The following is a 64,315-nucleotide window of genomic DNA, read 5'->3' as shown; positions in this document are numbered from 1 at the left end:
GTCAGGTCATCTCCAGGGAGCCTATGCTTTAGAGACAGAGCTCCGATTCTATCATGGTCAAAAGCTGGGTGGGTGTGCAGTGACTGGACACAGACTGTCCTGTGTGTCTTCATGGTGTCAATCACATTCAGGTTCTTCCAAACCTAACAACAGCTGCTTCACTGGTGCCTGCCAGCGTCACTGACTGAGCTTCACTGACTGAGTGCTGAGATGTTAGGAGAAGTTTCAGGGCCAGCCAGATGCACCCATTTTAAGAACAAGCACAACTTGGTAATCTGAAAAGCCTCACTTCATACAAATGAAAAAACAGAATTATAGCTAATAGCAGCAAAGCAGTGATCTAGATTTTGGCAACTGTTGAGAAATATAAAAAGTTCTCCTGAAGATCTCATGGTGTTTGGGTGGAAGAAGGGCTGATCATAGCACCAGAGAAGGATGCCTTGAACTCTGGGACCTTGAGGCCACTTGGAATAAGTGACAGAGGGAGAGGCAGCTGTGTTCAGGAAGGCAGGCAGACAGGGCTGTGCTGTGCTGTGCTGTGCTGTGCTGTGCTGTGCTGTCTGTCCATGAGTGATGGCCCTGGCAGTGTTACAACTACAGTAAGCCTGGGAGCTCTGGGACCCATGACAGGTGTGTGTGTTTCTGGAAGGGAAGCCAGTGGGTTTGTGATGGTCCTCAGAGTCGGCCGAACTAAGGGCTTGAGGGTGAGCTTGTGTCTGGTCTTTTAGGCAACCTTCCATCTGTGTCCCACTACCACCCAGGCCTGTTCTGAGGTAGCTAGAGGTGCAGAGCTGAGAGCTGTGGCCTAGGAGCTCAAGCAGCAGCCTGGAGTGTCCTGTTTGTCTAGCTGATCTCAGCTATCTCTGACCCTGGGATACCCACAGATGAGCAGCAGCTGAAGTATTAGCTGGAGGCTCATTCCTGGTGAGTACTTCACTTCTGGTCACACTGTCTCCCCTCCATGTCCTCTTGTGGACACAGGGAGCTCATCCCAGCAGGTGCCACCTCCACAGTCACCCTTGGGGTCAGGGCTCCCTGTAAGGCTGCAGCAGCCAGGATATTCCCCAGGCCAAGGCTAGCTCCTGCCTGCAGGGTGGTGGGTGGCACTCACTTGGCACAGGAACCTCATCACACCTTTTAAGTTCAGACTGTGGGTGCCACCCAGTAGCTCCAGAATATCAGGCTGTGGGCAAGGGGCTACAGCTACATCCCTTGCCTTCATGGTCTGGCCAGGGGCTAGCAACGCACACGCTCTTCTTTTCAAAGCACAATGAATGTGATCTTTTTGCTGTGGAAGACTCAGTTTTGGAAGCACTTTCTTTTTTTTTTTTTTAATTATTTATTTTCCATTTTTGTTGGCCTTGTTGCTTTTGTTTTTGTAGTCATTGTTGTTGTTATTGATGTTGTCATTGTTAGATAGGACAGAGAGAAATGGAGAGAGGAAGGAAAGACAGAGGGGGAGAGAAAGACACCTGCAGACCTGCTTCACCGCTAGTGAAGCAACCCCCCTGCAGGTGGGGAGCCAGGGGCTTGAACCAGGATCCTTACTCTGATCCTTGTGCTTTGCACCACCTGCACTTAACCCGATGCGCTATCGCCCGACTCCCAGCACTTTCTTTTCACTTAATGTTTATGAGAGTCCTGTCTTTGTTCTGGCATCAGAGGGTCAAGAAGGAAAAACAAAGCTCTGTCTCGTGGTGGGGCTGATGTACTGCTGTCTCAGCTACTCAGTGGCTGGAATGCTGTATCCTCAAATTTCACCAGGAGTTTTAAATTTTTATTAGTGATTTAAAAGAAGTTTATAAGATTATAGGCACACTATACCCACCACCACAGTTCTGTGTCCCTGCTCACTGGGAGCTTTCTCTGACAGGACTTATTACCTACATTCACTTCTCAGGTATATAAGCATTCTCCCCAGTGCTACAGAAAAGTAAAAAAGCACTGGTAACGGGCGATCATCAGGTGACTGTTATGCATTTGGTAGGATTGCAGAATAGGGTTGAGTCTCTTATTTTGTCTAGGTCATTCTGGTAGTAGAAATGTACACCATTTGGTGTGTAGTGTTTTGGTGACAGTAACTTTAGCTCACTATGGAAATAACTGCTCTGGGCTACTGGAAAATTTCTCCGAGGGCTAAGCCTGGACATTGGCACTGTTCATAGGAGTCTCTGAAAAAGACTCCCTTTTCCCAGTGCCCTCTGAGGACTGGGTAGTTCAAGCAGAGAGCCCCACCAGCCCCATGGCTGGTTGGAATATCAGGGAAGAGACACAGGGCTCATTGTCAGGGTGACTCCTCAGAGGACGAAGCTGAAGGAAAGCCAGTCTTTGTTCCTGGCCTTCACTTTAAAAGTATGAGAGTCTCCAGGTAGCTGTTAGTGTGCTGGGTTTGAGGGCCTATGAGCAGGTCAATTACAGCATGCCCCTCTACCCTCCCCACGAGGAATCAGCAGATAGAGCAAAATGATACATCTTAATTGTTACAGTGAGATGATAGGTCTGTGTTCTTAGTGAAGGCCACTTTCTTTCTCTAATTTTTTTTATCTTTATTAATTTACTGATAAGAGACAGCCAGAAATGAGAGGGAAGGGGAGATAGGGAAACAGACACCTGCAGCCCTGCTTCATCACTTGTGAGGTTTCCCCCCTGTAGGTGGCTACCTGGTGTTTGAGCCCAGGTCCTTGTGCATTGTAACAAGTACATTCAACCAGGTGTACCACTACTTGGCCCAGAAGGCTGCTTTCTCCACCAGCTGAACTATCCCAGCTGAGCTATCTCCTGTGCCATCATTAATGACTTTTTTTAAAAATAAGAGCACATCTTTTTTTTTATAAATATTTATTTATTCCCTTTTGTTGCCCTTGTTGTTTTTAATTGTTGTAGTTGTTATTGATGTCATCATTGTTGGATAGGACAGAGAGAAATGGGGAGAGGAGGGGAAGACAGAGAGGGGGAGAGAAAGGTAGACAGACACCTCCAGACCTGCTTCACCGCTTGTGAAGCGACTCCCCTGCAGGTGGGGAGCTAGGGGCTCAAACTGGGATCCTTAACGCCGGTTCTTGTGCTTTGCGCCACATGCACTTAACCTGCTGCGCTACCGCCCGACTCCCCATTAATGACCTTTGTCTCTATTTTTAATCTTACTGGAACATACTGAATAAAGTTAAGTAAGTTTGCAGTTAAGAAGCACAGATCACAACTTTGGGTTCTTCGTGCTTAGCAGTTCCCTCGTGCTCACCTTTCTGGAGGTGTGGCCTCATGAGTAGAGAATGAGGTGGTGATTTTACTCAGGGCAGTTACTGCAGCTCCTGAGATCCTCAGGTTTCTGCCCTGTCCTATACCAAGCTGGTGAGGGGAGCAGGAATGGAACATTCTGGGCAGTTAGGGGTTTGTGTGCTAGGTCTGCCTCATGAACACCCCAGACTGTCTCCTGACAATACTGTCCTGAGTCAGTATAGCCCAGCTCCCTGAGTTGGAGAACTTGAGCTGAACCTACCCGCTCTGTCTGACCATGTGACCCAACTGAAAAGCACAACCAGAAAGGAATACAATAGTACAGAAACTCTGCTGTCAGTTAAGGGGAGGAAACCTTTACACATTAGATTCATAGTTTACCATAGAAACCATCACAAGCCGCAGTGAGTTGTGGCCTTGACATGTGTCTTGAAGAGACTGAATCGCTCACTCCCATGTACTGATCTCACCCCTAGCGAGAGGATGGCATTCCTGCCCCTCTACCCTGTGAACCCCCTCCCTAGGCAGCACAAGTTGCTACTCAGAGCTTTCACTTTGGGCTGCCTGAGGCTGGGCAGTGAGGATACGGCTGGACACTGATGACCACAACTCTGCTTTCGCCCAAGGCCAGGCTGTAGTTAAAAGTGCCCCCAGCACTGAGGTCACAAGTAAGTGCTGAAAACAGTAGTACAGCATCCTGCTTGGCATCTGACTAGTGACAAGCAGACTGTACTCTCCCTCTGGATGCTGAGTGATAGGCCAAGGACCCAAGAATAGCGTGTGGGGAAGCCAGAGCTACTGACCTCCCTGGAGTCTCTCATCATGACCAGGCATCAGCACAGCTGGCTGAAAGACTAGAAATAACGGCAGTCTGTCCTGGTCCCGTTTCCCACAAACTCAGGTTTTCCTTCTTAGCTTGGGGAGTGTGATTGGGCCTATGTGTCTCTAAGCTCAGTTCCTGGGTTTCTATGATTTTGTCTGTGGGGACTTTTGGGCAGCTTTCCCACAGATACCAAGTGTGGGGCAGGAGCAGTGTGAGTGAGGCACCTCTTACTTGTAGAGGGTCAGAGGTGTGTGTGTATGTGTCGGGGGAGGGGAGGCAGAGGCCTCTGGCTCTTCTGAAGACAGTTTGGTGAAAGCCATGTGTTCTGCTCCATGCAGGAGCGTGGGATTTGATAGGAGGCGGCCTAGTCACCGGCAGAGGTGGGAGTTCTGGAGGCATTTCTATGGAAACCACAGTATCTTTAGGAACTTGGTCTGTGCATTACGGCAGATGTTACCTAGTTGACACCCTGGATTAGTCAGCCTTGGTGCAAAATGTTTAAAGGACCAAGAGCTTGTGCTTGTAACCTGCTGTTCAGGCTTGGGCATACACAGAGGGCAGCATGTTTCCTGACTGGAAGCACAGCCGAGCTGTGTGGGCTCTTGCTTCTTGAAGAATGTGGGACACAAACTGAACAGTAATTCTGGCTGAACAACAGAGTAAGAGTCCTCCCAACCAAAGCCCTTTGCAGCTCAGCTCAGGCTTTTGAAGCCACTCTGCCCTCAGTGGTCTCCATGTTTCCTGCACATTCCATGCTTGAGGGGGGAGCAGGTGTTATTTGGGGCAGGTGACACTGAAACCTTCATCCACGAAGGTGTTTACAACTCAGAACCTGTGCACAAGTCAAAATAAGCCACCATGTATCTGCTTCACAGGTATTTGATAAGTTGTGTAATACACTCAGTCATTTAAAAGTAAATGACAGACATGACATTTTATCCCTGAATACTCTGAGCATGTTTTTTTTTTTTTTCTAAAAGCTTTCTCCCACACTTAATACCAACAGAACATATATATTCCTCTTTGTCTGGAGAATGTCTTTTACTTATTTCTTTTTTTAATATTTATTTACTTATTCCCTTTTTGTTACCCTTGCTATTTTATTGTTGTAGTTATTATTGTTATTGATGTCATTGCTGGTTAGGACAGAGAGAAATGGAGAGAGAAGGGGAAGACAGAGAGGGGAGAGAAAGACACCTGCAGACCTGCTTCACTGCCTGTGAAGTGACTCCCCTGTGAATGGAGAGCTGGGGGCTCGAACTGGGATCCTTACACCAGTCCTTATGCTTTGCACCACCTGTTCTTAACCCACTATGCTATCGCCCAACTCCTATTTTTTTTTAAATTTTTTTACTTATAAAATAGAGATATTGACAAGACCATAGGATAAGAGAGGTATAGTTCCACACAATTTCCACCACCAGAACTCCCTATCCCATCCACCACCACCCTGAAACCTTTCCTATTCTTTATCCCTCTGGGAGTATGGACCCAGGGTCATTATGGGGTGCAGAAGGTAAAAGGAAGGTCTGGCTTCTGTAATTGCTTCCCCACTGAACATGGGCATTGGCAGGTTGATCCATACTCCCAGCCTGTTTTCTATCTTTCCTTAGTGGGGCAGGGATCTGGGGAGGCAGGGCTCCAGGACACTCTGGTGGGGTCATCTGCCCAGGGAAGTCAGGTTGGCATCATGGTAGCATTTGGAACCTGATGGCTGAAAAAGAGTTAAGATAAAAGGCAAAACAAATTGTTGACTAATATGAACCTAGAGGCAAGAATATTCTAAATGAAGATTTGGGGGTCTCTGTTTTGGAAAAAGCTCATAGGCCTATTTTAGGTATATTCCAAGGGGTCCATGACTTTACTAGTTTTTGCTTGAGTCTGACAACTAACATGCAGATAGACCCAAGGTATTGTCTGGGGAGATGGTGTCATAGTTGGAGAAAAAGGACTGGAAAGCTGAATCAGGAAGAGAGTAGCTCCCAAATATGGGGAAAGTATATAAATACTGTTAACTGTAAACCCCATCGATTTGATCTGGGGCCCATATTCAGCATAGGAGCTTATGTGGCCTCTGAATCCCTGTATGTCTGAGCTCACATTCTGTGGTCATGGTTAGGAATATTGAAGGCTGCACTAATTTCAAGACCCGTCTTCCTCAGGTGGTAGAATATGTTGTCCAACCTCTCTTAGGAGAATGGAACATTTCCTACCATTGCTGAACCACATTGCGGGCCAGGTCTTGTATTTTACTTATTTTAATTTTCCATCAAACCAGGATATGTCAAATGCATTGTGCCTGGTTTGTGGTAGGGGTTTAAGACACAGTGAATAAGTGAACAGTGACAGACTAGAGGGCAGAATAGCTTCACTGTGACAGTAGGAGACTCCGATACCCTGCTTTCCATAAGAGATCATTTCCACTGACAATAAACCTGTAATAAATGACACTAACAGAATGAATAACAGAACCACACAGCCATCTCAGTGTATGTGAAAAATCATTTGACAGAACTCAACAACCTTTCATGGTAAAAAACAGCTAGTAAAGGCTCTATTACCACCCCACCCCCAGCTACATATAATGATGAATCTCTATACCAGAAACAAGGCAACAACGGCCGTTTTCATTCTTCTGCAGTTCTGAGTTCTCAAACTGGCACAGTTTTGTCCTTCTAGGGCTGACTTCCCCCTCCCCACTCCTTTTGTTTTAAATAAAGTAGGAGACATCAGAGCTTTCCCTGGTGCTCTGTTGCTCCCATGGGGTATTGGCACTAGAGCCTGGCTCATGTACATGGTAAGGCACATGTCCTATGGATGAGCTAGACTCTGGCTTTTAAAGTTCCTCTTGGGTTCTTTACCCTGCCCCCCGCCCCATATTTATTTACTGAGAGAACAAAACACTTCTTAACTCTGGTATAAGTATAAGGTGGTGTTGGAGATTGAACCTATGGCCCCTGATCCTCAGACATGCAAATCCTATGCTCTGATAGGCTAAACTATCTTCCCAGCCTTCTCCTTGACCAGAAGGTAATGTCTGTCTCTTCTCTCCTTTCCCACCCCCTTCTTTCTCCAGCCCTTTCTCTGTCTGGATATTAGCAAGGACTGTGACAGAAAGAAGGCAGAACCTGAGAAAATGGAAAATAAGTCTCAATTCTCTCTTCTCTGACATTAACAATGACAGAACAGAAGGGGAAGATGGAACCTGAGAAAGTGGAAATAAAGTCTCTATCCCCGACTCCTGCATTATTCAATTCCTCTCTCTGTGACAGTAGAGAAAGCAGAATGGATGGGGACAACAGGACCTGAGTAAACAGTCTTTCTGACATCAAGAACAGAGATAGAAGACAGAACTCTTTCAGACACGGTCTCTCATACACTTGAGAGACACAGACAGATCTTGATCCTAGAGCCTCAGGTTTGCCAGTTCTTCGCTCTAACACCAAGCTATCACTCTGTCCCTACTAGTTAGCAGTTTTCCTCTTCTGTACCATTTCCCTAATAGATGAGAGGAAGCTCTGCATGTTCCTATCACACTAAAATTTTAGTGTGAAAGACCTCCTTACATTAACTGTCAACCCAATAGATTCTTGAAAGTGCTTGTGTATATTGTAAGCAAATAAGGGGATCCTTCAAATGTGTTGTCATTACTGTTCAACGGGCTAAAGTAGGCAGAGTTAGGGGCTGGAGACACAGTACAAATTACTTACATATGAGGGAATCAGATGAGTTGTTTCATGAACTGATCATTGTACCACATAAGTCAGTCATGTGACAAAGAGATTTCCACTGGAAGATAAATCATCTGTTTTCTAATGTGCCACACTCTGTTCCCCACCCCTCAAGATGGCTGCTCAAGGGAATCATGGAGAGACCCAGGCCACACCTGCATTGGTTCCCCAAGAGATAAGGTTTTTTTTGTCATTAGTTCTGGTGTGTTCCAAAGGGCAAATGCTGTCTCTGCCAGGAAGACAAGAAGTAGGCTTATTCTGTATGAAGATAGAAGACAGAAAAGAAGAAGGAGAAGGAGAAACAGAAAGGAGAAAGAGGAGGAGAGGAAGGAGGAGAAGAAGAAGATGAAAAAGGAGGAGGAGAAGTAGTAGTAGTAAGTAGTAGTAGTAGTAGTAGTAGTAGTAGTAGTAGTAGAAGAAGAAGAAGTTGTTGACTGATGCAGGTGAGTAAGCGTAAGTTGAGATGAATGAGAAACAGGAGCCAGCAGTCAGAGGACACTGAGTGGCAGAGGCTATAGCCTATGTGGGTCTCTCCTCCTGTCCTCACCAGAAGCCCACTTTCCCTGAGAGGCTGACTATACAAGGGTGGGAGGGAACAGTAGAGGGGTTCACACAAGTAGGAAGCTCCAGTTTCTTTTTGTAAGGCTGAAGTCCTCTACCTGTTAAGAGTGAGTTCTATCAACAGCACCCTCCTTGATAATTAAGACATGTTTCACAGTTCACTCACCTGTTATGTTAGGTCTGTGTGCTGAAGAGTTAACACTTTAGCCAGGAGCTACTGAGAGAAAGTAGTGAAGGCAAAGTATTTTCACTAATGGAAGACCAATACATTGGGACTCTCATGTGGAATTCCACCAAGAGCTTACACCAAAATCATCATCAGTCTTTCACAAACTCTTCCAGAAAAGCAGATAAGGAGAGAAATTTCCAAGATAAGAATTCTAAAAGGCAGCCTTCCCTCAACAACCAAACAGACCAACATAAGATCACAAATGAAAACGCTCAGTAAAGTACCAGCAAAACAAGGGTCAATGATTCGGTACAAGGGTTCTGCACTCGAAGACCCATTTTAAAAAAATGGAGACCCCCAAATCATCTGCAATATTCCAGCCTTTAGGTTCATGATTAGTCAAGTTTATTCTGCTTTATATCTTGGGGAGGTTTTACCTACTTTCTGCAAGTACTTTGATTTGGAAATAGGAATGTGGATGTATTTTCTTTCATATACCTTTTTATATTTAATGTTTTCTACAATGGAAACAGCATTTTAAAGACAGTCTTTCAAACGTTTAGATAAATGATCTCTGCACCATCAACACTACTATTCTCCACAAGAAAAGTTACATCAGTAGATAAACATGATTTATTTGTTTATAAAAGTATTTCAGTACAATGAAGTTTGGAGTTGAGTGGCAGCCCTGACATGGGGTGGGAGACTGGTCTCCCAGTGAGTCCACAGTGAACCCCCATGGCCGCCACACCCTTAGTCCTGGGCACCACTCACCAGCAGTCACAGGCACAATCACAGGCTTAGCTAAACACCAGCACGGACATGCAGCTACTTCCCTAATGGATTTTGCATTCAGAAAAATGGTCATTTGGACACAACCAATCAGTTAAAGTACATCTTAAGAAAAATAAATATTCTGCACAATATATTTACAAAGAATTGTTTTTGTCCCCCAACCCCAATTACTATAAAACCAAGAAATGATCTTTTGACACTTAAGATGCAGATCCTTGGCCATTAGTGTCAGTTCAGCAAAAGGCTAGAAATCTCAGAAGCATATTTATAAATATGCCTGGAACAAAAGAATTTCTTTACAGAAGGAAGTAGAAATGTTTCTGCTTGGGTCCCTGCCCCCTTTTGAGGATGAGAAGGCAGCAGTGCTGCCCTGTCCTGTAGCACCTGGGAGTGGGCTTCCACCTTCTTCCCATCGAGCAGCTACAGGAGGCCTGGGCCACTTCCTGCTGCATGGAAAGGGGGAGCAGGTCAGAACTTGAAGAGGTCGATGAAGTGCTGAGGGGAGACAGGCATGAAGCAGCTGTCAGGGTCAGCGGCCGTGCAGGGGTGTCCTGAGTCCTGGAGGGAAGAGGAGAGGATCACAGACAGCCTCCTTCTAGCCTAGGAAGCCCATCTCTACAGTATGATTATGCAAATAAAGGTGGACAGGGCAGTTTCCTGTAGAGGTTTCCTATAGGCATTTCTATAGGAGCAGAGGGAGAGACACATGCCTAAAGGTGAGCCCCCAAAACTGACCCACACCTGACATTAGAGGGACAAATCTGGTGTGTCCTCTCTGGGCCAATCCTGGAGTCCCTCCAGCCCCACTTGTGATGTGGTACAGAACCCCTACCCGCATGCTATCCCGAGTGTGTGCTGGGTGGCCCCCACCCCAGCCTGCTGCTTCAGGAGGCCCAGAATCGTATGTAGTATCGAACACAGCAGAAGCAAAACAGGTTTTGTATAAGATTGACAAACTCTTTTAAGAAGGAGGTCTGGAGTAAGCAGCCACCCTCAGGGCACAGGGACCTCCTAAGGTCCTGGTGTAGACAGAGCCCCCTTCCGTGAGCTCCACCACTCAGGCTGCTCTTCCAAGTGTTTGGTGACAGTGGGAGTAGGCAGCTTCAGACCAGAGCTAAGCCCCATGCTGCTATGGTCACACACACAGGTACCTTGAACAACAAAGCAAGACGGCAGTCCTTTGAGATGGAGAGAAAGCCAGGAGGAGGGCAGTGCAGGGAGGAAAAAGGAAAAGTTCAGATTAGAAAGAGCCAGGCTGCATTCAGGCACTTGGTTGGATGCACATTAATTATAAAAATCACCAGAAGAACCAGATGACTAAATTTAGGCAAGAAGAAGCATTGAAGCCAGCACACCAGGTACCATCCGTACTCAAAATGACAGCCTTCTCCTTGTGAGTCTCTCAGGTTCCCAACCAGTGCGGTTGGAGTGCTAAGTGTGCTTCACATCTGCTCACTAAGAAATGCTGGGAGCCACACTAATGCTTCCTTGTGTGGTTGATGCTGAAAAGACATCTTTTAGGAAATCATCCGTTCCTTCTGTAGCATCAGAGTCTACTTGCATGGAAAAGCATGCCCAGTAGCCACTGCCTCCCCATCCACACTTTTCTTTTTACGTGATCCAGTTTCTGCCACATTCCATCACTCGCTCAGTGCTCTGTCTGTTTCCCCCTTTCTGGAGAGCGGGGGAGGTCTCAGTGCCATTCTAAGCAAAACTGCCGCCAGCTGCTGGCCACTGAGACACAAGGCCTCAGGTCTTGAGCCCTGGTCCTGGGCTTTTCAGTGGAACTCACTGTTTGGTTTCTCAACACACCTAGACAGCCAAGTTATACCTGATACTTCCTAAAGGAAAATAAATGGAAGTCCAGCTGAAAACCAGGAATGAGAACTCAAAGGGAGGGAGTCGGGCGGTAGGAAAGTGGGTTAAGCGCATGTGGCGCAAAGCACAAGGACTGGCGTAAGGATCCCGGTTCTAGTCCCCGGCTCCCCACCTGCAGGGGAGTCACTTCACAAGCGATGAAGCAGGTCTGCAGGTGTCTATCTTTTTCTCCCCCTCTCTGTCTTCCCCTCCTCTCTCCATTTCTCTCTGTCCTAGCCAACAACAATGGCATCAATAACAACAACTACGACAATAAAAAAAGGGCAACAAAAAGAAAATAATAAATATTTAAAAAATGTTAAAAAAAAAAAAAAAGAACTCAAAGAGCTTTTCTGTGACCTCTGTGCTCTGGGTCACCCTTGTCAAGGCCCCACAGGACTGACTAGCTGGTCACCTAGATCAGTTAAGTGGTATGACTACAGAGGAAGAACAATTTGAGAAAGACACCCCCCCACCCCCACCACCGGTCTTCCTGGTAAAAGCAGGTAGAAAAACTCAAACCCAACTCCAGTAAATCTGATCAGATGAAACCTGATAGCTGGTAGCAGCTGCAGGCATGATGACATAACAGATAAATGCTGTTCAACCATGGGGCCTGAAGTCCAACACCCTCCCAGGCCCCTCCAGTCTTTACGGGTTTGATATTTAACTTTCTCAACCAACATAAATATTACTGGGACGCTAAAGACAAGGCAGTATATCAGCAGGTGCCAGCCTTCTGGTCTCTGGCTCTGTGGGCACCACACCAACTCACCTTCGCACACTGAGACCCAACTTGCCAGTAGAAAACTTACCCATGTGCTGTGCTGAGTGCCATGTCTGGACAGAAGGGAGGAAAATAAGGGCTCCTCCTTTGCCTCTCAGTTCCACGCACCTACTGACCTATCTTGCTTACCCTGTACTGTGCACTAGGCACTGTGATCCCATCACCACTTTGAAAATAAACCTGAAAACGAAGTGCCCTGATCTTGAGAAACAATGTGCTGTCAAGTAACTCCAGTGCTGCAAAAATCACACACACACAGTTGTTTTAGTGTGGCTCAGAATTAAAGACGACTTCATGTTATCCACACACAAAGGCATCAGCTACTGTTCAAAATGTTGATGATACCTGACAGAGTCAGCACCCAGCCATTTCATACTCACTGCTCAGCTGTAGGAAGCACATGACTTGAAAGAGGCATATATGATCATAAGCAGACTTGGTACTGACGAGCAGCTGTCTCTCTTCCTGACACTCCCGAGCTGGCTATAGGACCATCTAGTAAACTACAGATACAAGTAAAGAACAGTGTGACAGGTAAGGGTTGCTGAGGTGCAGACATCCCACAGCAGCCAGGCCATCAGGGGTCTGAGGGAGAGACTGAGGGGCCACACCTGCTACCACTGTCCCCTATGGCCTCCTCACTGAGGTCACACATCCAATATCTAACTCCAGAACAAATCATGGAAAGTCATTCTGGCATGAGACACTGATGCACTAAAGAAATAAAACTGCCCTAAAGCGGAGACATCCAGCAATTTGTCTTTGACAGGTAGAGTCTGGAGAGTAGAAGGGACGGCACAGAAAGAGAAAGAGGTGGAAACTGCTGGAGAGAATGTTCTCAAGGTCAGGTGCTCCACAAAAGCTGTCAGGTTTGCAGAGAAGTAGTGATGGTCTTGTGAATTTAACCAAATAAGCAGGACACTGCTTTGAAGTCTGGCCTGTCTTGAGGGTTGCTTCTAGTCTGTGAATGTGGTTTAAGAAGGTATGTCCAGACCTAGCATTTGGCCCCCACAGGCTATGCTGAGGAGGGTCTGGAGGTTCACAGGCTGGCAGCCAAGTCTGGGGAAGCTGGGGGGGGGGTGTCTGTCTTGGGTTTATGAATGCAGGTGGGAAACCTTAGCCTCTTCATGCATCAGCTATGGATTGGGGTTCTTCAGAAGCTGGACTACCCTCCCCATGTGCTCTCTGGGATATGTCTCTCATAGGCTGGTGTCAACAAAAAGGTGAGTCTTCCATGGGAGAAAGAGGTTAACATTTCTGAGTCAAACCACAACTTGTACATTTCATTTGTAGGAACACCTGTCCCTTTGCCCCCAAAATACCTGGTGAAATAACTTTTTTAAAAACCTCCAAGTTCCTGAATATTACACTTAAAATAGAAGTGAATAATGTTTCACCAAATATTAACCCACAAATCTGAAGAAAATACTTTAAGTCAGTACCTTCCAAAAGAGAATGCTACAGTGCCGACAAAACTGCAAAGTGTCTCCGTACTGCTCTTTAGTTGGGTAATACTTCTGAAGTGCAAAATACATCAGCTTCCACTCAATATGACCTTTCTCTGAAAGGATCAAATGTCTACAAAACTGGACACAAACAAAATGCTGTTCAGAACCAGATAATTACTTCATAGCACAAAGCTTTTTAAAAGTGAATGTAGTTCATGAAATAGTCCCTTATTTGAAGTTGAACTCACCTGAATTAAGTAGATTGGGACTGATCCCATAAATCATGATATGCAGCTGTTAAACAGACTTAAATATTGTCATCCAGAATGACGTTTATGATGTAATAAGCTTAAAATAAGTTACACATGCCATTATTTGATAAGGAGTTGGCACCTAGACTATATAAGCAATACTTAATCTCAGTAATATAAACAACCCAACTTGAAAAATGGGCACCTGCCAATGCCCATGTTAAGTGGAGAAGCCAGACCTTCCACCTTCTGCACCCCATAACGATGCTGGTTCCATAATCCCAGAGGGATAAAGAACAGGAAAGCTTCCAATGAAGGGGAAGGGATACGGAACTCTGGTGGTGGGAATTGTGTGGAACTGTATCCCATCTTATCCTGTGGTCTTGTTGATCATTATTAAATCAATCAATTAAAAAAAATGGACAAAGGACCTGAAATAAATTTCTCCAGACACAAAAGTGCCCATAAGTTCTTGAAAAGATCCCAACATCACTGATCACTAGGATAAAGATAAGACATCACTCATACCCACCAAGATGGTCAGACAGTGGTGGACAAGAAATGTCTACCCCTAATACATGGTTGGGGATGCAAATGGTGTGGCCAGCGAAGAAAAGAAATGGGAAAACAGAAACAGTTCAGACATAGTGCAGTAGATTTCACTATGAGGGGTGAGTGAGGAGACCTCTGGCATGCGGTCCTGAAGGTGCAAGACCAGCAAGAGAAGACTACAAAGAGACCACCAGGAGGACAGACACCTCCTCAATGGCGAGAGTCAGAGAGGGACAGGACTCCAAAGGTAAAAGTGCAATTGTAGTCTTCAGATCTAGAGAAAATGCAAAGTCAGGAACTGAGGACCCTTTCTGCTTGACAGAGGTATTAAGCTCAGCTTTTGTCTTGGGGTGTTTTGGGGACCACTGTTCTTTCTCAACGTAAAAGTAAACTTTATGAGAAGAGAAACTGAACTAAGTTTGTAAATTCCTGTTACTCCTGATTCCTACGGGAATGTACGGTGGGGACAGACATTTTCTTGTTACGCACCTGCTTCTCAGCAAAATGGTACTGGCACAGTTTCTTCCACAGCCGCCTGTCCTCACTGAGCACTGACAACGTGGGTGTCACCTGGCCCAGGGTGACGATGTCCCACCCGTCAGAAAATCTGTACAGGATGTTGTTGAGCATGTGCAGTGGGAGATCACTGAGTGTCAAACCCGTGTTCACTTGCTGAAAGAACCAAGTTGTCACAGTGTTTAGTGACTGATCTGTGCTTCAGAACACGGCAGCAGAAACAATACAGCTTGAACATGACAGCCCTGTACTCCACAGTGTGTGCCTGTTCTGGGGCTAGACCTCTCCTTTATAAAATATGTGCCCATCTCCTGAGACAGGACCCATACTTCACAGTGTGTGCACCCTTGACCCCAGGGGCTTAGCTGTAGTGTGGGTAGCACAGGTAATGAGAAAGTGGAGGAGGCAGGAACAGAACGGGCTGCTCTGTACTTCTTGCACTTAACCCGCTGCACTACTGCCCAGCCCCTAAGAGGAGCTGCTCTGTTCTAATGGTTTCTTTAAGTCCCACACACCCTGACCTCTACCCTTACCCAAGCACCTCACTGCTGCTCTGATGTGTCCCTCTCAAGGACTTGGCATACAGTAGATACCATGTGAGGAGTATAGATAAGCACCAATAAGTGCTTACTGAGTGGGCTGACAGAGCACATACTTGGTTCTGCCCCAACAGGGATTTCCACTTCTTCAAAGAAGCTTGAAAAATGTGTTTTCATAAAATGCAGATAGCTCTTGTTCTTAGTGACATCTCTTAGAGACAGAAAGGAGACATCACTCTGGACTCTGGGCGAGCTACCAGTCCCATAATGCCCAGTCTCCTTTCTGTGACACACTAGAACTCATTTTTTGAGGGGGTGGTGTGGGGCTTAAAGGCAGTCTTTTAATAATTCCATCACCAAAATGAAGCTCAAATAAGCAGGAAGACTGCACCAGAGTCCCTGGAAACATAGCACATGGTTTGAATTCCCTTTTCCCCATTTGCTCATTTAAAAAAATTTTTTTTCCTTATCTTTATTTGTTTATTGGATAGTAGAGACGGCCAGAAATTGAGAGGGATGGGGAGATAAGGAGAGAGACAGACACCTGTTGCCCTGCTTCACCACTTGTGAAGCTTTCCCCCTGCAGGTGGGGACAAGGGGCTCGAACCCGGGTCCTTGTACATTGTAACGTGTGCACTCAACCAGGTGCGCCACCACTTGGCCCCCATTTGTTCATTTCTAATTAAGGTCTGCGTGTTTCTGATCAAAACAAAGGTTTCTAGTGAGCCCTTTTCAGGGTAGAGATTCCCTGAATACTATAGCCACCCACAAAGTCGGGCACCCCCAGCTAGCTTACAGGTGATGCCAATGCCCCATCAGTGCCAAGGAAGGCTATTAGATGAACCTCTAGTGCAATTCTAAAGGTACTAACATCTAGAAGTCTGACAGCACATTTTTCACCACAAAACAGAAGGAAAAGTGTGTGTGTTGTGCTTTTTCCTTCTTGCTCAACAAGCCTGGCCATGCTGGCCTGTGATCCTGCCTATAGCTGGTTGGGGAAAGTGGTTCGGCAGGTGGGGCTGCGCTCCTGCTGCTGCCCGGGTGGTGCTCATATCCAGAAAGCCAAGCTATCACAACACTGTTGAACCCGAGACTGCTTTTTCACACCTCAGGCCATGATTAGGGAGTTGCCAATCTTAGTTTGAATCCCACATTAGGGTAAAATGAATGGCCACAAGTTCAGATGCACCCACATTACTTCTGAAACCAGCCTCTTTCATGTGGCAGCTCGGAGCAGTGACAAAGGAATTTTTAGCCCACTGTAATCTGAAGAGTACTTACACTTTTAGGCCACTAAGATACATACCTTTTTTATTGTTATATATAGTACTAGAGGTAAATCTAATGCATTTACTTTAATCAATGCTATTCACATTTTCTAGTTACAAAAAAAAAAAAAAGATATCCAGAATGACATAATTTGTATTTTTTCACTATGTCGACTGTTGCCAACACACAAACACACACACACACACACACACAACAGTAGAAACACACATACACACAGTGCACAGCCTACAGCTAGCTAAAAGATGGTGAGAAGATAACTCAACTTGGAGAAGTAACAACTAGGAGACTCGGGTTACTGGGATCAAATTACTCTAATTCACTGAAGGCTATTTTAGCCTAAAAACACATCCAATTTCCCTTAAAGGTAAATCAATTGAGCACCCTGTAATCCATAGAACACTATAATCTCTGGAGAATAACCAGCCCTCTCTCTTTCCAGCCATGACTATAAGCCACTAATTGGTCTTTTGATTCTAATCCATTTTAAACAAGCTGATCACTTGGTCCAAAAATCTATCAGTGTTTCATGTACATACAGAAGAGATGCGGAGGCCACAAAATCCATACCTTTGTCATCTCCAGGTTCTGAAGCTGCTGCTGCCAGCTAAGAATAGTTTCCAGTCGACAAATCCAAATGTTGATGTTTCCCACCAACACAGACTTCCCCATGCCTCTGATGAGGATGCACAGGGTGGAGCTCAGGTCTTGGAGAAGGTCTTTGATTAGGCGAGGGTTTTGGTGGTCATCAAGAACTTAGATAAACAGAAACAGAAGTAAACTATCAGTGTTGAAAATCATCCTAGATCCCATGTGTCCATTGACAAGTAACAGGCAACACATGGCCATACACAGGGGAACAGCACTCAGCCTTGACAGGGAAAGAGAGCCTGACACAGCTACTATGTGGACAAACCTCAAGGAGATTGTGCTGAGTGACACAGGCCAGTCACAACGGAGCACATACTCCAAGCTCAGGAGGTCCCTGGAGGGGTCAGGGTCATAGACAGGAAGCAGAATTGTGGTCACCAGGGGCTGGTCAGGGATGAAGGAAGTGTGTAAGGGGGACAGGGTGTCAACCTGGGAAGTTGGAAAGTCCTGGGGATGAATGGTGGGAATGCACAACAAGAAAAAAAAGAACACTGAGCTTAGTATTTAATGGTTAAAATGGTAAATTTAAGGCTATGTGTTATTTTACTACAAAAAAGTCAACAAGCCAATTTCACAGCAACTCCTAACGTGCTTTGTTTTTCAGATTTAATAGATATGATGACTTTATATATAAAAGATATATTTCACAAGGACTGGCATAAGGATCCTGGTTTGAGCCCCTGGCTCCCCACCTGCAGCAGGGGAGTCGCTTCACAGGTGGTGAAGCAGGTCTGCAGGTGTCTATCTTTCTCTCCCCCTCTCCCCCTCCGTCTTCCCCTCCTCTCTCCATTTCTCTCTGTCCTATTCAGCAACAATGACATCAATAACAAAATTATAGGTTTATTTGCTAGCCTAAGTGACTAGTGTGGAACATGCTAAGTGTGGAACTATTCCACAGATAGTGTAATGTGGCTGTTTAACCATGAAAATGTTAACAATCTTTTTAAGACACAGTGATGAACTACCATATTATATATGTTTTGTATGCAAAAGCAGTTCTTAACCAGAAGCAACAGCAGAACTGGAGGGACCACCTGCATTCCTGACCCCATCACATGAACTAAAAACATACACTTGGGGAAAATAAAGGAAGAATTCATCTCCTTACACTAAATTTATAACCAAGTTCTAGATTATTTAAAATATTAGCTATTGAGGCAGCATATTTAATCCCCAGCACCATATATACTAGAACAGAACAGTGTTCAGATCTTCCCCTTCCCACCTCTCATAAAAATAAATCTGGAAAAAAAAGTATTATCTTACCCTTTTTTTTCCTTTTTTTTTTTCTTTATTGGGGAATTAATGTTTTACATTCAACAGTAAATACAATAGTTGTACATGCATAACATTCCCCAGTTTCCCATTTAACAATACAACCCCCACTATGTCATTTATCATCCTTCATCTTCATGGACCTGTATTCTCCCCACCCACCCACCCCAGAGTCTTTTACTTTGGTGCGGTATGCCAATTATCTTACCCTTTTGAACAATTTTATCCAAAATGTTGAAGTAATTCTTCTGTGCCACACCACTCAGCGAAGTTAACTGGGATTTTGCAATTAGTTGCAATAGCTTAAAAGAAAAGAGGGAGCAAGCTAAATGAGTATCTACTTCACAAGGAAATACAGACCATACAATTTAGAATGAGTGCAGTGTGAGGATGAGCTGGTTGGAGAAGCCTGGGGGTGCTAGGGTTTCTCTCCATGAGACCAGTTTTGTTCCTTCACCATGAGCTGCGCCATGTTCCTGGGAAGTGGGCCACAGCACAGCTGGCCTTTCAGAATGTGGGTACAGTGTTTATAACAGGAGAGTGTTTTTGAATATGCTCTGCAAATGTGTTCACTGTTAATTTCTTCTTTGGAGATTTCAATCATAAGTATGCCCCATCTCTGCCTGTCCTCTCCAGTGATAATTTCCCTTCTGGTCCTCTTAAACGCATATACTTTTCATTTTATTAGCTTTTTCATCTTCTTCATCATCATCATCTCTATTCTTCATCCTCTTTTCTTTGCCTCTTCTATGTAGGCTCTTTTTTCCCAGTTTCCAGTATTCCTACCCTGCTCCTTTCCCTTGTGACATGTGGTCAGGATCCACTTAGCTTGGTATCCCTGCTGCTCCCTGACAAGCCCCTGAGTGTGAACTGATGCTGGCTGTGGTTTCTTCTGTTCTTTTTTTCTTTCTTTCTTTCTTTCTTTCTTTCTTTCTTTCTTTCTTTCTTTTTTTTTTTTTTAGAGCACTTTTTAGCTCTGGCTTATGGTGGTGCAGGAGATTGAACCTGGGACTTTGAAGCCTCAGGCATGACAGTCTCTTTGCATAACCCTTATGCTATCTACCCCTGCCCTGGTTTCTTCAGTTCTGAGGGATCTGCAGACCACAGAAGGGAAGGTTGGCAGCTTTCTGGACTTCTCATTTAATATGGCCCACCTCTGCAGAGAGCTGGGTCTGCCAGCCCTACCTACCATGTCCTTACTCATCGCTTACACCCCACTACCCACTTGGATAATGTGTGATGCTGAGTCCTGCTGCCACCCAGACACATGTTCCCTCTACCACATCATCCCTGCCCAATTGCACCTGAGTGTGAGACACTAGAATCTGTGATTACATCTGTCTCTTTGTGCTGACAATGAAATTCTTCACCTGCTCCTTCCTGCCTCTGTTGACTTCAGAGGGAGTGAAGGATAGGCTGGTTTACACATACACAGAGCTATGGTGACAGTCAGAGTCAAAAATGGTATTACAGGTATGGCAATCACATGACAGCTTACTGGAAAAAAAACACCATTCTGCAACTTCTAACATCTACACATATATAAATGTCCCGTGTTCAGGTGGTTGCAGAAACAGTGCTTGAAGGCACCAGCAGACATCTGAGACACCCAGTACTCAGGTGCCTGCTGTTGCCTTACCTTTCCAAATTTGCACAGTTTATTATTACATTTCTTTCTTGCTCTGACCATCATTGTAATGTGTCTCTTGCTGCCTGAGGTTAGAAGCCAGTTAGAGACAACACCCTGCTTGGTGGCAAGAGGAGCTACTCTTGACCCTGAAGGGGACCCAGCCATATCTCATCTGACCAACCCTCCCAATGTGGGCTTCCCACTCTCACAACTCTTAGAAGGGACAGAAACAGATCAGAGCGCACACATACATTTTCTCCCTTTTCTCAGGCTGCAAGGATCTGCTCCCTCAACAGAGAAGTGGGGCAGGGGCTGGACTATGGCTAACACAGTCATTCTCTGTGGAGTCACCAAGATCAAAATCCCTCCCTCCATTGTATCTGTAAAATGTTATTTACCCTTTCAACTTTAAAAGGGAGCAGTGAGACTCCAGGTGACATGGCAAGTGATTTACAGAGGAGTCAGTAGCACAGTCTTCCCTCCCAGCTGGGGTGGGAGATAACACACCCACTTTTAAAGATAGAACTATTTAAATGATTCTGATTTCTGTATCACTCAGAGTCTTCAGTAAGTCCAGACTGAAGAATCTCTATGACTACATCTGAGTGTGAGAATGGGGGTCATGATGTTCTGTCATAAAGGGGGTCCATGCACATAGTTCTTCCTCACTGCCCACCCCATCACCAAAACCATTTTCCTAATGTTGCATCAACAAAGCCTTTGACATCACAAGTAGAAGATGGGGTGGGCCTGAATCCACAGAAGACTGATGAGATGTTGGCCAGACGAGTCAGAAAGACCACCTGCCACTAAGAAAACCAAGATAGAAAAGTCACCAATGCAAATGAAGCAAATAAGTGTGGTTACGTTGACAGTGAAATTGTCCCACTCAGATGAGAACACAGGCCAAAGGAGATGAACAGAGCTGGGACTGAAGTAAGTCGCAGAGCTGTACTTGTTGCCAAACAACCTGTTTCCCAGTTGCTGGGCCCCACTAGGACATTGCAGCTAGGAACAGTCTGCTAGGGACAGAGTTTTCAAAGCCTCTTCAAATTTATGTAGTTAATTAAAAAAGGGTCATGACTTCAATTCTATGATAGTATAAAGTTCTTGACTGGTGTTCATGAAGCTGGCACAGAACTGAATTCCTGTCTGGATGCAAGCCTGGTGGCCACATCACTCTTCTAGGGAGTGCTCAGCAACTTCCTGCAGATTCTTCAAAGGTCTGTCTCCCAAAGGCTTAAGAAGACCACATGACAGGTGGCACAAAGCACAAGGACCGGCATAAGGATTCCGGTTCGAACCCCGGCTCCCCACCTGCAGGGGAGTCGCTTCACAGGCGGTGAAGCAGGTCTGCAGGTGTCTATCTTTTTCTCCTCCTCTCTGTCTTCCCCTCCTCTCTCCATTTCTCTCTGTCCTATCCAACAACGACAACAACAATAATAACTACAACAATAAAACAACAAGGGCAACAAAAGGGAATAAATAAATAAAATAAATATTAAAAAAAAAAAAGAAGACCACATGAGGGACCAGGCAGTGGCACGCCCTGCCAAGTGCACACAGTACTAAGCATGAGGACCACTGCAAGGACCCTGTTCTAGCCACCACTCCCCACCTGCAGGGGGGTCGCTATCTTTCTCTTTCCCTCCCTATCTCCCCCTCCCCTCTCAATTTCTCTCTGTCTTACTAAATAAAATGGGGGGGAGGCTGCCAAGAGTGGTGGATTCATAGTGTCAGCACTGAAGCCCCACTGATAACCTGGATTTAAAAAGAAAGAAAGAGAAGGTCACATGACAGAGCTGATGCAGGCTCTACCAGAAACAAGGTCCCCCTCTGGGGAACCAGCTTCAACAGATGGTGAGATATGATCTTCACAGTTGGGATTAGTCTTTCTCTCCTCCCTCCTTTGGAATTAATGTCCCATTTGAGTCATCTTATCCACTGACTAGAACTGGCAGGAAGGGAGACTGCTGTTTTAGGTAAACTGAATTGTCACAAAAACTCATAATCATAGTTTCGTTAAAAAGAATTCCTAGTCGCTGTGCTTTGTCATACTCTGGAGTTAAGCTGTTGATAGCATAGCCATGCTGAAGGTTAAGGAAGGATAAAGAGAAAACTTCTGGTCACTGCAGATAACAGTAGTGAGGGGACCAATTCCTGATGTGAGCTGGATGTTCACGGGCAGGGTGGAGGGCACTGTTGCTGCACACCATCCAGTCAGCACAGGACCATCTTGGTCAGGCCCAATGAGGGGCTCATGGCTTCCTTGTTGAGAATGTTTTACAGTAAGAGTTAACTTCCTCCTCTTCTAAATACCACACTTGCTTGAAATAAGAGAGCTGAAGGTTCAGGGAAGCAACTGACAAAAATGTAATCTTAGCTTTTTAAGTTTTAGTTACTGGCTGGTGGGAAGACTCGACCCAGAGACTCCTACATAGAAAGCATGTGCTCCACCGCTGAGCTACGCCAATAGCCCCTTGGTTATTTCAGAATATCCTGCCATCTAGTTTCACATTTCACACAGAACTTGTGGAGGACATTAAACAGTGGTAAGAAGTGACTGCTGAAATTTATTAGATCGTGACCCACTCATTCACTGTAGGCATAACGAGCGCCTGCTCTCCCAGGTGCTGTCCTTGAGCTGGGATATTGCAGGTTATGGAATGATTCTATTTAGTTGTGCCCTATCACAGAGCTCAGTGTGGCAAGCAAGGGGAACAGCTTACAGAACAGCTTATAAGAAGAATAAGGCCTTACTAAGACTTCTGTTAATTTCCAGTACCATCATTGTCTTCGTCTTTATCTTGTTTGTTATATGACTTGAAGCATCATTCTGCCAGTGTCCATCTGAGTGGGTCTGACCACTGCTCTTACCCTTTGTCTAAAGATTTATTTCATGTGACAAAGACAGAGTTTCATAGGAGAAAGAAAGAGAAGGAGAAGTGAAAGCACCACTCAGGTACAAGCATCGCTTTGGATCCAACTGGGAGCCTCAGACATGCAAATCTTCTGTTTTACTAGCTGACTTATTTCCCAGGTCATACTCATTATTTACGATATCAAACATTCCTTTCCTGCTGGGAAGCTGTGGCTGACCAAAGAGGTCAGGAGCCAAAGGAATGAGAAAGGTGTCTCAGTGCTCAGAAGCAGGTGTGCCTTGCAACCAAGTATTTACCCCCAAATCTCCCAGAGGTGAGGTTGATGGGTCAGGCAGGAGCTGAGTCTAGGACAGCAGATCACAGCAGTGCAGGCTTTCAATAAAAATCTGCTGCTGGGAGTCGGGCAGTGGTGCAGCAGGTTAAGCTCAATGTGTCCTGAAACCCCACCTCACCAGATCCCCACCCCACTAGGGAAAGTGAGAAACAGGCTGGGAGTATGGATCAACCCGTCAATACCCATGTTCAGTAGAGAAGCAATTATAGAAGCCACATCTCCCACCTTCTGCACTCCATAGAGATCTTTGGTCAATACTCCCAGAGAGCGAACCAGTGAGCTGAGAAGATAGCATAATAGTTATGCAAAAAGCCTTTCATGCCTGTAACACCAAAGGTCCCAGGTTCAATCTCCAGCACCATAATAAGCCAGCCACTGGCAACAGATTAACCGACCGCCTAGGCTGCAGGGAGGCACATGCGGAAAGACCTCAGGACGAGAAATTCCTGGCCCTGGCGAAGTTTGGGAGAAAACTTAAGCTTGAAAGAAACACATGGGTCAGGGCAGTGCAGGAGAATTTTCCTTGACCACTGCTGGGTCCAGGACCTGGGAGAAATATGGCTGCTGCTTGCATCATTCACTTGTACCTAACAATACATTTCCTAGCTTCTTCCAACATACCCCAAAGCTCTGGTTAAAAAAAAAAAAAAAAAAGGCAGTACTCTGCTAAAAGAAAACAACCAGCATGAAAACTCTAATGCACGGGCATTTCTATCTGTTGGGATATCAGAAAAGTCATATTGCATGTTTGCATAAACACAGAACAATATGTCATGACTGTGACAACCCAACAGAATGTGGCACAAAAGGAACTCCATTTTTAAAACAATGACTGGAGCAAAGTGATCAGTAAATGGTGTGGCAAGTGAATAAAAACTAGGATTGAGGCAGCTTTAGGAGCTGAAGGTGGGCCCCTTCCAGAAGTCAGCATCTGAGGAGTTGCACCTGTGGGAGGGCCACATGAAGCTACACAGATGGTTTCCTCCCATGTATGGCCCACTCCCACCACCTGGAGGAAACTGGTCTGCAGACCCTGGGCAAGACTGGTTAGTGTATAGTTGAGCAGATCTGAACTGGGACAGTGATGTGGGGAAAGACCTATCCTGAAGCAGAATTCTCTTGGCAATACATCTGTCCAGTTGCTGGGTCCCTGATAAGTGTGTAGAAGACTGAATATGGGCTGTACTTACAGGAAATAACAAGGCAGAGACATACACACACACTCACTCACTCACTCACTCACACCTAAGAACTCAGAAAACCAGGGGACTTCGCCTTGGTGAGCCAGCAAGTATATATGAAGCTGTGCCACCAAAAGAACCCTTGGGGCTGGTCACATTGGGGGTCCTATAAATTCTGACTAGAACCACCAGTAGGTAAGTTCACACAGGCTCGCAAGTCTCTAACCCCCCAAAGGTCTGTCCTTCCATAAACATTCTCAAACACCTGAAAACCATTACAAGGAAAGTATTTCCAAAGTTCCACAGTGCTATTAAAACCCCCAAATTAACGGCTTTGTGAACCATCACTTATACTTGGCTTATAAGAGAATGAAGGCTAATACCAGAATAATTGGATCTTTAGATTAAATAAAAGCAAACAATTGAGGAAATATATGGTTAAGACCCTTTCTTTTTGAACACAGGCCAAGATAAATATTTCTCGCAGAAATGTATAAGTACAGTGTGACTTGTGCTCTATTTTGTATAACATTCTTTTTTTTCTATTAGCTTGCCCCTCTGTAGTTCAGGATTCATGCTCTGTAGAATGGACATGAAACCATCAAGCTGAAAATCTTACAGGAAAATCTGTGCCAGACTTTTTCTTTTTTTTGCCTCCAGGGTTATTGCCAGGGCTCTGCCTACACCACGAATCCACTGCTCCTGGAGACCATTTCTTCCCTCTTGTTACCCTGGTTGTTTTACCATTGTTGTGGTGATTATTATTGTTGTTAATGATGTCCTTGTTGTTGGATAGGACAGAGAGAAATGGAGAGAGGAGGGTAAGACAGAGTGGGGAGAGAAAGACAGACACCTGCAGACCTGCTTCATCGCCTGTGAAGCGACTCCCCTGCAGGTGGGGAGCCGGGAGCTAGAACCAGGATTCTTCCACTGGTCCTTGCGCTTTGCACCACGTGTGCTTAACCCACTGCACTACTACCCCTGACTTTTTTTTCTTAATCTGAATAATGTGTAATATGGCTTAGACTCTAAGCCACCACACCTGAGGTTCAATGAGATCTCAGCTTCTACAAGTTCTGTGTACTACCAACTAAGCCCTCTCTTCAGCTAGATGTCTCCCTCTGACAGGAAGTACAAAGATGACAGTGTGGGAGATACCCCTCATGTCAAGTTTCCTCCTGAACTCACTCCTTTTGGTTCTTCTCAACAGAGCAAACAAGCACAAATGCATGTCTTAAATGCTTTACATTCACACTAGTCAAAACACAGCTATTCAATAGTGACATCAAAATAGCTTTTAAAATAAAATACTTACTTTGACCACATAATTGAACCTTCGGATATCCTGAATTGCACTGGAGAAGTCTAAGCGATTAAAGGCTTCTCCTAAAGTACAATAGCCGTGCCTCTGAAAAACAGTGGTTGAAAATCTTTAAATCAGTCAATTAGCCAAATGAACTGACAGCTAATGCCAATGAGCCTGTGTTTTGGGGGCCTGGTACCCAAATCCTAAGAACAATCTCACAATATGTGTACAAGTTCAATGAAATACACTTATTTAAAATAGGACATACTGGGGGCCTGCTGGTGGCATACCAAGTTGAGCACATGTTCCAATGCACTAAGTGTCCAGGTTCAAGCCCCAGGTCCCCAACTGCAGGGGAAAACTTCACTAGCAGCGAAGTAGAATTGCAGGTGTCTCTCTCCCCACTTCCCTCTCGCTATCTGTTTCTATCCAATAAATAAAACAAAAATAAGTTTAAAAAAAACAGAACATTTACTATGTGCAAAATATTTTCCTGGAAGCTGTGGACAAAAGCAAAGGTTAATTAGGTATATATTATAGTCTGAAAGTAAGCTGAGCTGATATTTCCACTTTAATTTCTTTCTCATTTCAATGATTAGACTTCTAAATGTTGGTGTAGCTGATTCCTTTCCAGACAGTCACTCATCTCATAATGGCCTCTTTTAGGGAGAATTATACCTGACTGACAGAGCAGACTAAAATAGCAAATTCTAAGCACATGAGGAATGTGCTTAGAATGTGCTCCTCTGTGGGGTCTGACCATGCAGTGCCCTGTAAGGCCAGGAGGCAGCAGATGCCTGGCTCTTCAGGTGAGAGAAGGAAAAATGGCTAAGAAGCAGAGTGGAGAGAGATGTCCCTGGTCCCCAGTGAGGCGGGCTATGATTCTGTTCCTAGGATCCATGTAATGTCCCTGCAGACAATTGGTTCCCTTTTTGTTGCTTATACTAGCTTAAATGAGATCTCTGTTCTGTAGTCAGTGTGGAAACACAGAGCAAATGAAATATCTAATAGTCTTTTATCAGCTCAAACTCAGTTAGCTGTGCCAAACAGTCTTCTAATGGGAGCTTAGAGGAAATGTTAAGGATTAATTTCTTACTGATTTAACACTTTACCATAGCTAGGTTAAATAAGATTTCCATCTGAGAATATAACCCTCAAACTTCTGGGAGGCGGGGTCGGTTTATTATTAAACACATGACTATTTAACTAATGATGACAATATGCTATATAACTGTTCCCTAAATTGGTTTGCCCAACTGCTGCAAAAATAAGGCACAGGCAGCAGAGGAAACACACAGAATGGGAAGTAAACTGCTGTCTTTCTCATAAAATATAGCTGCCAACTTGGCAAGAAGATGTGGAGGGAAAGGTTCATACCCTTATCCAGATCCACACCTCACTACTAACCTCACAACAGCTACTCTGAACTGTGGGGGCTGTACAAATGTCTTCTCGCCCCCACAAGATCTGGAGCACTACCCTGAACTATTGGGGCTCCATAAACAGTTTTGTGGAGAGAGGTGGTGATAAAGCATTAAATGATCTAGGGCCTATACTTGTTCTGATTTGTACCAGGAGACAGTAGACACATATGCATGCACACACATGAATGCTTTCAAGACCCTTCCTCACAAGCTTTCATCTGTCAGAATGAAACACACGGATCAGATATTGAAAAATAGTTTAACATGATATTTAACATGCAATATGATCAATAAAAACAGACTTACTTATAAGAGTACTTACCTCTCTTGTGCTTTCTTTGTGGACATAGATCCATTTTTCACGATAAAAACCTGAAATAAAACTCAATTTTGCTTTTAAAAATGTGGTGAAGCCTCTCAAACTAAAAACTTTTAATGAACTTCCACAGTTGCATAAGATTAAAAAACCAAACATCTGATTCTCATACAGAAAAGAGATGCTTTGGTCAGGGGTGAAGCTCAGTGGTAGAGAAGGCTTTGCACTTATAAAGCCTTCTCCACCCCACCCCAGACCCCACTAAACAGCAATGCTTATACTTGGTTAAATGTAAACAGAATTGCTTTGTTTCCTAACATCAATTTAAGAGATCTTTAAATAGCTTTATATGAAAAACAATTGAAAACAGAGGCAAGTCTTAATAACTTAGAGAATTCACATTATTAAAACTGCAGTGGTAGTAAAATGTAAATAGCTATATATATAATATCTCTTACCTAGGCTAGTAAAAATTCTGTTTTTTATTGCTTTTATATGGTTTCCATTCAATTTTTTTTCCATGCAACTGAAAACCAAAAGCTTTAAGAATCATGAGAACTATAAGCTCCACATGACCCTGCTTTCACAGTTGACTGAACACATAAAACATGTCTTGGAATTACAACTGTACCAGACTACAGTGGGGCATTTTGTGCAGGTGACCTCCTACCACTAGGGCCCTAGTCCCTTCTTGTGTATATATTTCCAGGTCCTGATCCCACACTGAGTACATCTTTGTGCAGAAGTAAAAGTCAGGAAACCTCATACTTTGGCCTCTCTGCTCAGGGGTGAGCCAATGACCTGGACTCATGACCGCCACTTAGTTACTGGGATTCATGGATTGTTCTCTGGGTTCTGGTATCTTCTGCTTTATTTCTACAAGCCTTATTAAAATGGTTGGTTGCAGAAGTCTGCCTGCTAAACAAGTGGACACAATGCTGCTACCTGTAAGTCTGTGATCTCTTATTTTGTTGGATACCACTGCCAAGACCAACTTCCATCAATATATTCTATAAGCAAATACAATAAAACTAGTAGTGAAAGTTCATCTTACATTGTGTATTTGTGTCATTTCTAAAATGATCCTTTTTCCTTTTTTTGGATGCATATTCATGCTCTTCGTTATTGAATATTTCTTCATCATCACTATTTAAGATACTGAAATGAAATACATTTTATTAAGATATTTTTACAGGCAAGTATTTCACTTGTGCAAAAAAAGATTTTTAAAAAAGTTAATATAGGCTAGCAATTCAGAAAATCAAAATTAAAAATATTAGATTCTGAAAGCATGCAATTGATTTCAAAGCAGGAAATCATGGGTTTGAAATTTAAGATTATCATTTTGTTTGTTGGTTGGTTTTGCCTCAAGGTTATTGCTGAGGCTGGTCCCTATACTAGGAATACACTAGCTCCTGGAGGCCATTTTTCCCATTTTTTTTGGCCTTGTTATTTTTGTTGGATAGGACAGAGAGAAATTGAGAGAGGAGGGGAAGATAGTGAGGGGGAGAGAAAGACAGACACCTGCAGACCTGCTTCACCGCTTGTGAAGCAATCCCCGCACCCCCCGCAGGTGGGGAGCCAGGGACTCAAACTGGGATCCTTATGCCAGTCCTTGCACTTCATAATATGTGTGCTTAACCCGGTGCACAGCCCAACCCCGTTTTGTTTTGTTTTTTAACCAGAGCACTCCTTAGCTCTGGCTTATGGTGGTACAGGGGATTGAAACAAAGACTTTGAAGCCTCAGGCATAAGAGTCTCTTTGCGTAATCACTATGCTATCTACCTCTGCCTATGTCCTTTATTTTTTATTTTTTTAGAATTATGAGTTATCCTGGTTCTTCTGAGAATGCTATTGTTATGAGAGATAAACTATATTAGACTCTCCCAAGGATTTGGATATGCTCACTATGGTACTCTCAGATTTCAAAATGCATTATTAAATATGGGTTATTAAAAAAAATAACCACTCTGAATAAAAGTTAAAGTTGACACTATGATATCTGATACTAATGACTTGTTCTCTATATTTTAAGACTTAACATTCCTATGTACTGCCTCTATTTTCAAAGACTTAACTGAAGCCATTATCACCTCTTTTTATCAACCAAATCCTATAGTCAGGGTACTTTAATTCACTCCAGATGAAGTAAAATATTAATTTTTTTCATTTAAATACACTTAATTAAAAGCTTTCCAAATTATTATTATTATTTTGAAATAAAACCATAGGGCATTAACTAAAAACCTGAACACATTCTATTTCATAATTTTTCTTCTTCCTTAAGCAATAAAAAAAAAATCATATTACCACCAATACACTCCCTCAAAACAACAAATTCCCTGAGATTTTATTTCTCAACATTGATAACTGAGCTGTTTTCAGCTCAGAGGGTTCTGTGGAGATGAGCAGCAGGGAAGGTGTGTGGGATTGGAGCTCAGAACCAAGGAAGTAAATTGCTTATTTCCTCATCATCTTCTTTGACAAGAAAATTGTATAGGAGAACCTTTCCACTAACCAGTATTCACTTTTAATAAAAACAGCTGAATTTGCCAGATGAATCTATTTATCACTGTCAGAACAAGACTTAAACAGCACTGGCAACAGTTGTAAATCATCAAGACAAGTGAAAGTGCATTTAGAAAAACAAACAACTTAACATCAGCAGCAGTCCTTAAATAAAACCAATTCATGGAAATTGGTTGATCCGGGTTATATCTTATATTTAATCTTACAGCAGTTGTCATCGATTGAAACACTGGAATGAGTAAGTTTTCAAATATGAACAGTACTGCCACTGCAAATACATCAAAGGAAAAGCGGAAACAGCCTTCTTTGAGACTGGCACCGGAAGGAATACCAGTTCAAGGAGTAGTGTGGAGCTGTGTCCTCACTCCCAGGAACCCACCCTTCCACTTACCCACCAGCCCAGCTTCCCCATATTAAGGCAGAAAGTTTCCCATTTGATTTGCTGGCTGAACATAGCAGGGCTGCCTGCAGGAATCACCTAGCAGCACCAGCTAGTTTGGATCCTTGTCCCCCTGGGTTCACACACTGTGAAGATCAGGTGGGCTCAGTTGTGTGGCTACATGGGCGGGAAAGGAGCACAGGGAGCTCAGATTAGGCCCAGGACCATGTCGGACACGGCATGTTGCCTGAATCCACACGTGATAATGAAAGAAACCTGATTACTATCCAGTAAACTGTGGTTACTTGCCATTTTTATGAAGTAATGTAAGTAGGGGGAGGCCATAAATATTTGTTGGTGGTTTTATATTGTTTGGTTATCTTTTTTTTTTTTTTTAAAGTACGGGACATCAAGATGGCTCACTTGGGAGGGTGCCGGCACTGCCATGCACAGCATGACCCAACCCACATAAGCCACATGCAAGTACTAAAGTACTAGAGAAAGCAGCAGTGCTAGTGTAAGTTTAGAAGCATTTACTTCTCTCGGTCTTTCTCTGAAAAAGTAAAAGTAGGGAAGACAAGTAAATGCTTCTAAACTTACAATTGAACCTATTAAAATGTAAGTAATGTATAGACCTCTGTATTTTACATGCAATGTGAACTGCTGATCACATCTCACAGCAAAAACATATATTTTTTATTTTTGATTTCATGAATAAGATAAATATCACTGACCCCAATTTAAAAATCAATGACCTTTAACAACAAAAACAGCTATAAAAATTGAGCAAAGAACTTGAGTACACATTTCTCCAAAGATAATGGTCAACAAGTATATGATCAACATATATGATCAACATAATGGTCAACAAGTATATGAAATGAATACCAATCATTAAAAAAAATGCAAACCAAAATAGCAATAAAATGCTTCCCCACACTCACTAGGGTGGTTATTATATTGTTTAACACATAAAATAACACGTGTAGGTGACTAATGTTGGGGAATTGGGACCCTTCTGTGCTGTTGGTGGAAATGTAAATTTGAGCAGCCTCTATAGAAAATAGTATGATTCATCAACAAACTTAACACAGAAATACTATATGATCTAGCAATTCTGCTTCTGAACATTTATTTGAAAGAACTAATAGTAGGAGCAGAGGGAATATTTGCACAGCATTCTCAATGCAGCATATTTGCAGCAGGCAAAAGGGAGAAGCAACACAAATGTCCACTGACAGGTGAATGGACATTTATGTGGACACACACGGATGGACACACACACACACACATTACTCTCTGATCTTCAAAGATAGGACTTTCTTTTTTATGCCACTTTATTATTTTTTTATTTATAAAAAGGAAACACTGACAAAACCATAGGATAAGAGAGGTACAACTCCGCACAATTCCCACCACCAGAACTCTGTATCCCATCCCCTCCCTTGATAGCTTTCCTATTCTCTGACATTTATACTACAGATGAGCCTGGAGGATCTTATGCTAGTTGAAATAAACTCTCACACAGGGACAAAGTGCATGATTCCACTTATTAGAGGCCTGGTGCATCCCGTGAGTACCCATTCAATGGGGAAACTGACGATCCTTCCTAGCCGACTGAATCCACATGGATCCCAGTCACTTTCAAAGCCAGCAACAAGCAGCTCAACCTGACGCTGTTGACTGGCTACGGAAGAAGGGCAAACGCTAGAAGAAGAAGAAGAGGCCTGGAGAAGTCAAATCCAGAGAAAGCAGATGGTAGAGGTTAGGGCAGGGGTTGAATGGGTGCTGAGAGGGGCTGTGGGAAGATGGGAAAAGTTGAGGAGAAGGTTGAATGGTAGTTTGCCAACAAAATGGATGGACTTAAAAGTCAAGATGTAAGTTTCATGGGGGGCGTGGGGAGATGACCGCAAACAGAAGAGAGAGACGGCAGAATGTCTGATGCAGGATGTCTAGGGGGGAGGAGAGTGGTGTTGGGAATAAGGAAGGAGCGAGCCCTCACACCCCACGAGGGGACAGACACAGGAGCAAGAATTGGGGGGGGGGCATATGTATATGTAAGGTAAGCTCAATTTAAGCATCTGGCACTTTACCTCCTCACATCAGAGCTTAGCTCTCCCTTGAAAGACAGCACAACCTCGCTACAAATAAACCCACCACTATGCAGGACTGTCCTGCACCTTCAGCCAAGTTCTTTTCCCATCAAGCAGAGGATGAGATGACTCATCAGAGTGACTCCTAATAGAAGAAACCTCAGATCAAGCAGAAAGTATTCTTATAATCCCCCCAAAGTTAGCATAAAACTTTAGTTTCTTAAGTACAATGTATATTTACATTGTTTTTAAATCACATCTAGGATTATGCATGGGAAATTTTCATACCATCCAACTTACTTTAATCAAAACATCAAAAGCTGTACTAAACCAAGGATACTTATTCCTGCTCTGAGTTGAAGAGTGGCCCCTACCCAAAGATAATTAATTCCTGATCTCCAGTAGCTGCAAATATGGCTTCATTTGAAAGTAGGGTCTTTGCAGATGTGATTATGTGACAGGTCTTGAGATAAAATCATCTGGATTAGCCAGAGGGACTCTGACTCAGTGTCTGAGATCCTTATATAAAGAGGAGAGGTCAGGGTGGAGAGGCATCTCACTGGGTATGGTGCCTGCATAGCTGTGCATATAACCCAAGTTTGAATCCTGGTACCAGGTGAGAGATGCTATGCCACCAAAGGAAGGTTGGTGCTGTGGTGCCTCTGCGTCCACCTTTCTCTGCCTTTTTATCTGAATGACAAAGTGGCCTGGAGTGATGAGGTCAAACATGTACAATGCCCTGAGTCCACTAAAATAAAGAAGGTGATAAAGAGGAGAGGACAAGCAGACAGATGTAGGAAGATGGTCAAGTGACAAGGGAGTGATGAAGTCCTAAGCCCAGAGATGCTCAGTGTCACTGTAACATACCTAAGCAGCAGAGCTGGGAGATTCTCAGTCAGAGCTTCTGTATGGTGCAATCCTGACAACACCCGAGCTTTAGAATTCAGAATGGTGAGGAAAGCATTTATCTTGTTTTTGCCACCAAGTTATCTAGGCAACAGTAAAAACTGCATTTTTTTTTTTCTGACAAGGTTTTATATCATTCCCTGACTTTTCCTTTCATTCTTAGATAGAAACACAGGAGAAAGAGAGAGACATCGGAGCACCTACCCTCCACCATTTGTGAAGTTTCTCACTTGCATGATGCCTCCATGGGATGACTTGAACCTGGGTCCTTTCTCATGGTGAAGTGTAAGCTCCTAGCCCGTCTTAATTACTTGGTAATGCTTAAATGCTACCAATCTACAACCAATTTGTTTTTTGTTTGTTTAGGATGTAAAACCTGTTGTTAAGATCAATACTTCTTTCCTAAGTGTCTCACAGGACACACCTGAGGAGCTGATGTGTTTGTAAGAGGTGCCTGGGCAGAGGCAGCAAAGGACACAGGTTCCGGTGGGACAGGTGCCCAGTAACAGACGTATAATCACACACACACACACCATGAGATTCAGCAAAGGTTCCAGCTGCAGCTCTCAAAGGGCTGCATCAGAAAGCCCAAGGGCAGCAACTACAAGTCTAGGAGAACTATGGAACTGACAGGCATAGAGTTGCCACCTGACCCCTCAGTCTCTGTGTACCCAGGCTGCCCACTCACTCACCCTCCCTTCCACTGTCTCATCAGGTTGGCAGACTCCCACGTGGCTGAGACACTCTCACCAGCTCATGCTATTCACACAGCTTCTGACAACTCCTCCCCCTTGTTTAAGAATGATAAAGCACAGGACAGCTGTCCTGTAGGTGGGTTACAGGCCAGGGATGGAGTAGGCCCAGGTAACACATCTAAGATATTCAGAGGGAATTCAAGTCACAGATTTATCACCTAGACAGAGACTTTAAAGGACAAACACCCTAACAATTTTCAGCTATTGTCAGGCACAGGAAACACTGTGATCAGTGTCACCATGAGGAACCCACTACCGGATGTGCTCAAAGTAGTACAACTTGAGAGGAAGAGGTGGAAAGGCTGGAGTGAGCACACAATAAGTATTCATCTGTACAACTATGGCTCATGAGAGCAGAGAAGACCAGCTCTGGCCATGGAGACAAAGAACAAAGGTGGGAGGGGGGTGAGGGGAAGGGACAGGGAATGGAGAAAGGACAAAGAGCTCCAGGGGTTGCACTCTCCTCAGGGCCCAAGAGATGCTGCTCATACTTTCTGGGGAAGAGGCCTCTGACACACTTGCCTGGGGGATAGGAGCTAATGCAACATGCTGCGAAGCCCACCTGTACCTGACCTGGCTCTGAATACAAGGTGGGCTTACTCTCAGGGGTCACAGAATACTGTGAACTGCCAGCCCAGGGACGGGCAGAAGTCCTGGAAAGAGGCTCAAGTTTCTGTAGCTGAGGCCTATTTGCTTCTTCTCACAGCTATAGCCTGGGAGCTGGGAGGTGACATAGCCAAGAGAGTATATACATATTGCCACATGCAAGGACTCCGGATCAAGCCCCTGGGGCACACTTGTGAGGGTGGGTAGGTGAGTGGGGGAGCTTCATGAGCAATAAGGCAGTGTTGCAGGGGTCTCTCTTTCTTTCTCTTTCCCCTCCTACCCTCTCAATTTCTCTTTGTTTTAATCAAAAGGAAAAAATGGCCACTGGGAGCAGTGGATCTGTCCTGCAACACTAAGCCCCAGCAATCACCCTGGTAGCAATTAAAAGAATAATAATAAAGAAGAAGCTGAGAGGCTGTATTTCCCTCTAGAGGAGGCAGGAGTGGCAGCCTCTCCTACTGGGATCAGGGAGTTCTTCACACACATAGCTGGGATCCAGTTCTTAGGGAGAGATAGCGGGGGGTACCTCTGAATGCTAGGTTCCACTGGTCACTATATTGTCATGGGACAGTTTGGCAGGATGTTACTCAGGGGAGACCTCTTAATCACCTAGTTCTGGTGGTGGTTAGGCATGTGCTGGGGACGGAAGGGTGGTTTCAAATGGAGAAAACAGTTCAGAACTAGCTCCCTAACCCTACCCCCAGGGCACACCATAGACTACTGACTGATATGCCCAGCCTTCCTGTGAAATAATAAAAACCATATGACTGGAAAAACTAGAGAGCTCAGAGTTAGAACACAAGACCTGCATGTCTCAGTCCCCAGAGGTTCAAGGTTCAATCTCCATATGCCAGAGCTGAGTTGTGTTCTGGTATTCCCTCTCATTCTCTTCGATAAAAATAAACCTTTGCGGGTGGTGTTGGGGGTTGTCAGCAAAATCGTCCACTTGGAGAGTGTGCTGTCTGTGCCATCTGTATGAACCAAGTTTGGGTCTGGCCCCCCACTGCATTATAGGAAGCTTACGTGCTGTGGTCTTGGGGTCTCTCTCTCTCTGCCTCTGTCTCTAGTTTTTAAAAAAACTTTTGTTTTTAAATCATGACCATTTCATAGATGCAGAAAAAAGTATCTGGCAAGATTCAACGTCCATTTATGATAAAAATTCGCAACAAAGGGCTGGCAAAATATCCCCCACAGACAGTCTGCTGCTTTGCCTTGCTCCTGCCTCATTGAAGGAAGCGTCAGCATTATGGTCAGTCTCTCTTTTCCTTTCTCTGTATTAAAAAAAAAAAAACCTCTCAACAAAATGAAAAGGTGCTTAAAGTCATTAATCAACTTAGAATTGCAAACCAAAACCACAGTAAGATATCACTTCACACTTGCTTAATGACCATTATCTAAAATATAAGAAATAGCAAGTGAGGACATTGGGAAAAGGAAATCCATTTGCATCCTCAGGTAGAATGTTAATGGATCCATTCTCAGGAAAATATAGGGGTTCTTCAAAAAATTAAAAACAGAACCACCATATGATCCAGCAAATTCATTTGTTTATTTAAATAAAGGGAAAAAAAGCATTGATTCAAAAACATCCATACCCCTATGTTCTCTGCAGCACCATGTACAACAGACTTAGAAACAACCTAAATGTCCCTCAATGAATGAATAAAGTAGATGTGGTGCATATACACATGGAATATCACTCAATTTAAAGAAATCTTGTCACGGGGCCAGGCAGTGGTGCACCTGGTTAAGGGCACACATTACAGTGCACAAGGTCCTGGGTTCAAGTCCCTGGTCCCCACTTGTAGGAGGAAAGCTTCACAAGTGAAGCACGGCTACAGGTGTCTCTATCTCCTCTTCTCTCTTGATTCCTGGCTCTCTCTATTCAATAAATAAATAAATATAATTTAAAAAAAATAAATATTGTCATTTGTGACAATTTATATGGTCCTTAGGGGGTGGAGATAACATAACATTTATGTAAAAAAGATTCACATGTCTGAGGCTCCAAAGTCCCAGGTTCAATACTACCACCAGTCTGAGCTGAACAATGCTCTAGTAAGTAATAATAGTAATAACAAAAATAATAATAAATAATTAGTTATTAAAAAATCTGAAAAGAAAAGAAGACATGAGCACCAGAATATGTAAGACACAATAATGGTAGTGGATTTTAACATCACAGATCTTACAGACAGTAAACCAGTAAAGAGGGTGCTGGGAGATGGCTCACTGGTAGAGTGCACTTTACCAAGGACCCAGGTTTGAACCCCTAGCCACGACACAGAAGCACCACACATGTGGGCAGCAGGTGCTGCGATATCTCATTTTATCTCTACTCCTTTCTACCTTTCACCCACTGTTTGAAGGAAAAAAAAAAAAAAAACAAGAACAAGGACAGCATGATCACATAGACTTGAGGCCCTATAAAGCTCTGGTAGGAAAAAAGAAAACCAATAAGGAAATATCAGTCTTAATGGTACATTAGACCAAACAGACGTTAACAGGTATACACAAAACATTCCTTCCAGGGGAACTGGAATATATATTCCTTTCAAGCGGATATAGAATATTCTGACAGACAGATACAAAGCAATTCTCAGGACCAGAAGAAATTACCAAAAAGCTGTTAGACTAGATCATATGTATAAGACAGAACAACTACACATTTGATCACCTATGCAGAATAGAGAGCTGAATAAGAAAAGAACTTTTGCTTTCTACATTATATACTCAGATCCATAGAGGTTTTTCTTTTGTTGTTGTTGTTGTTGGTGGTGGTGGTGGTGGTGGTGGTTTATAAGTGACAAAAATGAAAATCTGAGAGAAAGGTAATGTTAAAACAAAATCAAGACATATATTTGTCCATCCAGTATGGGGTGAATCTACCTTCTTCACCCCATCTTGGATGAAGCTTGAAGAAACCATGTTAAGTGAGATAAGTCAGAAGCAAATGGATGAATATGGGATGATCTCACTGACAGACAGAAGTTAAAAAACAGGATCAGAAGGGAAAACACTGAGCAGAACTTGAACTGAAGATGCACCAAAGTAAAAGACTCTGAGGTGAGAAGAGAGTTCAGGTCCTGGAACATGATGGCAGAGGAGGACCTAGAGGGGTTGTATTGTTATGTGGAAAACAGAGAAATGTTATGCATGTACCTGCTACTGTATTTTACTGTTGACTATAAACCCTTAATCCCTCCAAAAAATAAAATAAAATAAAATAAAGACATGTGTTTGTCATCCAAATGAAATCACAAAATTAAAAAAAAAATGCAAATTCTGCCTGAAATACTTTGGGATGGGTATGACATAAACTCTTTTCACTTCTCTTTCTTACATTTTCTTTGCAGTTACTAAAGAAAAAATTATGGAAGACCATCTACATTTTTACAAAGTCTGTAACAACACCCTGAAGATCACAGAGGGGAAACATCAGCATGACAACAGGTGTGTTTATCTGAATACATGGGTACAAGGGCATCTTCTCTTCCAGGTACTGTGCCTCATTCTAGAGGCTCATGGGTTCCCATCCTTCACTGTGACCATCTGAGCATTCTATTAAGAGATTTAAAAAAATGCAGTTGCTTTTATCTTTTTTCTTCAGGGAGTGACAATTTTAAAATGCCTTTTACAGAAGTCAACTATTTTGGGAACTACTAGAGCTGAAGATAATTTTTGAAGTGCCCAAATGTATGATGAATGATGATACTCACTGCTAATCCCACTGAGAACCAAGCAAACCTTAAAACATTCAAATGTGAATAGAAAGCAGAGTGCCTAATGAAATATAAATAAAAATAAAGTGATAAGCAGATTTAGTAAATGGATGAAACCCTGGAAGCTTCTCTGTGAAGGGAGAGCTAAGCCTGATGTATTTGACTGCATTCTCCTTTATCAGAGTTCAATTCTAAGCACTCTCCACAGCACCTATCAGTGGGAAATAGTGCTAAGGCTTAAAGGCACAGTGTTAGATGGTCCTCTTCAATTCCTTTTTTACAAACACAATGCAATTTCTGATTTCTGTCACCGAATACAAACATTGAATGACAATACTGAGGGAGAGGCAAAAGTTGACAAACAAGATCAGAAGAGAAAACACAAGTAGAACCTGAACTGGAATTGGCGTATTGCACCAAAGTAAAAGACTCTGGGGTGGGTGGGTGGGAGAATACAAATCCAAAAAGGATGACAGACAACCTAGTGGGGGTTGTATTGTTATATGGAAAACTGGGAAATGTTATGCATGTACAAACTATTGTATTTACTGTCAAATGTAAAACATTTATTCCTCAATAAAGAAATTTAAAAAAACAAGAAAAAGAAAAGAAAAAAATACTGAGGGAGGTAAAATCAAATCAGATTCCTACCTAAGACCATTTTCCTCTAGCTAAAGTCTCGGGGTTCACTATGAATTCCTCTTCCTTGCCTTAATGATTCTGCCAATATTGTCATGGCAAGTATCTGTGGTCCCTTACCTGGTCAAATAGTTTTCTAGAGTCCCAGTCTTATTCTCTGTAGCCCAGTTAGTCAGTCTGTCTTCTGTTTTATTAAACAAGCTTCTTTAGAGGGATGCAAGATAACTCCTCTAAAGATAGATCTGTAGTTATAAATTCTATACTTTTTTTTTTTTAAAGATACAAGAGACAGGAAAAGCAAAGAGAGAGTGAAAGAGACCACAGCACCTAAGCTTCCTTCCATGTGGTGGGGGCCAAGCTAGAACCTGGGTCCCACACATGGCAAAGCAAAACACACTATCCAAACCAATCTCGTTCACCAATCAATTCTAGGTATCTTTTATTATTATTATTATTATTTTATATTTATTTATTTTCCCTTTGTTGCCCTTGTTGTTTTTTATTGTTGTTATAGATGTTATTTTGTTAGATAGGACAGAGAGAAGTGGAGAGAAGAGGGGAAGACAGAGAGGGGGAAAGAAAGACAGACACCTACAGACCTGCTTCACCGCCTGCAAAGCAACTCCCCTGCAGGTGGGGAGCCGGGGCTCGAAACACGATCCTTGCTGGTCCTTGCAGTTTGCATCATGTGTGCTTAACCCACTGTGCTACCGCCCGACCCCGTCTAGGTACCTTTTAAATGAAGAATTATGAATCCAAAATAAGGGCTAATATTTGTTTCACCATCACTAACCATAATAATATGAATTCATAGGGATACAGAATAGGAAAGCTATGAGGGGGGATGGGATATGGAGTTCTGGTGGTGGGAACTGTGTGGAGTTGTAGCCCTCTTATCCTATGTTTTTTGTCAATGTTTCCTTTTTATAAATAAAATTATTAGAAAAAATTGGGAGCCGGGCGGTAGCACAGCGGGTTAAGCGCAGGTGGCGCTAAGCGCAAGGGCCGGCATGAGAATCCCGGTTCGAGCCCCCGGCTCCCCACCTGCAGGGGAGTCGCTTCACAGGCGATGAAGCAGATCTGCAGGTGTCTGTCTTTCTCTCCTCCTCTCTGTCTTCCCCTCCTCTCTCCATTTCTCTCTGTCCTATCCAACGACAACGACATCAACTACAACAACAATAAAAAGACAACAAGGGCAACAAAAAGGAAGATAAATAAATAAAATTACAAAAAAAAATCTTGAAAAAATAGGAAAACAAGGAAAAAAATAATATGAATTCAAAGACCAACTTAATCAGAATTCAGAAGAATCAATTGGTTGGCTGCTTCTAAATCAACCTTGAACTACATCTCTTTCTCATTTTCTCTCTGAACTTAAATCCTAAAATGGAAAAAAAAAAAAAAAAAAAAGCATGGGATTAAATTAAATGTCTTCTATTTTCTTGCCTACTTACAAAAAAGAAAGTCAGAATCTTGATTACTTAAATGATTTTTTTCTACAATAATTTTCCTAATTTTAAAAAGTTCACCCTACATTGAAAGTGTTCTCTCTTAAAGCAATTTGGAAGAAGATAAAGACATTCATACAGTGATATCATCATCATCATCATCATCATTATTAATTTGCTACCAGGGTTATCACTGGGCTTACTGCCTATAAAATTCCACCACAGCTTTTGGCTGTCATTTTGTTCCTTTTTGATAAAGGATAATGGAAAGAAAGAGACAGAGGGAGGGAGAGAGGGAGGGAGGGAGAGAGAGACAGAGAGACAGAGAAAGAAGGAAAGATACCTGCAGCACCACTCCACCACTGACAAGGCTGCCTCGGGGGGTGGTCAGGGGCCTGAGCATGGGTCTCTGTACGTGGCAATGCACGCTCTCTGCCAGCTAAGCCATCTGGTGGCATCCATCATATAGTGATTTTAAAAGGTTCACAGAGCTTTATTTTCTTTAGCGAAATTTAAGTTATAAGTTAAGACTGCCATTTCACCCAGAGAAAAAAAAGCAACACTCGCTATGGTTTGGGTCACTCGTGGTTTCTCTCCACAGGTTTGGAAATGCATTTGTGTAGGAAGTGGTGAAAGAAAGAAAAGACAAGGAAAAGAGGTGGTGTGGGAAAGGGAGGGTGCTAGATTGGAAGCAACAGGATGGGTAGAGTAAGTGTTGAGTAATCCTCCCTCACTCCATTCAACATGGAAGAGGCTATAGTTAGATAACTTAACAAAGACTTTCATAAGGACATTTGAACCTTTTCATTCTATATAGAAATGCTTCTGTGAGAAATACTATTTGAAATATATATATATATATATATTACAGGAAGAAAGAGTGGTGAGAGAGAGAGATCAGAGCACTGCTCAGCTCTGGTTTCTGGCGGTGGGGGGATTAAACATAAGATCTTGGACACTCAGGCATGAAAGTCTTTTTGTATAACCATTATGCTGTTTCCTCAGCTCTTGAGAGGATTTTTAAATAGGTTTTAATGGGGATAACAAGTGAGAAGTGACAGGGGGAGATGATGAGGGATAAAGAAAGATATTTAATAAGAAAATACACCTTGATTGTGGTCTTTGGTTCTTTGTATACACAACAAAAATTAATTCTGATACTTTTAACATTTGCTTAGGATAGGAATAGATACTATATGAGCTAAAAAAAAAAAAAAAAAGTGGACCAGCAAGACAGCTCATCTAGGAGGGTGCCTGCTTTGTTATGTATGTGAGCCAGGTTCAAGCCCAGCTTCCACCATACTGAGGGAAGCTTCAGTATATTCCCATCTCTCTGGTCTATCTGAAAAAGTCAGCTCAGAGAAGTGAACTGCTCTTGCAAAATCCTTACTCTAGAGAAGTAGCAAGAACACTATCTCATGCACTGGCACTTTGTTAATTACTTAACTGTTCTAAAACAGTGATACCAGAGATCCCACACTTAATTGTGGATACTGGGAGTTAAGTGTAAGCTGCTAGCATACCCATATATATTCAATCACCTTAAATTTAAGCGATTTGCTATTTTAAAAAACGTGAGATAAGGACCTGAAAGACTGCTCTGTGTACCTGCTTTATCATGGGTTTGATGTAAGTGTAAGATCAGCCTCACACAGTGAAGGAAGCTTTGGTGCTGTGGTCTTTTTCTTTCTTTCTGAAAAAGGTGACCTGGAGCAGTGAAGTCCCACTGATGACCAAATAATAATAATAGCAACAATAATAATATTAACCTTCTGGGTCAGATAATGGCAAATTTACTAGAGCCAAGTTCAAGCCCCCAGCTCCCACCTGTAGGGTGGAAGCTTTACAAGCAGTGAAGCAATGCCATGGGTCCCTGCCACCCCCACCTATGTCTCTCAGAAAAGCAGTGGAGTCATTGTGAAGGCACCAAGTACCAGTGATAACCCTGATAACAAAACAAACAAAAAAATTTTTAACTCACTTAAAAAAAAATTAAATTGCACTAGGGTTATCACTAGGGCTTGGCGATGTCTGCACAATAGATCCATCACTCCCAGTGGCCATTTTTTCCTTTTTTTTTTTTTTCTTCTTTGATAAGATGGGGAAAAATTGAGAGGGGAGAGGGAGATAGAGACGGAGAAAAAGAGAGAGGACTGCCAACCTACTTCACCACTCATGAAGCTTCCTGCAAGTAGGGAGCAGAGAGAGGAGCCCAGGTCCTTGCACATGCTAACATGTGCACTCAATCAGGTGTGCTACTGCCCAGCACCCAAACCTTAACATTCTTAATACCAATTACCTACCAATATCTGTTATGTATCTAATACTAACAAGCGGGGGGCAGGGGGGCAGGAGGAGGCACACCGAGTTAAGTGCACATAGTATAAAGCGCAAGGGCCAGTGTAAGGATCCCTGTTTGAGGCCCCAACTCCCCACCTGCAGGAGGGTCACTTCACAAGCTCTGAAGCAGTTCTGCAGGTGTCTATATTTCTCTTCCCCTCTCTATCTACCTCCCCTCTCAATTTCAATCTATCCTATCCAATTAAAAAAAAAAAAGGCACCAGAAGCAGTGGATTCATAGTGCAGGCACTGAGCCAGAGCGACTGGAGGCAAAAAAAGGGGGGCAGGGAGGGGGCAGTGGCACATCTGGTTGAGCGCACACATTACAGTGTGCAAGGACTCAGGTTCAAGCCCCTGGTCCCCACCTGTGGGGCAGGGGAAGCTTCACAAGTGATGAAACTGGTCTGCAGGTGTCTCTCTCTCTCCTTCTTAATCTCCCCCTCCCCTCTCAATGTCTGTCTCTATCTAAAAATAAATAATTTTTTAAAAGTACTAACAAGCAGATGAAATTATTAATCTTATACAAATTTTACAACCATCAATATTAAATAAAATTCATAATGGTTGCAGAGAAATGCCACATACAGGTTCAATAAATACTGTCTCTACTATTCATATATTTATCTGTTGGTTAAAAATACACAGTTGATAGCCCTGCAGATGTCAAAAATACCTAGTAAGATTACTGACACTTTGAAGACTTCCTGTTTCTCAAATACCGCTGTGGTAGATACTGCTAGTTGTCTTGCTTCTGTGTCTGTGTAGTCTCTTACCTGAACACAAGAGGACCACTACTCCCAACCACCCCGTAAGCTACTGCTCTAGCCATCGTGATGTCAGGGTTGTGACTTTCTGCTTCCTGCTCCTCAGATTAGACCAGAAAGCAGATGACTTAGGCATCATGGCAGCTGGACCCTCACACATGAGGCTGCTCCTCAGAATGGCAGAGCAACACAGCAGTGTCCTTCCACCCTGTAGTGAAATCACTAGACCAGACTGGGCTTTTGACAAGGAAAACCTGTTTCTGTCTGTGGCTTTCTGACAGAGGCCATCAGCACTATACCTCTTAATTTCTCCACTTCCTCGGTTGTTATATGGGTTAGTAATTATCCAAGCTGTCAGGTCACCATACGGGTTGTATGCCTTTAGTAGAAAGGAAGCTGAATTACAGGTGGGTTTCAGGAAATCTGCTAAGCTCAATCTTCAGGTAAATAACTAGTTTCTTCATACCAGTGTTGTGTCGGCAGTTCTTAGTCAAATGACACGGTTTGGAGCTTTGTATTGACCTGAAAACAAAGCTATATATGTTGAGCAGGATGGAACTCACATGCTGTGACTGATTTGGTGCTGCTGGTCATTCTCACTCTCGAGCTCCTGATTCCAGGACTCACACCTTTTCCAGCCATCTTCTGTTTTAATCCAACTCCATCCAGGAGATCTCCAGTCCTGACCCAAAAATGGCATAGTTAACCTATATTAAAAAAAAAAAAGTTAATGCATGTTAAAAATGTATAAGTAACAGACATTTCTTTTGATTTACTAATCTTCTTTATTTATTTTTGTCTCCAGGTCAACATTCTCAAATAGAGACAGACATTCAGAGAAAGAAAGAAAGACACCACTACACTAAAGTTTCTCCCTGTATAGTGGGGGCTAGGCTCCAACCTGAGTCACACTCCTAGCAAGGCAGGTGCCTTCCTAGGTGAGTTATCTTTCTGGCCCTTCATTCACTGCTTTTAAAGAACAAAAGTTCTACTTACAAATACATAAATAAGTGAATGAATAAATATCTCCTGTGAGCTAAATGCTGGCTGCATGTTGGTGAGAAAACAGTGAAGGTATAATATTGTGTTTTAGTTAAACAAAAACAGTAAGACAGGACACATGCTGGTGGATGTATTAACCCAATGTGGGTTTTTCATGAGACTTGTCAGAGGTGACATCTCAGCTCATCCGTGAAGAACAAGGAGAAGTCAGAAGTTGAGACTGAACAGAAAGCAGCACTCAAAACAGGAAACTGTGCCAGAAGCCAGAAGCAACATATTCATCTTCAGCAATTTCATGTAGTCCAACTTGGTTGAAGCTTACAATATAAGGGGGAGTGAGGAGTGGTGAGAAATAATAATAAAGACATCACAGGTAAGGGTGGAGGGGTCAGATGGATAGTAAGGAGAAAGACTGGCTGTCTGGTAGTGGGTGTGGTGTGGCAAATCATTTTGAAGAGGTATGAAAGCTGCACTCCTAAAATATGTATGTATGTAAAAATCTTACCTCAATTTAAAATAAATACAAGATTATGGCATCCAATTACCTGGGGTGGGAGTAATAAGGGAGAGATAATGTCAAAGGACTTGGACTTTACTCTAAGGGCAAGGGCAAGTCATAAGGGACTTTAGCAGAGGAGTGATTAGATTTGAGCTTTACACAGAACTTAGAGCTACACAATAGAGAAAAAGGATGGTGCAGGGGACACATGAAGAAGAGAAATCATGACTGTAGGTTACTAACAACAGACACAAAAACAGAGATTCTAAAAAAAATTAGGAGGTAGAGCTAGATAGCAAAGGGCTGGTGTCTCACTTATTCTGAGTACACTTAATGAAAGGCCTGTGGCATAAGAACAATGCCAGATTGACTCATTGTAATCTGGCTTTTGAGTTATGAATAAAGAAAGGATAATGGCTTTTTGGGGGTGTGTGTGAAAGAGCTGTTGATTTCAGTTATGGCTATGCCTCCAAGGTGTGTTACACTTGTGGTGTACTAGACTCTAGGCTACACTAAACTCCAGGCATAACAATTATCACTTTAAAATGATTAAACAGACATTACTGCCTTTCTTTTACAAAGTCTACAATTCAGTGAGAAGACACCTCATGTAACATCCCTCCTATTACCTGGAATTCGTTATCTTTTGGGAGGTTCCCATTAACAGAATAGCCAGGAAGTGTTCCAACAAGCCAAGTGTATAGCGCCAGCCAAACCGAATTAAACATGAATACTTATGGGGCCGGGCTGGGCCGTGACATACCTGGTTGAGTGCTGACATTACACTGTGCAAGGACGTGGGGTCAAATCCTAGTCCAAAACTGCAGGGGTGAAGTTTCACAAGTGGTGCAGTGAGGCTGTGTTTTCTTCCCCTTACTACCTCCCCCTTTCCTCTCAATTTCTCTGTCATATCAATAAACACAGACATACACGCACATGCACCACATGACTACTGTGAGGGATGGATACTTGTAAAAATCTCAAGGCCCATCCAGTGATTCTCATGCACAGTGAAGGCTTAGAACTGCCTGAGATGTGCACGTTGCTGAGTCAAACGTTTCCCTGGTCTCTACGTCTAAAAACATCTAATCCCTCCGATGCTTCTCACCCACTCCCATCCCATCTGCCTCTCCGCAATACCTAGTGCCTTCATAGTAATAAATGTTGTCTCAAAGTATTTGCATGTTTACAGTCTTCCTCTAAGGGAATGAAAGTGCTTGCTCAACTCTGTACCTAGAACAGTGTAAGGCATACAACGCGAGCTCACAAAACCTTGAATGTAATAATGAATTAGTTAAAATAAGAGATCTGTGGCTCAGAAGAGAGAGAGTTAAGGCTGAAGAATAAGGTAAGTAAAAGGAACATTGGCAGTTAGAAGACAAGTAGATGAAGATGAGTGAGAAAGAAAATGAACAGCAAGACGAGGGGTAGACATTAGGGAAGAGTTGGAAGACAAGAAGAATGCATGTTAAGGAAGAAATGATTGACAGAGGGAGAGATATTATAAAGAAGTCAGCATAATAATAATTGAAATGTATGCACTGAATTTTGCTACATAAAGATGGCTTATGGTGCAACCAAAAATAGCTCAAGTAATGTGATAGATTAATTTCATATTCAAAGTAGCCTTGAGGTATTTTTTAGATGTGGAGTTTTTTAATCATCTTCCATCTATACTTATAATAACAAAGACTGACTACTAAGTAGGCATTTGTGCTGACCTGGTACATGAAATATATGATGAAGTAGCCTTCACTAGTACTAAGAGGAGCTAAAACCCATGCTGAGTTAATTTATAATCAGAACACATCTTTTTAAAAGTCACATATTGGTTAAATTCTTACTTTAGAAGGTTCTTTGGAATCATTTCTGAAATCTCAACACTATGGGATACAACTCATCTCACAGACTTGCTTCAAAACTACCGATCACCATAAAATCCAAAAGCCCCCACCTATGGCCCAGTGAATCCAAACTTATCTGAGACTATCCCCAACAGTACACTTCTGAGTTACTGATTTTCATAAAGCTTCAGATATAAAGCAGAGAGCATTCCTACAAAAGAAGATGCAGTGATGTAGAAAATAATGTTTGGATGGTGACTTTTGGCTCATAAAACACATCTAAGAGAAAAATGTCTCTTAGGGCTATTCTGCCAGTTGCCAAATATCTCTCAATGATATATTGAAGCTAGATTCAGAGTTCTATGTTAAAAATCAACTGGAGGGGCCAGGCAGTAGTGCACCTGGTTAAGCACATACATTACAGTGCACAAGGACCCAGGTTCAAGCCCCTGGTCCCCATCTGCAGAGGGAAAGCTTCACAAGTCGTGAAGCAGGGCTGCAGGTGTCTCTTTGTCTCTCTCCCTCTATATCTCCTCCCCTTTCAATTTCTCAGTTTCTATCCAATAACAAATTAAAAAAATTTTTTAATCAACTGGAAACCACATAGAACATGCTTATAATAGACCAGCTACAAGATTATGTCAGTGACAGACATTTAGTCCCAGACTAAATATGCTATTGTGTTGTGCTGTCCCTTCCCTGTAAGTATACTAGTTAGACAATAAACTGAAAAAAAGCAAAACACACATGAGTCCACAAATGGTATAATAATACAAAAACATAATACATGCAATCAGGCCATGTGAGCAATGAATGAGTGGTATAGGTAATTTAAAAAGACTCAGAGTAAAAAGCAAATCATCTGGCAAACCACTGAAAAGAAATTGTATTTCAGCCTGACTTTAAAGTTTGGTTAGATCTTAAGCCAAGAAAAAAACACCAATCACAGCGTTGGTGAGTGAGAAAATACAAAACTAGGAATCCACACAATATATCTAATACTGATGATTACAGGCTGGCTACGGAAGAAGGGCAAACGCTAGAAGAAGAAGAACAGGCTGGCTGAAATGGGGAAATATTTTTTTCATTTAGTCTTTTTAAAAATGGTTCTTTATTTATTGTTGGCTAGAGACAGAAATTGAGAAGGGGGAGATAGAAAAGGGAAGAGATAGAGAGCTACCTGCAGCCTTGCTTCATCACTTGTGAAGCTTCCCCTGGTAGGTGAGGATCAGGGGCTTGAACCTGGGCCCTTGTGCACTGTAATGTATACACCACCACTTGGCCAAGAAATGAAGAATTCTAATGGGAAGGTGATGAGAAACCAGATGAATAAAAATGTTGAATATTAAGGGTATTTAGACTTTTTCCTCTACATAATAAAAAATAATTTTTTTTAGCTGTAGTAGTAATACAATCAGTACTGTTTTAAGTACAATTTACCTGAATCTGATTGAATGGCAGAAAAGACAACTACCTGGGTATTAGATCCTAAATCTAGAGGACTGCCCATGCATATTTGTCCTAAATTAACAAACAGTTTTTAAAAACTTAAGTATACTTGTTTATCTAGACAATAGGTCCACTCACCACTTAATATACATATTCATACAGAAGCAATCTCCATACAATTAACTAAGATCCAACTTGGTGTTTCCAATGAGAAATGGATTTCTGTGTAAATGATATATATCCCAAAAGTTTAGTAGCTTTATTTTTGATTTGCAAAGTTAAATGCCTCTAATTTTTGAAAAATTGAGACCTAGGCCTTTGTAATTGAAGCTTTTTTTTTTTTTTCCTTGCTCTGCTTTTTCCATTGACTTGTTTACAATATCTGTATTTTAGAGTCTGTGCTTTAGGTCATGAACATAATAACTTTCCTATGAAAATAAAACTTCATTTTGATCCAAAGAGGATAATGTACAGTGTTTGTGGAGTATACATGTGTCCAGGGATGCCTTTTCCTTTGTATTGAAAATGTAACTACTTGGAAATGAACTTTTTAAAATTTGCATCATCTTTTTAACTGTACTTCATTCCTTCCAACCCAGAGAAATACAAGCACTTACCAGCTGAAACATTTAGGCCAAACTAAATTTCTCACATTGTTAAAGCCAAAATGAATTATCCAAAGAGTTTTGATAGTTGTAAGAGAAACTCTTAAATGCATAACACTTCTAAGCACCCTGTCTGGTCCAAGTTTATTTGTTTCTATTGCCACCAAGGCTATCGCTGGGGCTCTGTGCCTGCATGATGAATCCACTGCTCCCAGTGACCATTTCTCTCTTTCTTTCTCTTTCTTTTTTTTGGATAGAGAGAGAACTTGAGAGGGAAGAACAGGGGAGAGAGAGAGAGAGAGAGAGAGATGAAGGATAAGAGGGAGACAGAGACTTGCAGCACTGATTTACTGCTCATGAAGCATCAACTCTGCAGGTGGACCCAGAGCTTTAACCCATTCCCTGCACATAGTGATGTGTGTACTCTTCCAAGTGCACCACTTCCTGCCCCCTGGCCCACCATTTCTGAGAAATGTGGGGGAGGGGGCCTACACCAAAGCACTGTATCTTCCATGGAGTGTCCTTGGTACTGTTCACAGTGCCCAGGGTGACACATATGTTAGGTTGTACGCTCTAACCACTAAGTCAGCTGCAGAAAATATTATACCTAATAATACACAGACCAGAAGATATTATCTATACTCATCATAATGTAAATATAAACACAGTAAAGCAGACTTGACAGGAAGCAAAACTGACACATTTTTAAAAGGCTATGTGTATGCTGCCATTTGTTTTCAACTTAGGTGAAAAGGAAATGGAGTAACCTGTACTTAGCAGCAATGAAGGTGTGCTTCAAAACAATAAAAGTTTCAAAAGCTAGAAAAAGAAATATTATAAACAAATGAGTTACAATGAAAATAACAGGCCGTGATCTGGGAGGTAGTGAAGTAGATAAAGAATTGAACTCTCAAGCATGAGGTCCAGTGTTCAATCCCTGGCATCACATGTACCAGAGTGATAATATGGTTCTTTCTCTCTCTCTCCTCCTTTCTCATTAATGAATAAACAGATATTTTTTTAATATATTTTTTTTTAAAAAAAGAAAAGAACAGGCCTTTCCACATTCAGAGAAGGTTGACAGAGGAATTTTGTCTCCCCTGTATTTTTCATTACAAGTTTTGAGAACATCATTTGCATTTTCTTTGCTAAGATATAATATCTTACCCTCAACTTGCTAAACATCTCAGTTTTATATATATTTTTCTTACAATATTTCCAAATAGTCTCAGGTCAAACATAAATAGGACATATTTCTAAGGGTCGAAGAATCTGCTCCAGAAAGAACAAACATCAAGAGAAGGAGAACTGAGAGAGAGGGGTGTCAGAAGTGGGATTTAGTGTTGGCAGGATCTGGTACTTGATGGAGATGGGTGTACTACCTGAAAACGAGGAGTGATCAAGAAAGAGCAGGAGAGGGGGCCGAGTGGTGGCGCACCTGGTTGAGGGCACATGTTACAATGCACAAGAGCCGGGGTTCGAGCCCCCCAGTCCCCATCTGCAGGGGGAAAGCTTCACAAGTGGTGAAGCAGTGCCGCAGGTCTCTCATCCTCTCTATCCCTCCCTTCCCTCTCGATTTCTGACGGTCTCTATCCAATCAATCAATAAAAAATAATAATAGAAAGAGCAGGAGAAACTATTCTTGGGCTGGGTTGAACAGTGTGGATTTTGAGAGAGAGGGAGGGTGGGGGGGAGAGAGGTGGGGAGGAGGGGTCTCTAAGCTTGAGTTTCAGGATGAGTTGAAGCGGGGAGGGGAAGGGCTGTCAGAAGAGAATGAGGCAGGTTACAAGGAGGTGACAGCTAGGGCGACGGGGAGGGAGGAAGACAGGTAAGGAGGCAGGAAGACAATGAAGGAGGGTGCGGACTCGAAGGGTCTGCGGGCAGGAAAGGAGTGAAGCAGGGAAGCTAGAAAGAAATGGAGCTGAGAAATGGGGGGAGAAGGGAGCCGGCGGGGGCGGGGGAGCAGGTGGGAGTCGCCGCAGGGCTCCCGGCGGAGGCAGGAGAAGGGCAGCCCTGGCTCGGGGCCTGAGGGAAGGGTGGAATCATCAAGAGGCCGCCACAAGATGCGGGGCGGGGGTGCTGAAGGACTCTCGGGGAGGGGCATCGGTGAGACCCCCCGCCCCCGGCCCGCAGCCTACCTGGTGCGGGGCCGAGATACCACCGGCAGAGCGTCCCCACCTGACGTTATTGCCGGAAGTCGCCCCTGGCCCCGAAGGCCCCGCCCACACACCGGGAAGCTCCTCCTCTGACCCTCTGATTGGTCCGCAGGACTCCGCGTGACCTTGTTGCTACCCGGTCCCAAAGGCCTGACGCGCCTGCTCAGTGGAAGCTTGTGCTCAGTCCACGCACGCTCCCTGCACAGCTGCAGACGGGTGTGGAGGGAGTATGGAGAGGGTGAGAAAGGAGCAGGAATAGGAATAGAAAGTGGGGGATCTAAGGGGGAGAGGGTAGGTGTATCCCACGTTATTGTCACAGGCCCATCAAGTGATTCGGATGGATTCTAGGCCTGAGCTGACCTCATCTTGTCAAGATGATCTTATGGGTCTCCACCAGAGGGCAGAGGCCCCCAGGTAGGATGCTGTCATTGCAGGTTTGAGGGCTGAGGGGTCTCTTTTGGAAGGAAATTGTAAAGAAAAAGTGGGGGTGTAAAGGGCCCCAGGAAAGTTCTGCAGAAACCTCTTATTGGGGTGCCACTTTTTAAAAATAATGTATTTATTTATTCATGAGCAAGATATGAGAGAGAGAAAGAACCAGACATCACTCTGGTACATGTGCTGCCAGAGATTGAACTCAGGACCTCATCGTTGAGAATCTGATGCTTTATCTACTGAACCACCTCTCAGACCACTTGCGGTACCACTTATACACAGATTGTCCAGATGTTCTGTTACCCCAGTTATTTAGTCCGGGAGGAAGTCACCAGGTTTCTTCTTGTTCTTTAATCCAGTTCCGTTAATGTCCCAGGATTGGGGATACTTATACTCACTGATACTGTTCCTCCCCCCAAACCAGGAGTTATGGTGCTTTTCATAAGCTGCCTGTCTGTTCTCTGCCTGGGGACGGTAAAGAGTAGTATCAAGATAAGAAGGCTAATTTTACTTCCAAACATTAGTAATATAAGTGAAAAATTTTTAAAAACTCATTTCTCAGAGCTAAATGCTGTCATTTAGGCATAGGATTGTGTCACAACTTATAAGATAGTGTCCTGGAAGTTGGGCATAACACAATGTCAACAACCCTGCGCTCAAGAGCTCATTGTCTAATTCAGAGGATGGCAGATATCAGTGAGAAAACAGGATGCTGAAGACTATCGGGACATACAGAATGTGAGGCAGATTGGGGCCAAAAGTAAACCACTCTTATGCTTCCAAGAAGGTGCTAGAAGATATGGGTGTCAGAAGTCAACTTGGGCCCATACTCCCAGAGGGATAAAGAATAGGAAAGCTATCAGGGGAGGGGATGGGATATAGAGATCTGGTGGTGGGAATTGTGTGGAGTTGTACCCCTCCTATCCTGCGATTTTCTTAATGTCTCCTTTTTTAAAATAAATAAATAAATAAATAAATAGAAATCAACAGGCTGTGTGCTCCCTTGTTTCAACTCTCTTGTTGGATTTGCCTCCTTATCTATCAAATTAGGGATTAGAACAGAATTTGGGGTACCTGGTAGGTGGTGCATTGGGAGAGTGCAAGACAGTATGCAAGAAGTCCTGAGTTCAGTCCTGGTACCAGAGTGATGCTTTGGTCCGCTCTTCTCCCCTTTACTCTTAAATAAAGAAATAAATCTTTTTTTCTTTTTTTTTTATTTAAGAAAGGATTAATTAACAAAACCATAGGGTAGGAGGGGTGCAACTCCACATAATTTCCACCACCCAATCTCCATATCCCACCCCCTCCCCTGATAGCTTTCCCATTCACTAGCCCTCTGGGAGCATGGACCCAGGGTCATTGAGGGTTGCAGAAGGAAGAAGGTCTGGCTTCTGTAATTGCTTCCCTGCTGAACATGGGCGTTGACTGGTCGGTCCAAACTCCCAGTCTGCCTCTCTCTTTCCCTGGTAGGATGGGTCTCTGGGGAAGCGGAGCTCCAGGACACATTGGTGGGGTCTTCAGTCCAGGGAAGCCTGGCCGGCATCCTGATGACATCTGGAACCTGGTGACTGAAAAGAGAGTTAACATACGAAGCCAAAAAAATTGTTGAGCAATCATGGACCCAAAGCTTGGAATAGTGGAGAGGAAGTGTTAGGGGGGTACTCACTGCAAACTCTAGTGTACTTCTGCTTTCAGGTATATATTTTGCAGTAGTTTATGGATACGTGTGAACATATGCTCTCTCTCACAGAAACTGGTGTATATCTAGGTTATGGGACTTTGTTAGAAAGTGAACCACCTGAGATGAAATTAGAGTGTACTATAAAAGGAAAGGTCTTACCCGAGTAATGAAGCTGAAGGGTTGTCATTCCACACGTGAAGTCTCTGGACACAGTCTGAAGTGAAGCATGTTGAGGTGGCAATCGTTGTGTTGGTTAGGTTGTGATCAGCAGATGCAATATTATTTGATATGGATTGGGAGAGGCATACGGGAAAGTGGGCCCTATCCAAGGGTTCCAGGACTGGGGGAAGTAGAGGCTCTATAGTGGAGATGTGAGGTTCCTGCTGTCTTAGGGTTCAAAAAGACAATCAATAGTTAATGTTATCATCACATTATTTGGTAATTGGGTTAACTTTGAAAAGTCCTTTTGTTAGGGTTTGCTGGACAGTACCCAGTATCTTGTATATAGCTGTGCTATTGGTTGCTTCTGATCTACTTGGTCTAGGCTTTTGAGAGAGTCTGCATATCAATTACACAGCCTATATATTAAATAGATTCAGTTTGTGTTTTGAAAAACTTCAAGACATACAATTAATTTCCCCCTCTCGTATTAATTAACTAGTGATTTCTATGACTACATTTTACTAGGAGTGTACATAAGCACCATTCCCACCACCAAAAGACTGTGACCCATCCCTCCCACCCACTCCCACCCCCCACTGGCCCAGGAAGCTGCATGTATACCCCTCACCACAGGGCTTTTACTTTGGTGCCCTACAAGAAATAAATCTTATGGAAATAGGCTGGGGTATGGATAAATCTGCCAACATCCATGTCCAATAGAGGAGCAATTTTAGAAGCCAGAACTCCCACCTTCTACACTCCAAAAAGAGCTTTGACCCATACTCTCAGAAGGTTTGAGGGTTAAATAAGAAGACCTGAGGGCTCTTACACCCAGTTCTTGAAGTGTTTGTCTCCAGGAATCTTGTTTTTGTACCATCACAGAGAGGGAAGTGAATCTGAAAAACACTAGAGGAATCCAGGTGCTGTTTCCTTTATCAGTGAGAAGGGGAAAAGAAGGAAGAACAATCTGAAATAGTAATAAGTAGTAATAGGTGTAGAAGTGCCTTAGAAAGGAAGTGAAGGCAGGAACGTAGAAAAAATGGGCAAAAAAGATCTATATATAGATATAGATGATTATAGATATAAAGTCAACCGATACCTGAGACAAGAAGCAACTACTACAGTTTCCAATGGAGAGGATGAGGACGCAGAACTCTGGTGGTGGGAATAGTGTGGAATTATACCTCTATTATCTTATAATTTTGTAAGTCAATATTAAATAAATAATAAAAAAGAAATAAATCTTAGATCAGAATAGATTTTTGGGTTGTAAGCTTGTCAGTAACCAGGAGCACATGGAAGACTAATGTACAGGCTACATAAGCACCTGCAGACATCCTATGCCAAGCAAAATGCTTCTTTGGTAGGAATCATCTTGAAAGTGTTTAGTTTGCAACCCCACAACTCTTCATTCAGTCACAAAACTTTTTACCTTAAGTCCCAAGAAGACTGACACCCACACTTCCAGATGGAGAGAAAGGTGTCATAGAATTGGAGCATACAGTTGACAGTTCTTGGGACTGTCATTGGAAGGCCTAGATATGCAACGTGTGGCAAGCTTCTTAACTTTACGCCCTTTGAAAATGAAAATATTGCTAGCACCCTAAGGATGTCAGGAATATAAAATATACTCACACTTGTATCCATCCATTCATTCAACAAACATTATTTCCTTTCTGGTTTTCTGCATATTTTAGATAGTAAACAAGTACAAGGCTAGGCCACCTGTGGAAGCTTCTATTACTATGCAAAAAATATCACTCCCTAGGTATTGTAAATGTGTGAAACATATACAAAAATAATGTGCAGTAACACAGAGAGCAGTCTTATTCACTGGAACCTAGATAGTTATCTGTAAGCAAGTGGATTAACAAACTGGAATAGTCAAGACAATGGGCTACTACTCAGTATATAAAAAAAATAAAGCATGGATACTTGTAATATCATGGATAGTTACAAATATTATCTCTGTGAGAACAATTAGGCACCAAAATATGCAATGTATATTCCATTCATATGAAATTCTAGAACAGGCAAGACTTTGGTGATAGAAATCACACTGATGCTGGCCTAAGGGGGTAGTGGGGGGTGGGGGGTTAAGGGGTGGGAGTTAGCTGTCTGAGATGATGAAGACATTTGGTATTTGAGACAAGAGCATGAATATGTTGAATCTGATCAGACATATCACTGTCAATGCATGATACTTTAAAAAAACTGGTTTTTTTCTTTGGGAGGAATATCTTCTGTCATATTCCTTATCAATTTTTTTTGCAACATTTTGAATAAAAATGTTGAATTTAACTAGAAAATATGCCAAGTCTTTACCTTACACTTGCAACATACAAAGGGGAAAAATATATAAGAAAACCTTTTTTTATCTATAGGGATTTGTATTCAGTGGCTTAGGAGGCAGAGAATATTATGCAAAAATAGCTAGATAGCAAGATGTAAATAATGATTCAATAGAATCCAAGTAAGGCCCAAACCAGTTGTACAGATGGGTAATCACTTTCATACGGGATCACAGGTGCAGAGAAATTACTGTAGCCTGTCTGTGGTAGTCATTAGATGGTAAATTCTAGTGACTGAGAGGTATGGTAACGTGGTAGTAAAGAACAGTGTGAGGCCTGGATTCAATTCTTGACACTGCATATGCCATAAATGATGCTTTTTAAAAAATATTTATTTATTTATTTATTTTCCCTTTTTTGTTGCTGTTGTTGTTTAACATTGTTGTAGTTATTGATGTTGTTGTTGTTTGATAGGACAGAGAGAAGTGGAGAGAGGGAGAGAGAAAGACAGACACCTGCAGACCTGCTTCACCGCTTGTGAAGTGACTCCCCTGCAGATGGGGAGCTGGGGCCTCAAACTGGGATCCTTACGCCAGTCCTTGCACTTTGCACCACCTGAGCTTAACCCGCTACGCCACGACCTGACTCCCCATGATGCTTTGATTTCTCTCTCTTGTAAATTAAAACAACGGGGTGGTGGTAGCGCACTTGGTTGAGTGCTCACATTGCAAGTGTAGAAGGATCTGGGGTTCAAGTGCCTGGTACCCACCTATAGGGGGAATGCTTCAAGAGTGGTGAAACAGTGCTACAGGTGTCTCTCTCTGTCCCATCCCCCTTCTCTCTTTTTAAAAAATGATTATTTCTTTTTAATTTTTTAATTATTTATTTATTAGGTAGGGACAGTCAGAAATCGAGAGGGAAGGGGGTGATAGACAGGGAGAGAGACACCAGCAGCCCTGCTTCACCACTTCCAAAGCTTGCTCCCTGCAGGTGGGGGCCAGAGACTCAAACCTGGGACCTTGCCCACTGTAACATGTGAGCTTAACCGGGTGCTCCACAACCCGGACCCTATCCCCCTTCTCTATCTCTCCCTTCCCTCTCAATTTCTTGGTCTTTATGCAAAATAAATAAATGAAAATATTTTTTAAAGAAAACCTACAGGAAAAGAAAAAAAAGATAAGTTCTAGACAGAAATGTCTCCAGTCAACAAATAAGAGTGCTAACTCCCTGAGCTATCTCCTAGCATGTTTTGATTCTATATTCACCCTCAAGAGGGTGCCTCTATTGGTTGCCAAGTTGTTTTTGGCCTGTCTCTGCTAGCCCTGGTTCCTCAGGACTGAAGTCAGCTCCTACTTTTTTTTCACATCATCACCACAACACCGATAATAGCAATGAGACAAATAACAAGTATTTAGTGCTCACTACACACCAGGCACTGCACCAATGCTCAACTGAATGTATGCTTAAAATAACTCAAGAAGGTGAGTCCCTTTGTGATCTAAAGATGAGTCCCCTCAGCTTTGAGAAAGTGATGGAGTCTAGCCAGCTTTATAGACAGATAAGAGGTATACCCAGGGGAGGTCCACATTCTGTGCTCCTGAGTACTGAGTCTCCACAGCCCTGAGAGCATCTCAGTTTTTCTATGCTCTCCAGCCACCTAAGTACTCACCATATTTGCCATTTACCAGACAACCACAGTACCTTATAACTTCTTTCAGTTATCTAACCTCAGTCTAGCCCTCTGCTTTTTAAAATAAAAAGCACTGCTTTTTAAAATAAAAAGCACTTCCCCATGAAGATTGTTAGCTGTCTGAATGTCAGAGTCTTGAGTTTTAGACTTCTAAAAACCTTTCAAGTCTAACACTCTAAAAAAGGGGGTAAGACTATGCAGCTATCAAGAACAATGAACCCACCTTCTCTGACCCATCTTGGACAGAGCTAGAAGGAATTATGTTAAGTGAACTAAGTCAGAAAGATAAAGATGAGTATGGGATGATCCCACTCATCAACAGAAGCTGACTAAGAAGATCTGAAAGGGAAACTAAAAGCAGGACCTGATCAAATTGTAAGTAGGGCACCAAAGTAAAAACCCAGTGGTGAGGGGTAGGCATGTAGCTTCCTGGGCCAGTGGGGGGTGGGAGTGGGCGGGAGGGATGGGTCACAGTCCTTTGGTGGTGGGAATGGTGTTTATGTACACTCCTAGCAAAATGTAGACATATAAACCAGTAGCTAATTAATATGAGAGGGGGAAATCAATTGTATGTCTCAAAGTTTCTCAAAAGACAAACTGAATCTTTTTAATATATAGGCTATGTATTTGATATGCGGACTCTCTCAAAAGCCTAGACCAAGTAGATTAGAAGCTTCCAATAGCACAGCTATATACAAGATACTGGGTACTGTCCAGCAAACCATAACAAAGGGACTTTTCAAAGTTAACCCAATTAACAAATAATGTGATGATAATATTAACTATCGATTGTCTTTTTGAACCCTAAGACAGCAGGAACCTCACATCTTCACTATAGAGCCCCTACTTCCCCCAGTCCTGGAACCCTTGGATAGGGCCCACTTTCCCGTATGCATCTCCCAATCCAAACCAAATAACATTGCATCTGCCGATCACAACCTAACCAAAGCAACGATTGCTACCTCAACATGCTTCACCTCAGAATGTATCCAGAGACTTCACGTGTGGAATGACAACCCTTCAGCTTCATTACTCGGGTGAGACCTTTCCTTTAATAGTACACTCTAATTTCATCTCAGGTAGTTCACTTTCCAACAAAGTCCCATAACCTAGATATACACCAGTTTCTGTGAGAGAGAGCTTATGTGCACACGTATCCATAAACTACTGCAAAATATATACCTGAAAGCAGGACTACACTAGAGTTTGCAGTGAGTACCTCCCTAACACTTCCTCTCCACTATTCCAAGCTTGGGATCCATGATTGCTCAACAAATTGTTTGGCTTCATATGTTAACTCTCTTTTCAATCACCAGGTTCCAGATGCCACCAGGATGCTGGCTAGGCTTCCCTGGATTGAAGACCCCACCAATGTGTCCTGGAGCTCAGCTTCCCCAGAGTCACACCCTACTAGGGAAAGAGAGAGGCAGACTGGGGGTATGGACCGACCAGTCAACGCCCATGTTCAGCGGGGAAGCAATTACAGAAGCCAGACCTTCTACCTTCTGCAACCCTCAGTGACCCTGGGTCCATGCTCCCAGAGGGATAGAGAATGGGAAAGCTACCATGGGAGGGGGTGGGTTATGGGGATTGGGTGTTGGGAATTGTGTGGAGTTGTACCCCTCCTACCTTATGCTTTTGTTCACTAATCCTTTCTTAAATAAAAAATTTTAAAAAAAAAGGGGGGGTAAGAGAGGATTACAACCCACCAACTGCCTGTCCTGAGTGGAAATAGTCCATCGGAACTGTGTGACTGTTTCTGAAACACTGAAAATAAGTCCAGCCTTCAAAGTCACTTCAGTTGTGGTCATGATGTTAGCATGACATTTATGAATATTCTCATGGCCTATGCTTTTTGACCCCTAGATTTCTTTATAATGAGAGACAAGTGATAAAGTAAGCTCTCAATGGGTTATTAAAAGAGATTTTGACCTTGTGCATAATGCCCACATCCTTTCAGAATTCCAAGCAGCTGGGGCAAAGGTAGCGGAACTCTAACAGAATCCCTCTGCAAACATGGTTCTTATCTCCTGATACCACAGATGGGCTTCTGAATCCACTGTCATCTGACTAGTACTCCTAGCACTGCCTCTCTCTCTCTCCTCTCATCAGCTGATCGATCACTTCCTAGGGTTGGCTCTACTATTACAGTGAGTGTAACCTTTGACAGTATCATCTCTGTTGAGCCAGATTTCCAGTCACCTTAGGTGGCCTGGCCTCATGTCCACTGTGACTCTGTTCATTTCCTTCACCAGGATCAGGGGATGACTGGCTGACTGACTGACTGACTGTGTCTTCCTAGCAAGGAGCACAAAGGCCCAGTCCTGAGGGAAGGATGAGCAGAGTCTAGTCTAGAGAACCTTTGAGGGAGAAGCATGAGCAGGGCAAAGAGAACTCCCAGTGGCTGCGTAAGAGCTGAAATGAATAGAGATGGACTGCTAACAGAGAGGAGTTGAACACTGCTGGCCATTTGAACAGAGAAGTCATACCTCTTAGACATAGAAAGTAATATGGCTGGAGAAGGAAGAACAAAGGTCACCACATTGGATAATATCAGGGAACCCATCAGCTCTACTGGAGCTGACTTCAAGGACCATTACAGATGCATCAGGAGACACTGTCCTAGTGAGAAGCCAACAGCTGTGAGAGTTGTGGAGTTCTGAGAAGTCACAACAGTAGCTGGGAGACAGCCAGGTGTGCTCCTGAGCCAGTTTTTCTGGAGGAAGGGAGGCAGAGAAGCCCTATCATAGCTGATCCCGGTATGCACAGCCCCCACAAGGTCAAGGTCAAGCTCCCCATGTGACCTATGGAGAAGTCAGATGTTGGAACACAGCTAGTGATGTTCATAATAATAGGACTTAGGGACACAATTGACATATGACTGAGGTCAGCCTAGGAGCATAGTGTAAACTTACACAAACCCACAAGGGATTGTGGGTGCATTAGAACTTATTTAACTGCCAGCCTGCTGGAAGTCTATCTCTTTTCCTGTGCGCTCTCTGTTCCTATTTTCTCAACTGCAGCTCTCTTCTTCCTGCACTCTCAGTGCTGCTGTCCTCCCCAAGGACCACATTGGCCACTTCTCCCAGGACATGTGTGTGTGGAGCTCAGCTCTTGTAAAACTTAACTTAAAAGACTCTCCTTTTCAGCCATAATGACTAGAGATAACAACTCAGGCATCCAAGTTCGACATCCTCGAGGAAACACTCACGAAAAGACATGTCTCTGATATCTGATTACTGTAAAAAATGGCGACTAATCCCTAGCACTGCAAAAACGGTATCATCTGTTTTCCATCTACACCATGCCTCGGCCTCGCGTGAGCTTTATGTGCAGCTTGACGATACGAGAATCCGGCATGAAGCCCAGCCAGTCTATCTTGGCGTTACTCTCGATCGCACTCTGTCATTTCACGAACATCTCATAAAAACTGCAGCAAAGGTGGGCGCGAGGAATAACATCATTGCAAGACTGGCCAGTTCCTCATGGGGCGCGAGCGCTTCCACACTACGATCATCATCTCTGGCATTATGCTATTCCACTGCAGAATACTGTGCCCCAGTATGGTTCCATAGCCCCCATGTCCACTTGGTCGATTCCAAATTATATTCCTCCATGAGGATAATTTCTGGAACCATCCGTTCCACCCCGGTTCCATGGCTGCCAGTTCTTAGCAACATCACCCCGCCAGATATTCGTCAGGATGCGGCATCATCTAAGTTCATTTCCCACATCTACGCTCGACCGGACCTGCCAATATACGCGGATATCTTCTCCCACCCTGTCCAACACTTGACGTCTCGTCACCCAATCTTGTCCCCTACGCCTACACTGAACTTCTCTGTTCCAGACTCTTGGAAACAGAGTTGGCAGTCAGCTGAGGTAAAGAACAAACACCTCATCACAGACCCCTGTGAGCGTCAACCCGGCTTTGACCTAGCACGTTATGATTGGGCCCTCCTCAATCGCTATCGAACAGGCCATGGCCGGTGCGCCGCTATGTTCCATCACTGGGGAGCCAGAGACGACCCGAACTGCCCCTGTGGCTACAGACAGACTATGACCCACCTAGTCAACGACTGCCACCTCTCCAGATTCAAATGAGGTCTCGAAACTTTACATCAGGCTCAACCTGACGCTGTTGACTGGCTACGGAAGAAGGGCAAACGCTAGAAGAAGAACTAGAGATATTTGCCTCTTTGCCTATTTTGCTGTACCTAAATAATACCATTGTACCAGGATGTAATAAACACCTCCTGTGTTTAAACCCCAACCAAAGCCATTCCTGAAGTCTTTTTTTATTTTTTAATTACAATAGTTAGAGGGCATGTACTCACTTCTCACAGCAATCTGAGCTCACTCCAGCACAATACCAGGCCTAATGTCAACTGACAGCTGTTGATGTTTCCCAATCATTTCATTTTAAAAATAGTTTCACTTATGTACAAGAGATACAAAGAACCAGAGTATCATAATGAAGCATGTGGTGCTAGGAATTGAACTTAAGACCTCATACTTGCAAGTCCTGTGCTGTTACTGTGCGCTCCCTCCTGAAATATTTCTGTGTGTGTGTTTGTGTGTGTGTGTGTGTGTGTGTGTCCAGGGTTATCTCTGGGGCTCAGTGCCTGTTCTATGAATCCACTGCTCCTGGAGGCCATTTTTTCCCATTTTGTTGCCATTGTTGCTGTTGTATAGGACTGAACTACTCTAGCCGTTAGGTTCATGATTAGTCAACAGTTTGTTTGGCTTTATATGTTAATTCTTTTTTCAGCCACCAGGTTACAGATGCTACCATGACACCAACTGGACCTCCCTGGGCAGACGACCCCATCAATGTGTCCTGGAGCTCTGCTTCCCCAGAGCCCGCCCCACTAGGAAGGAGAGAGACAGGCTGGGAGTATGGATCGACCTGTCAATGCCCATGTTCAGCGGGGAAGCAATTAAAGAAGCCAGACCTTCCACCTTCTGCATCCCACAATGACCTTGAGTCCATACTCCCAGAGGGATAAAAAATAGGAAAGCTATCAGGTGAGGAGATGGGATACGGAGTTCTGATGGTGGGAATTGTGTAGAGTTGTACTCCTCTTATCCTATGTTTTTGTCAATGTTTCCTTTTCATAAATAAATTTAAAAAAAGAAATAACAGACAAAAAATTAAAAAAATTAAAATTTGAAAATTTAAAAAATAATTCTATTTCAAGTAGAATTAGTCTTCAAAAATGAAGTTAATATACTCCCAATAAACAAATACTAAGAACTTATAATTAGGAAACCTACACTATAAGAAATACTAAAAGGGGTCTTTCAGTTTGGAATGAACACTAGAGAGTCACCTAAATCCACAAGAAATAAAAGGAATGGAAGTCTGAGGAGACAGCATGATGGTTATACAAACCGCTTTCATGCCTGAGACTTCCAGGTGGCAGTTTCAGTCCCTGGCACCACAAATCAGAGCTGAGCAATGTTCCAATTAAAAAAAAATGAAATGAAACATTTCAACAACAGGACAACAAACAACTCAGTGATTAAAATGGGCAAAAGATCTGAACAATTCTCTAAAGAAGATATCCAGATGACCCTGGACTATGAAAAAAATGCTTCACAACAGTCATCAAAGAAATGCAAATCAAGGCCACGAGATAAGGGCCTCACATCTGTGAGAACAGACTAAACCAACAAATGAGGAAATGTCAATTACTGGTAAGGTTGTAGCGAGAAAGGATCTTTGTTACACTTTTTGTGGAGTGCAAACTGGTGCAGCCCCATGGGAACCATATTAGACACTACTTAAAATGAACATGGAAATACATTATGATCCAGCAATACCATCCTAGGTATATACCCAAAGAAAATTGAAGCACAAATTTGAAGGACATACCCCCTATATTTATAATTACATTATTTACAATAACCAAAGTATGGAAATAACTTGGATGCCTAATAACAGATAATGCATAAAGAAGTTATGGGAGATAGGTATGTAAGTAGGTAGATAGATAATGGAACACTACTCTGCAATCAAAAAGGATGAATTTATATCATTGGAAACAAAATGGATGGAATTAGAGGTGATTATGCTGAGTGAAATAAGTAAAGAGGTAAAAGACAACTTCTGGATGGTGTCTCCAATATGTAAAATATAGATGACTAAACCAAATGAATTTATAAAAAGGAAAGGAAGGAGGAAAGAAAGAAAGAAAAGGAAGGAAGGAAGGAAGGAAGGAAGGAAGGAAGAGAGAAAAGGAAAAAAAGGTAACCAGACTGACTCGTGGATTCTAGGAACTAAGATGTTTGTAATTATGGGGTGGTGGGAGGTGGTGCCTTATATGCATCATATATGGATGTAGGGAAATCCTCCTGAAATCTGATAATTTTGTAAAACAAACAAACAAAAAAATCAATGTCTATCAGGAACAACAAAATAGACCCCTTTGTGTCCCCCACCCCATAGGACCTTGCCTTTATCTTGGATCAACAATGGTAGAGAATGTTCCATCTTCCAAAGGGAGGCTGGACAACATACTCTATGCTACACCTGAGGAAGATGGATCCTGATATTGGGGTAGCTTGGAACGTTCCTACTCATGACCACAGAATGTGAGCTCAGATCTATGGGGATGCAGAGGTCACATAGGCTACAAAGCTGAATATGGGCCCCAGACCAAATCAAATCAATGGGGTTTACAGTCAACAATATTTATACCCCTTTCTCATATTAGGGAGCTACTCTCTTCCTTGATCCAGCTTTCTGGTCCTTTTCCAGCCATGACACC

The 64,315-nt window shown here is 43.0% G+C and overlaps 1 protein-coding gene across 3 annotated transcripts; it reads right to left on the bottom strand.

The window, feature by feature from the left end:
* Nucleotides 1-9,128: 9,128 nt before the first annotated feature.
* Nucleotides 9,129-51,357, bottom strand: FBXO25 (F-box protein 25). Of its 3 annotated transcripts, XM_007531095.3 has the most exons (11): nt 51,269-51,357; nt 44,295-44,438; nt 28,604-28,707; nt 27,556-27,605; nt 25,819-25,911; nt 18,685-18,778; nt 17,121-17,305; nt 14,698-14,880; nt 13,400-13,543; nt 10,465-10,491; nt 9,129-9,871 (listed from the first exon to the last, which is right to left on the bottom strand). In XM_007531095.3, the coding sequence occupies exons 2-11, from the start codon at nt 44,429-44,431 to the stop codon at nt 9,782-9,784; spliced, it is 1,107 nt and encodes a 368-aa protein (XP_007531157.1). In that variant the 5' UTR covers nt 44,432-44,438; nt 51,269-51,357; the 3' UTR covers nt 9,129-9,781. The 3 variants fall into 3 exon arrangements, with proteins under 3 accessions (XP_007531157.1, XP_007531163.1, XP_060040939.1); XM_007531101.3 differs by lacking the exon at nt 10,465-10,491; XM_060184956.1 differs by lacking the exons at nt 10,465-10,491; nt 27,556-27,605; nt 44,295-44,438; nt 51,269-51,357 and having other exon boundaries at nt 28,604-28,690.
* Nucleotides 51,358-64,315: the final 12,958 nt, after the last annotated feature.

This window comes from Erinaceus europaeus, chromosome 2 (genome assembly GCF_950295315.1).
Source record: "Erinaceus europaeus chromosome 2, mEriEur2.1, whole genome shotgun sequence".
Taxonomy (NCBI): Eukaryota; Metazoa; Chordata; class Mammalia; order Eulipotyphla; family Erinaceidae; genus Erinaceus; species Erinaceus europaeus.
This window is presented reverse-complemented; position numbering and strand designations above follow the sequence as displayed.

Coding starts and splice junctions, on each gene's coding strand:
- FBXO25 (XM_007531095.3), bottom strand. CDS start 44,431: ATGCCATTTTTGGGTCAGGACTGGAGATCTCCTGGATGGAGTTGGATT. Junction 14,881..17,120: donor AGAACCTGGAGATGACAAAG/GTATGGATTTTG, acceptor TGGTTCTTTCAG/CAAGTGAACACGGGTTTGAC. Junction 10,492..13,399: donor GTAGCATTCTCTTTTGGAAG/GTACTGACTTAA, acceptor TCCATCTCAAAG/GACTGCCGTCTTGCTTTGTT.